The 72089-nt window shown below is 31.7% G+C and overlaps 2 protein-coding genes across 2 annotated transcripts; both read right to left on the bottom strand.

The window, feature by feature from the left end:
* Positions 1-14896: 14896 nt before the first annotated feature.
* LOC141293042 (UPF0729 protein C18orf32 homolog) lies at positions 14897-19324 on the bottom strand. Its single transcript, XM_073825086.1, has 3 exons — positions 19238-19324; positions 16981-17143; positions 14897-15258 (listed from the first exon to the last, which is right to left on the bottom strand). The coding sequence occupies exons 2-3, from the start codon at positions 17128-17130 to the stop codon at positions 15184-15186; spliced, it is 225 nt and encodes a 74-aa protein (XP_073681187.1). The 5' UTR covers positions 17131-17143; positions 19238-19324; the 3' UTR covers positions 14897-15183.
* A 3057-nt stretch (positions 19325-22381) lies between these two features.
* LOC141292685 (lysosome membrane protein 2-like) lies at positions 22382-65519 on the bottom strand. Its single transcript, XM_073824720.1, has 12 exons — positions 65212-65519; positions 51880-52040; positions 40369-40516; positions 40089-40283; positions 38523-38614; positions 38319-38438; positions 33734-33909; positions 29339-29457; positions 28857-28930; positions 28674-28725; positions 28424-28576; positions 22382-23501 (listed from the first exon to the last, which is right to left on the bottom strand). Exons 1-12 carry the CDS (start codon positions 65332-65334, stop codon positions 23394-23396), a joined length of 1521 nt encoding a protein of 506 aa, XP_073680821.1. The 5' UTR covers positions 65335-65519; the 3' UTR covers positions 22382-23393.
* Positions 65520-72089: the final 6570 nt, after the last annotated feature.

Here is a 72089-nt window from a genome sequence, read left to right as displayed (position 1 = left end):
GTCAAATTTTAGTCACTTCTATATGTGATAGTTTTAGTCCAATTTTAGTCGACGAAAAGTCAAAAAGGTTTTAGTCTAGTTTTAGTCAAAAAAAGGGAAAAAAGTAGTCTTTTAACAAATTAATGTAGGTCAGTAAGTATTTTACTGTTGGGTAGTGTCACTTATAAATTCTGAAAATAGCAGATCTATAGTTCAACACAATGTGAGCTTCCGGATCGACTATTTTCACCAATAATTACAATAATGAAGGAATGTTTTAGAACATAAAAGACAAACAAGGATGGAATGCTAAAACGGCTTGCCATAGCGTCAGATACTTTTTAAGTTTTAATTGGCATGCACAATAAGCGGAAATGTCATGCATTTTAAACGTCTGACGGACCACTCACTAACATTTTCGTCTATTCTCGTCTCGTCAACGAAAACTCACACACGTCTCGTCATGTTTTAGTCATCAACGAGCCATTTTTATCTCGTCATCGTCTCGTTATCGTCATGAAAAAAAGTGGCGTCAACGAAATGATTTCGTCATCGTTGACGAAAACAACACTGGATCAGACATTATTTTCGCCATAGCAAGACCCTCACGACAGACACAACACACACATTTTCAGTAAATACACAAATCAAAATGAATTGCTCAATTTGAAAGTGGATCTGTCTTACAGAGCACAGAAGTGAAAGTGTCATGAACAGCAGAAATGACAGAGAAACAAACATTTAGAGGAACTAACAGCTGCAGTAAACACGCTACATAAGTGCACGTCTAAACTAGTCCAAGAATATGACAGCAGCATGAGACGTCCAGAATGAAAGTACATGACTCACAAATTAACTGATATATTCAAGTCATTTTCATTTAATGTTGAGTGCAATATATGAAAGAATCTGTCATACTGACGATTACACGCAATAACAGTGAGCATAACCCAGAATATTCCTGTAATAGCATGCTGAAATGACACTGAGTCATCTAATAGAACAAAATACAAGTTTAAATGTTATTCACCGTCTGCACTTAAGTCTTTACTTTATCAAAAACGCAAAACATTCTCCCAGTGAAATGAAGAGCAGCAGGGAAACACATCAGGAGAAACGAGAGACGGAGACGGATGTGCGGATGAGAACAGCGCTTGGCCACAAAGAAAAACACCCAAAAATGGAAGCAAAGTGTTGGTTTGGTTCAGCCAAAGGGGAGCTGTAAACCTCAACACACACACACACACACACACACACACACACACACACACACACACACTTGTGCGTGTAAAACTCATGGAAAGCTAACACTAACGTCACAGAATCACACCGCATTTACCTTCATCATGTGCGTGTGAAGGTCGTTCCTCATGAACGTCTGAGTTTTGTTCAGGGGTCACGAAAGGTCAGACAGGCTTCAGATTCCACACGAGAGAAGCAAGTGGCGATCAACGGCCACATTCACAGCCAGTGTTAGTGATTGACAGCTCCGTTTACTATCAGAGCGTCTGATGTTCTCACAATTGCATTGTTGAAACACCTGTAAGCCCAGATATTTACCTTTTACCTTGAATGCTTTCTTATTCAAGCTAAGCTATTGTGTAAAAGTCAACTCACACTAAAAGTGGGACATTTCGCACATTTTTAGTGAATGAATTTCAGGCTGCTCAGCCCACACGACGCCTATAGCTTCATATATAGCCTGACTAAATTGAGAAAGAAAAACAGCCCTGGTGAAGAAGAGAATACACCCAAAATCATGCATGTACCTTCGCCTCATCATTCAGTCGAGATCTGAATTCAAAACGCTCACACAGAGAAAATGTTATTTCCTGTACTATGATATTATTAGCATACGTGTGAAAATACATGCAAGTAAATGACGCTTATTGGATCCTCTGGTTTATTGTTAACCTAATGTTATATTTGAAACATGTGCTGCATTTTATTGTGAAATATAAACAAGAACTCAATGTTCATCACAGAAACAGCTTGTGAAAATGAATACAAAACATTTAGAGTAAATATGTATTAGATGTCTAGCAGACAAACATGCAGTTAATAAACATTAAAATGTGCCACTGTTGGACTGTTTTAATATTATGACCCGTTTAAACCAACGATAATTATGTAAAGATTATTTTAAAAACGGAATAGCAATTTTATAGCAACAGTTGATACACTGTAAAAACATTGACAGCCAATCAGAATTCACCAACTTTAAAGAACTCAAGCATTTAAAGCAAGTCAATAAAACTGCAGCAGGCCAATAATAAACAGAGCATTATCGTTCACTGGTGTGAATGCTAATATAATAATCATCCTCAAGTCTTAACACTTCAGTATGACTAGTGTGATTACTGACTTACTAACCCTGACAAGCTGTCTGGGCAAAACAGTCTATAAATCTATGACGACTAACTTAAAAACTTACATGAGCTGCACATTTCTTTGGGACAAAACACTTCAGGGTATAGGGTGAAAACTGTAACTGATCGATATTATTTTAACCAGTTATTACTATATTTTGTTTAAATATTATGTTCCGTTTAAATATGCAAATAAGTTATTATCGAATTAAATATACAATCATTTTCCAATAGATTTTGTGTTCTTTTATTCAATTAAATTTATTCAATAATTGTAGCCAATTATTTTGTATTTAAGTTAGTTGTTTCCCCACACAAATCCAAAATGTATTACTGTCATGATCTGTTGATTTTCTGACTGATTTTCAAATGATTCTTTTCATTCAATTAATTCAATTCAATTTTTTCAATAATTTTAGCCAATTATTTTGTATTTTTAAGTCAGTTGTTTCCCCAACACAAACACAAAACGTATTACTGTTATTTTCTGACTGATTTTGTGTTCAAATCATTCTTTTATTCAATTAATTCTATTCAATGTATTTAATAATATAATTTTAGTCAATTATTTTGTATTTGTAAGTCTTTTAAGTTTCCCCACACAAATCCAAAATGTATTACTGTTATGATCTGTTGATTCAGGGTTCAAATGATTATTTTACTCAATTATTTTAATGAAATCTATTCAATAATTTTAGTAAATTATTTTGTATTTTAAAGTTAGTTTTTCCCTCCACAGAAATCCAAAATTTATTACTGTTGATTTTCTGACTGATTTTGTGTACGAATGATTCTTTTATTCAGTTAATTCAATTCAATTTATTCAATAATTCTAGTTAATTATTTTGTATTTTTAAGTCAGTTGTTTCCACACACAAATCCAAAATGTATTACTGTCATGATCTGCGGATTTTGTGTTCAAATGATTCTTTTATTCAATTAATTCAACTCAATTTATTCAATAATTGCAGCCAAAATGTTTTTATTTTTAAGTCAGGTTTTTTTTCCCAGACGAATCCAAAATGTATTATCGTCATGATCTGTTGATTTTCTGACTGATTTTGTTCAAATGATTCTATTCAATTTAATTTAATAATTTTAGTCAGTTGATTGTATTTTAAGCCAGTTGTTTCCTCACACAAATCCAAAATATATTACTGTCCTGATCTGTTGATTTATTGTTCCAATGATTCTTTTATTTACTTGATTCAATTTTGTTGACATTAGCATTAAATGTTTTTCCACAGCAGATTCTGGATACATCTTTTTATCATGCTATAAATCAGAAAATACATTTTCAGCATGTTTTTAGATTTAAATGTTGCATAAATACGTGTGAATGATATGAACAAACCCCTCAGTAAAAACCTTTAGATAGTAATAAAACTGCAAAGCTTGGTGTATGCAAGAGAAAAAAAAACAACAACTAGAGATATGCATTAGAATTTAAATTAATAGACATAATCCAGATACAGTGCCATGCCACAAAAAAAAAAAACTTTGTGCATTTTGACAAAGAGAATAGATGTGTGTCAGTCACATGAAACATTGAAGTCGATCCTTTGCTGTCCTCATGTTGCTCTGTTGTGATTGATTTACTGTAACAAAACAGCAGAATAGCTATCCTCCTTTTTATCATCGTCATCATAATCACATCTGTGTATGTGTGCTTTTTTATCTCTCTAATAAATCACCTAGATTCAGTGTCACGGCACACTAAATGGTCTATTTTAAGTTAATTATTTGACCCAGCAGCTCATCAGACAAATGAGTTCAACTCTACAAACGTCACATCATCAGAACAGATTAAGCAGACAATTAAAACTACCTTAAACATGATAAAAATCACAATAACACAGTTACACTGATTACTCCAACAGACAGACAAATTATTAAAAAAAATGAATAACTTAAAAAAAAAAAAAAAACCTGATTACCTGATATTTTAGATCAGTTATTTGCAAATGTCCAGACATGCAAATAAAAGACCAATTGAATCATTCACAAACTCAAAAAAAATGAGGAACATTTCCTGCAACGATTATAATGATAATGGTTTCTAAACATGTTTCTCAAACACTGTCATTGGTCAGTCAAACAGATAGTCCTGCCCCAATGTCACATGATTGGTTAAGTCAGTTGATGTATGTTGCTGCCTAAACAAACACACCAGTCTTGTACAAACTTTAATTAATTAAACACACACACACAGCGGAGTGTAAAGGTTATTATTATGGTTATTGTTAACTTATGGCCCACCTCTAGTACTCATCTTACAGGTTCCCACACAGAACAGATGATATTTGATCTCACAGCGTTACACAACACACACACAGAGGATTTATTTCACCAGCGCTGTTGTGTAATCAGTGTGAATCTCCTTAGTCTGAAATAGGAGTTTATATCTGCTACTAACTCACATGTGAGATCTCATCTACAAACACATAAAACTGACTCTAAACATGAATGTATGAAAAGTTCATGCACAATCAAATCAAATGGCTACAAATATCTTATTACGTACCATTTACGTAATGCTGATTTTAATCAACAGTCCAAACAAGAAGGTAATATCAGTTACACAATAGTTTTCAGACAATATTGTCAGCATTGTATGTTCTGCTCTAATTTGCCAATTAAATGTTAAGATAAACAAACATTTATATAAGACATGCAAAGGTCAAAACAGGAACTACAGAACGTTTGTGCATTTTCTGCACTGATTTACATTTATTTATTTAGCGGATGGTTTTATCCAAACGGACTTACAATTGATGAATATGTCAGAGCAAAAGCTAAATGGAACATCCGTGAAAATCTTTAATTCTATAGAATATTTTGAACACACATGGTCATCGGATGCCCATTTTCCACAAGTTCATATGATTCTTCAGGGTCTTAATGGAAAGTCTATAATATACTTTGATTAAAAATTCTCAATAGTAGTGTAATAAAACAGCCTTTTACCTTGTCAAAATCAGCTCTGCAAAAACTCAGCTCGTTTTAAGACATGGCCCCTTTAAATGCCAATGAGCTCTGCTCGCCCCGCCCCTCTCTGGGATTATGAGACACATATTGTTTACTTTAGCCGCATTTAGCCGCGTTTAGCAGTGAAACTTGCACATTATTATACTGTTACGCAAGAAAATTTTCAGTTATATCATCATCATTAAGAAAGGCCATTTACGAAGATGCATAAATCTTTATCCTCAGTTCTGCTGTGGGTGAATCTGCATCAGGAATGATTCGCACTAACACAGAGGCATATGCAGACTGGATTGCACTTTTCTTTTAAAAGTGAAAGTGACGTTTTCCCCTGCATCTTCAGTAAATGACGATGGCTGTGTTCAGTAGGGCTGGGTATTGTGACCAATTTGGCGATTCGATTCGATTCTTATATTGATGGTTTCGATTCAATTCGATTTCAATTTTGATTCGATTCGATTCGATATCGATTAGCTATTAATATTTCATTTAAAATGTTAGTTTTGCAGACATGGGATCCATATTTTGATATAAATGCTGGTAACTAAAACTCTCCTACTTAAGTTTATTACTGAAATACACATCTACATTAATAATAGGGTGCACACAGTTGTTTATTTTAAACAACTTTTATTTTAAATGAACACTGTAACAAGAAGTCATAAATATGTGCATCCATTGTACACCATGTAAACAAACTGCAAAATGCACATTACTGTAAAAAAATAAAAAGACTGTAAATGTGCAACAGTGAAATCTATTAAGAACTTCAAACATGTTTAAGAAATAAAACATTTTTCTAAATTCAAAACTTTCAAAACAGGCCCATCATAAAGCCCTTGTCTGCGTATACAAAACATTCTAACTCTCCATAAAACTAACAGTTCTTAACTACAGCCGAATCATTTTTGATCACCAGATTTTTCTGCAAAAAAAAGCAGCCGATGGTGACACCTTCAGGAGGAGAGGTGAATATTCATATCAGTTTACGTGAAGCACGCATTAAGAATCGATTTGGGGATTTCCCGAATCGATATCGTTGCGTTAAACTGAAGATCGATTAAAATCGGAGAATCGATATTTTTTACCCAGCCCTAGTGTTCAGTATTACATCCAACAACAGAACACCTCAATCGCTCAATTAGAGTCTGCTTCTGCACCCGAGTCACACAATGACGATCGTTTTGGGACTGTTTCAGATCGGTGAGGGTGGGACTAAGGTCAGGCGCTCATGTCAATCAAATGTATTTCGTCACAACGACAAGAAGCTGAGAATGAACTGATTTTAAAAAGGGGATATTACTTTTAAAGATTAAAAAATACCACTGGGTGGATGTTTATCATTGTAGGGTGGTTGTGTTCACAAACTGACAACACACATTAATGTTCAAACAACATGGAAAAGTTAGTTTTGCACCCGATGACCCCTTTAAAGGAGTAGCTCTCTTCCACAACAAACATTTACAGATAATGCACTCACCTCATTGTCATCCCAGATGTTAATGTCTTTCTTTCTTCAGTCGTAAAGAATTTTTGCTTTTTGGAAAAAACATTTCTCCATATAGTGGACTTCTATGGTGCACGTGAGTTTGAACTTCCAAAATGCAGTTTAAATGCAGTTTCAAAGGACTCTAAACGATCCCATTTAAGTAATAAGGATCATATCTAGCAAAACGATAGGCCATTGTCCAAAAAAACAGAAATTCATATACTTTTTAACCTCAAATGCTTGTCTTGTCTAGTCTGCGATGCGCATGTGAACTCTATGCAGTCCAGTTCAAGACAGTTAAGGTATGTTGAAAAACACCCATCTAATTTTCTCCTCTAACAAATCATCCTACATTGCTGCAGAAGTACCGACCCAGTGTTTACAAAGTGAAGTGCAAAGATCATCAAATGCCCTTTCCAAAAAAAAAAAATAAAAAAAGTTAAACAGTGACGTAGGACAATTTTGAAGTTGGAACAGAGCTACACAAGATGAGCATTTGAGCATTTAAGACCCTTCTTCCTCAGCTGGGATTGGTTGGAGTTATTTGAAACTGCATTTTGGAAGCTCAAGCTCACAGGCACCATAGAAATGAAAATGTTTTCTCCAAAAACAAATTCTTTAATACTAAAGAAAGAAAAACCTGCACATCTTTGATGACAAGGGGGTAAGTACATTATCTGTTCATTTTTGTTCTGGACAGAACTTTCTGTCATCATCATTACTCTCCCTAATCTCATTCAAACCTGTATGGATGTTTGTTTCTGCTGTTTTGTGCTCATATAATTAAAGTCAATGGGGTTCAATGTTATTTGTTTTCCATTCTTACAAATATCTTCTACACTTTTAAAGGGGTCATCGGATACCCATTTTCCACAAGTTCATATGATTCTTTAGGCTCTTAATGGAAAGTCTATAATACACTTTGGTTTAAAATTCTCAAAAAAAACTTTTACCTTGTCAAAATCAGCTCGGCAAAAGATCAACTCATTTTATTGCATGGTCCCTTTAAATGCAAATGAGCTCTGCTTGCCCCGCCCCTCTCTGCTGTGGGATTATGGGCCGTAATGTTTACTTTAGGTGCATTTAACGTTTAGCAGCAAAACTTGCCAACAAGCACATTAAGAAAGGCCATTTGCAAAGATGCCCTTATCCTCACTTCTGCTGTGGGTGAAGCTGCATCAGGAACGATGCACAAGAACATAGATGCATATGTAGATCGGGATCGGCGCTTTCATTTTAAAAACAAAAGTAACGTTATCATCTGCGTCTTCAGCGGCTCAGATGTCGGGAGTAAATGACAACTGCTATGTTGATTATTACATCCAACAACAGAACACCTCAATCGCTCAATCCGAGACATTCTTGATCGGAGTCGGACTGTTTCAGCTCGGTGAAGGCGGGGCTAAGGTAAGGCGCTCATGTCAATCTACTATCGTGGGAGGGGCCTCTGTCTGTGTGTCGTCACACCCACATGAAGCTGTGAATGAGCTGATTTTAAAAAGGGGATATTACTTTTAAAGATTAAAAAAACACCACTGGGTGGATGTTTATCATTGTAGGGTGGTTGTGTACACAAACTGCCAAACACACATTAATGTTCAAACAACATGGAAAAGGCAGTTTTGCATTTGATGACCCCTTTAAAAATAAAGGTACTTCAAAAGGTTCTTCACAGCGATGCCATAGAAGAACCATTTTGGGTTCCACAGAGAACCATTCAGTCAAAGGTTCTTTAAAGAACCATCTCTTAACCTTCTCGTGCCACAAAGAACATTTTGTGAAACAGAAAGGTTCTTCAGATGTTAAAGGTTCTTTATGGAACCATTTAGACAAAAAGGTTATTCTATGGCGTCATGAAGCACTTTAATTTTTAAGAGTGTATGTTTCACAAAAGAATTTAAGTGTCAGGTTTGGAGTGAAATAAGGAAGAGTAAAAGATGACAGCGATTTTTTTGGCTGAATGATCCCTTTAAATCACCTTCCTGCTATTGTTGTTGGTGATAAAGAAAATCGGAGTTAAACAGAGGTGATTGATGTTAAATGTGCTGCTCTGTGATCTCACAGCGACAGGAAATACAGCAGCAGATCACAGGAATCAAACCAGGTGTCAGTTCAGTGATAAAGACGCCGTGAGATGAGTGTGTGCGTATGTGTCAAGACCAGACGCTTTGATATGCATGATCTCAGCACTACTGACGAGAAAGAGAGAGAGAGAGTGTGTGTGTGTGTGTGTGTGTGTGTGTGTGTGTGTGTGTGTGTGTGTGTGTTGTAAAAGAAACTCTTCCTCTCCAGCTGTAACTCCACCTTCACACACACATTCCAGACACATTCCTTTCTTTTTTCTCTCAAATCGTCTGAGACGCTCTACACACTTGCTACAGAACAGCCAGGCATTAAATGGCAGGAAGTACATGGGGGGAGGGCACTTCCTGTTGGACAGGAAGTATAAAGGATCACCTGGAAGTATTTTCCCAGACAGCCTGACTATTTGTGTGCGGCAAATAGTCTGACCTCACCGAGGATTATCAGACAAAATCTGTGCATGAATGTACAGACTGTACTATAGTCAAACTGATTTACTCAGGAACAATGAGCATTGTATGAAAACATGACGGACTGAATGATGAAAATAACTAAAGCAATTGATGAATAAGAGGCACTTGAGGTCATGCAGCAATGGACATTCATTGTGAACAAATGATTTTTGCATAAATTGCACACACTCTACATAATATGTAACTGATACTAAAGAAACAAATCATTGCTGAGAATTTTCTCCCTTGGGCCAAAGATTAGAATGAGTTTGTTTCCCCAATTAGATTTAGAGAAATGTGTTGTTCCATCACTTGCTCACTGCAGTGAATGGGTGCCGTCAGAATAGAATTCAAACAGCTGATAAAAACATCACAATAATCCACACCACTCCAGTCCATCAGTTAACATCTTGAGAAGACAAAAGCTGAAACCAAATCATCAAGATGTTTTTAACTAAATACACTCAGTCTATAATCCATAATAACGCTTCCTCAAGTAAAAAAGTGGTCTGGTCTGAATCAGGAGAGAAATTTACACAGATCAAACACTGAAGTATCTTAGTTAAAAACGTCTTATTGTTGGATTTGTTTCAGCTTTTGTCTTCTCAAGATGTTAACTGATGGACTGGAGCGGTGTGGATTACTTTTTTTTTTTTTTTAAATCAGCTGTTTGGACTCCGATTCTGATGGCACCCATTCACTGCAGAGGATCCATTGGTGAGCAAACAATCAAGAAATTACACTTTTCTCCAAATGGCCTGATGGTGAGCACATTTTCAGAAATTGTAAATATTTTCAGAGTCAAACTGAACGGTCAGTCAAAAGCAAATCAGAAGTCAAACTCTATTTTTGCTGGGTTTAAAAATATCAGTAACACTGAGTAAAACACAGACCGCAGTTCACACTCCTACATAACACTCAGATCTCACTCTACATGTGAAAATTAAATCATGAAAGCATTTGCAGTCTTCGTTTGTTTTTGCAGCAAACTGATGTTCTTGTCTCCGGAATCTCCTGAACACTGATGCAGGACAGTCACTGGACGACAGATGCAGTGTTTGACACACAGGTGAGAGTCTCTAACGTCAAACCTCACCTCACACAGGTGACACTCTCCATGACGCTTCAGGAAACAAACCTTCAAATGTTCAGATCAACAAGACGATCTAAACTGAAACCGAAAACTCAAATGAGAAGCTGTTAACTCTGGAAAACTGGGGGAATTTCTGTACTTTGAACCACTGAGCAACAACATCCAAAACTGCTGACATACGACGTGACAGCTGTCAATAACAGAAATCACGTACGCTTGGAAAAATCAATCCTAGCATAGTATGTTAAATGCATTTAAAATGCCTCTGAATTTGCATAATTTGTACACTTCAATTTAATTAGGTAAAAAGTTTGAACATGGATTAACCATGACTAGCTGTTTAAAATTTAATTAGTTCAAATGTAATTTTAAACTAAACAAAATACAATTTATAGGAAGTTCCAACCTGGCTATCACCACAGAACTCTAACCACTAAACCACAGCACCCACATTAGACCCTTAATGCTGATATTGGGACTTTTTTTTTTACCTTGATGAACCTCAGGCTCAGTGGTTTTATGTTCAGGATTGAATGCATCAAAGACTAACCCCCACAACCTATGCGTAACCAGTTTATGTTTTACCCTGCTGAAACTGATTCACATCGATCACCCTTTTTTGGATTTAAACCTACAGACTTTGAGTACCTACAACCACTTGGTTATAATCTTTAACCATTAAAACACACACTTAAAACTAGATTATTCAAATGCTAAAAGTGGACATATCACAGTCTTTAACTACTACATAACACTACTAAATGCTCTAGGATTGACTGGATTGCTGAAAAACCCAGCATCTGAAGCTTAAATGAACTGGTTTAAAGTCAGTTTAAGTTGTTATGAACAATCCATTCTAATGTTTAAACCTTTGGACTATCAACCCATTTACCCCTAAATAACAATTGTGCATTTAAAAACAATAATCCTGACCCTGCAGCAGTTTATAAGGGTTTAACTAGATTAACCAGGTGCTAAAAGTTTTCTGTTCTTAATTTTTAACCACTGCTATATAACACTACTAAACACTTTAGGATCGCTGAAATACCCAGCATTTGAACCGTAACCAACTAGTTTAGAGACAGTTTAAAGGAGTAGTCACTTTCAGAACAAAAATTGACAGATAATGAACTCACCCCACTTGTCATCCAAGATGTTCATGTCTTTCTTTCTTCAGTCGTAAAGAAATTGTGTTTTTTTGAGAAAAACATTTCAGGATTTAATTCTCTCCATATTATGGATTTTTATGGTGCCCCTGAGTTTGAACTTCCAAAATGCAGCTTCAAAGGACTCTAAACGATCACAGCCAGGAAAAAAAGGGTCTTATCTAGCAAAACGATCGGTTATTTTCTAAAAAATAATAATATATATATATATTTTTTTTTTTTAATTACTATTTATATACTTTTTAACCTCAAATATTCATCTTGTCTAGCTCTATGAGTACTGAATAAAAAGTATATAAACTGCAAATGTTTTCATAAAATAAACAATCGTTTCTCTACATAAGACCCTTTTTTCTCAGCTGGGATCATTTACAGCCCTTTGAAGCTGCATTTTGGAAGTTCAAACTCGGGGGCACCATGGAAGTCCATTATATGGAGAGAAATCCTGAAATGTTTTCCTAAAAAAAAAATCATTTCTTCAAAACTGAAGAAAGAAAGACATGAGCATCTTGGATGACAAGGGGCAAGTACATTATCTGTTCATTTGTGTTCATTTTGTTCTGGTTTTGTATCAAGTTAAAACCAGTTAAATAATAGATTCTAAGATTTGAACCTTTGGGACATCAACCCTGATCATTTACCACTAAACCACAGAATCATGCATTTAAAGTTTCTAAGTACTTAACTACATTATTCAGGTGTTAAATATGTACTGTACTGTTCTTAATTTTTAACTATTAAACCACTAGATTACCCCACTAAACACTGTGGGATAAACTAGATTGCTAAAATCAACAAAGCCCAACATACAGCATTTAAACCCTTAACCAACTGGTTTAGAGTCAGATTTATTTTAATAATCCATTCTTAAGTTCAAATCGTTGGGTCACCAGCCAGATCCTTAACCACTAAACCACAGCATCCATCAATCCTGTAGCTCAAACCTTCCTGATCTCTAACCACTAAGCCACATCAGCTCACTTTCAAAGACACAATGGCCTTCTCTGGAGGAAGTTTAACGTTGGGATTCGAACCCACAACCTTCGTGTCACCCACGCCATCCAGCATTTAAAGACCTAATGAGTCAAAGCAGTGGTTCTGGGTGAGTTTGTGGTGTTTGTTTGCTTACCCTGCTGAACCAGATGCTGATCTGGGTCTCGGACAGCACGGCCAGGTAGAACCGTTGCGCGCTGGGCTCGATCAGGAAGGGCCGCTCGCTGCTCCGGAGCGGGCAGAGGAGCCTCCGCGGCCAACCGCTCAGAAAATACATCACGATCCGGTTCCGACCCAAATCTCACTGCGACAGCGGGACGGACAGACTCTCTCCAGCGGTCTCCATGCACCGGAACCAAACTACAGTTCGACACGGACTCGGTTCGCGTTCAGTCCGGGATCATAGCAGCGGGATCCGGTGTCAGTTCGGATGATCTGAATCCAAAAGCCGCTTGATTTGCTACTGCAAAGCGAGAATGTGTAGAAGAAAAGCCCCGAAATGGATCCACGGAAGCAGAACCGGGTCTCGGCTCGGTGTCGCGGGGTTTCGCGGTTCTCAGTGCGCGACTGGATCGCAGCACTCTGTATTCCAAAGGGAAGTTTTGGATCCGAATTTGTCCCATGAATCCTCCACCGTCGCCATCTTTAGTCTCTTATTTATCCCCGATCTGCTCGGTGCTTCTAAACGCCTCAGAGCCGGAACGGCATTTATTTGAGCGGTAATGACCGTTCCCGCCTGAAGGGGGCGCGACGCGGCCCACAATACATTGCGGTTAACGGAAGACCGATTTAAAACTGACTGATAGAAAACGATTTATTATTTTCTCTAATGATTATTATTCATTTTAATTTATTTAACACATAATATTCACATAGGGTACATACAACATAAATATTTTTTAAAAGAACAATATGTGACTCAGATTAATGCAAAGCAATACACAACCACAATACAAAACACAGGAAATACCTAAATAATAAATAAAAACGTATATAAACAGAGAAATAAATAATTTAACATAAACATCTTAAAAAAATAAATAGATAAAAAAATAAAAATAACTATTGAAACGATTTTCACAAACGGAAATTTTCTTATAGACCTAATTTTATTTGTATTTATTTATTTATCTTTGTTTATATTTTGACCTTATTTCTGTCAGTCACACGTATAAATATTTTTTTAATTTAGCTTTTTATTTTAAAACATTTAGAAACCACTAAATATTATTGTTTTGCAGCCAATAGGTGATTAGCATCACGACCGGAAGTTGATTTATCTCAAGTGTGTCCCGCGCTCTCGGTCCTGCTAGATTTCTGAAATTCGTGACGTATCATAACATGTTGGCGTAAAACGTCAGTTCCTCAGGTTCGATGTTTAAAACTCCGGCGCTTCCTGTCGGTGAAAGTGAGTAACGCGCCACAGAGAAAATTACATTGCATGCGTTAAAATTGGCGCTTATATAAATAAATAAAAGCTGTAATAAAAAATATATAATAGCTTTAATAATTATAAATAGCTATAAAAATTTATATAAATTTTATTTTGTAAATGCTTATAAAATATATTTATAAAATAAAATAAAAATATATTAATTTTAAAAAATATATAAAAATACACACATATATATATATTTTTTTTTTTTAGTTTTTAAGTTTTCTGTTTAATTTAATTGCATTTTTGTGTTTGTTTTTCTGAGCAAAAAATAAATATCATAATTTTTTTCCCCTAATTTACAGAAGACACTAAAATGTCAATCAGTGTTAATCTTGTCAGGCATATTTACAACAAAAATCAATTCATGACATATTAAAAGACTAATTACTTCACCCCAAATACTAATTAGTTTAATTTGCCACTATTCTAGGTTTTGCCCATTTGTCAGTAAGAATTTTTTACTGCATGTTGTTTAAATTTTTACATAAATATTGTTACACTGAATGACAATCTAACATTATTTCAAACAAATGTTGACATTGTATTCTCCAAAAACTTAAAACTAGACACTTTACTTACATTTAATGTGCTTTCTATTCAATAACATAAAATCACTTTTGTAAACTTCTTTTGATTTGTAAATTTTCTCTTAATGTCTTTGACCCATATAAACATTTACAAATGTAAATTATATTGTCTTAGATAATAATAAGAGTAAGAAATGTCAGTACCACACTGCTTTATATTATTTTATTTGCTATTAAAAAGATCTGAAATATATATTTGCATTGCTTTTATTTTGTTTGTCATTAAAATGATTCACCATTCAAAGTAAAGAATCAGGCACAAATAAAATAATTCAGCTTTTATTTGAAATGAAGCATAAGTTGCACATAGAAAATCTGCAAGAGGTCTGAAAAGAAGGTAAAAATCAGCAAATGATTGTGGAATGATAAAAACTAAATCTATAGCTCTATGTATATCACTACCTTCACTGTTATTCAACATATTAAAGTATTTCATGTAAGTAAGAAGACAGGATTAGTGTGTGTGTGTGTGTGTGTGTGTGTCCATATATTAGTTTTCATTTTAAAAATCTACATTTTAAAATCTACATTTGAGATGATTGTAGAGGCGTCAGTCTGCTTTTTTATCCGCCACCGTCTTCGGTCCGTTTGCTGTGGGTCCGTTTGCCGTTCCATTACATTCAGCCTGAGGAAAGACAAAGAAACACAATGAACAACTGAACTTCCTAAACTTACTAGAAAAATCACTCTTACTTGCACTTCATGCAAAAAATAGCATTAGTTTTTAATAACATGACCATAAATAATGAGAGAAGTTTCTTTCTGGGTGATACTATTTAACATATCATTCAATTATAAAAAAAATATTAACATTTATATTGATATTTAAAAGCATATAACAATATATAATTCGATTTACATTGCCGCTCAAAAGTTTGGGATCAGTAAGAGTTTTTATATTTTTTAAAAAATTCTTACATGCTCATCAAGGCTGCATTTACTTAAATAAATGTAATATTGTGAAATAGTATTACAGTTTCAAATAATGGTGTTATATTAATATATTTTAAAATATAATTTTTTCTGTGATGCAAAGCTGAATTTTTATCAGAGATTACTTGTTTCTAGAGTCACATGCTTCTTCAAAAATCATTATAATTTGCTGATTTATTATCAGTGTTGGAAACCGTTGTGCTGCTTAATATTTTTTATGTATTTAAAAAAGTTATTTTTAAAGTTTCTTATGCTCATAAACGCTGCATTTATTTGATCAAAAATAATATTGTGAAATATTATTACAATGTAAAATAATCGTCTTCTGTTTTATTATACATTCAAAATCTAATTTATTTCTGTGATCAAATCTGAATTTTTTAGCTTCATTACTGCAGTCTTCAGTGTCACGTGATCTTTCAGAAATGATTCTAATATACTGATTTATTATCAATGTTGGAAACAGTTGTGCTGCTTTATATTTTGTTGGAACCTGTAATAGTTTTTTCAGGATTCTTGATGAATAAAAGATTAAAAAGAACAGCATTTATTCCACATTTTCTAACAATATAAGTCTTGCTATCACTTTTCTATCAATTTAACACATTCTTGGTGAATAAAAGTAATAATTTCTTTCAAAAAAAAAAAAAAGAAAGAATAAAAATGTACTGACCCCAAAGTTTTGAACAGTAGTGTATATTGTTAGATAAGATTTCTATTTTAAATAAACGCTGTTCTTTTTATTGATCAAAGAATCCTGAAAAGTATTACAGGTTCCAAAAATATAAAGCAGCACAAATGTTTCCAACACTGATAATAAATCAGCATATTAGACTGATTTCTGAAGGATCATGTGACACTGAAGACTGCAGTAATGATGCTGGAAATTCAGCTTTGATCATAAAAATAAATTAGATTTTTAATGTATATGAAAATAGTAGAACGTTATTTTACATTGTAATAATATTTCACGATATTATTATTTTTTTCAGCATTTTTGATCAAATAAATGCACCCTTTATAAGCATAAGAAACTTATTTAAAATACATTAAAAATCTTACTAATCCCAAACTTTTGACTGGCAGTGTGTATGTATTTTCTCTCCTTTTTTTTTAAAATAATATGTATTAATAGTTAATACTTATATGAGCATATAACAATGTGAAATATTTTTTTTTACATATTTAAGCCATATTATAATATAATACATGATTATATTATTAAAATATATCTTAAATAAGTTGTATATTATTAAAATAGTATTTAATAATAAATATAATTAAAAATATATAATTATATTATTTAAAACATTTCTATTCATATTTAATATTTGCACTCATTTATACCAAAATATGATACCAATGAAATATATGAGATTTCTATTGTACTGTAAGGTTTGTGAAGCTGATTTACAGTGTTTTTGTGTTTGTCTGTCTCCTGCACGGCTGCTTTACTCCAGAAGCGGCTGATGAAGGGAGCGATCAAGGGATAGACGATGGGCTCCAGGAAGCGCTTATAAACCCACAGCAGCACAGGAATCACGATGCAGGGAATGCAAACCATATCTGACAGCTGACTGAACACAAAAACACCATCAGATTTATTCACATCATATTGCACAATTAGATTTCAGCACATGCAGCATGTTTGAAATGTTCAACTCAATCTGTAAAATATATATAATATTATTATTTACATTATTTTTTATTATAATTGACAAAAGGGTCAATAATAAAAAGACAAAAAAGGATTTAAGCATAAAAACAATAATTGTAATACTGCTTTAAATTGTTGTTTTTCCAAAAAATTTTTTAAAAGTTTTCTGTTTAATTTAAATGTATTTTTGTTTTGTGTTTTTCTGAGCAAAAAAAAAAAAAAAAAAAAATCAGACATTTTTCCCTAACTTACTGAAGACACCCACTAAAATGTCATTCAGTGTTACAATCTTGTCAGGCATATTAACAACAAAAATCAATTTATGACATTTGCCACTATCCTAGGTTTTGCCCATTTGTCAGTAAGATTTTTTACTCATTAAAAACACAATACAATTCAATATGCTCCCTTATTCTTTTATATATTTTAATAAGTCAGAATAAGCATGTTGTTTGAATTTCTACATTTTGACAATTTATTCTCCAAAAACTACTAAAAGTAGACACTTTACTTACATTTAATGTGCTTTCTATGGACATAAAATCACTTTTGCAAGTTTCTTTTGCTGTGGACATTTAACATCTTTGACTCAATAAAACTAATATCTTCTAATCATGCAATATTTTTAAAGTTTATGATCAGAGGGAATTTTCTACTGTGTAACATGTTTGTTTTCAGTTAATAACCATCATTGACCTAAACGGATGTAAAATTAATTAAAAAAAAATTCAAAATTACTAAAAATGACAAAAACAAGAACATTTTAATTAAAATAAAAATCTAATTCAATATTTTACTAAACAAAATCTGAATGATACTAAAATAATGGTAACACTTTACAATAAGGTTCATTAATTAAACATTAGTTAATGTATTAACTAACATGAACTAACCATGAGCAATACATTTGTTACTGTATTTACTAATCTTTATTAACGTTAGTTAACGGAAATACAGTTGTTCATTGTTTGTTCATGTTAGTTCACACTGCATTAACTAATGTTAACAAAATTTTAATAATGTATTAGTAAATGTTGAAATTAACATTAACACAGATTAATAAATGCTGTATAAGTGCAGTTCATTATTAGTTCATGTTAACTAATGTGGTTAACTAATGAACCTTATTGTAAAGTGTTACCAAAATAATATACCAAAAACAAAAGGGTTGAAGACGAAAAAGGGTTTAAGCAAAAAAACAGTAAGTGTAATACTTTAAATTGTGTTTCCTTCAAAAAATTAAAAAGTTTTCTGTTTAATTTAATTGCAGTTTTGTTTTTGTTTTTCTGAGTAAAAAATAAATATCAGACATTTTTCCCTAATTTACAGAAGACATCCACTAAAATGTCATTCAGTGTGATAATCTTGTCAGGCATATTTACAACAGAAATCAATTTATGACATTAAAAGATGAATTACTTTCACCCCAAATACTATTTTAAACATTTGCCACTATCCTAGGTTTTGCCCATTTGTCAGTAAGATTTTTTACTCATTTAAAACGCAATAAAATTCAATATGCTCCCTATTTTAATATATACAAGTCGATAATAAGCATGTTGGCTTGTTGTTTTACATAAATAGTGTTACACTAAATGACAATGTAACATTATTTCAACCAAATTTTGAGATATATATATATATATATATATATATATATATATATATATATATATATATATATTATTATTATTATTATTATTATTTCCATGGCTCTAACATGGTATTTCGTACACCAAAACACATAGCAGCAGTATATAACGTTTTTATGTTTGTAAAATATTTTCTGACATATTCTAAAAGAATATAAAGCCTGATTTTATGTTTGTTATTATAAATGATCAAGTCGCTGTTAGCTCGATGGTCGCTGCTCTCTTCCTGTTTACAATCAGAAATCTGATCTAGAAACAAACACACACGCTTCATTCTTATGTTCTTATCATATATAAGAGCAGCAGATCATATATTTAAGTCAAAAATACGGTAAAACACAGTAAATCTGTGTAAAACTCACCTTGTTCTGCGTGAGATGAAGTAATATGGTGCAACGCCGAATGACGCAGAGTTTCACAGTGACGCCGCTGCCGCTGCTTGTCACTGCTGCTGCCGCTACTTTCGCCACCAAGCGGCGCGGAGGAGCAACGACACACAGGCCTCACACTGAACAGAGCGTGAATAAAATAAAATAAAATAAAATAAAATAAAATAAAATAAAATAAAATAAAATAAAATAAAATAAAATAAAATAAAATAAAATAAAATAAAATAAAATAAAATAAAAGTTATTTAATATTTTAAAGTTCTTTTTTTTAAATAACTTTCAAACAGTTTTGGCTGTAGTAAACACAAGGACACATTCTTTAGCTCATCTGAATATATAAGGTTATTACACCATGTTATAAAATAAAATACAATTTTAAATAAAAAAAAATATTTCAGTAAAATAGCACTAAACAAGTTTTAAATACATCGTAAAAAGTGGTATCTTGCAATTGTGTTACCTTTTACCCAATTTTTTTAACCAATAAAAGAAATATGTTTTATACATTTTGTTATGAATAAAACCAGTTAATTTACACTATCAAAAGTTTTTTAACAGCCAGATTTGTAATGTTTTTGTTGTAAAGAAGTCTCTTTACAATAAAAACATTTTGTTGTAAAAACATCTATTATTATAATTATTATTATTATCATTAAAAAACAGCTGAGTAGATTTTTTCAGGTTTATTTCCTGAATAGAAAGTTCAGAAAAACAGCATTTATCTGAAATAGAAATCTTTTGTAACATTATAAATGTCTTTATCATCACTTTTAAACTATATAAAGCATCCTTGCTAAATAAATCCTTTATTAAGAAAAAAATGATGCTGAAAATCCGACATTGATCACAGGAATAAATTACATTTTAAAATATACTCAAATAAAAAAAGGTTATTTTAAATAGTAAAAACATTTCAAATGTTTACTGTTTTTGCTGTACTTTAAATCAAATAAATGCAGGCTTGGTGAGCAGAAGAGACTTTTTAAAAAAACTACAATTCTTACTGTTCAAAAAGTTTAGATTTAGCATTTCATGATACTATTTTTGTTTTACAAAAATAAATAAATAAATAGTTATTCTAAATAATTCAGATAAAAAGATATTATAAAACACATGGAATAGAAAACAAACTGACCAAACGTGTGCCTTTCAGAAAGACTTTTTATTGTATTTTCTTATAAATCCACAGGAAACAGGCTTCATTTATATACAAAACTGTACAATTATTTGTGCAGTCTGAATATAGAAATCTAAGAGCAGGACAGATGCAGAAGACATTAAACAGTCTGTGTTCAAAGATGGAAGGCCACTGAGTTTTATAGTTTATATACTGATGAAGGCAGGATTCTGCATCATTTTACACCTGAAATGCTGAAAAGACACAAAAGGCATTGAAACCACATTACATTCAGTCTCAGACACTCATTTGAACTCAAATAGCAAATTTCACTGTCAATTTTTTCCACTGACATCCAAGCGAATCAAACTCATCGAGTGCAATATTTATGTTTTGATTGAACTCAATCATGTTTGGCACATTAATATAACAACAACAAAGAAAAAAATCATCAAACTCAAATAAAACGGCTCAGAGATTGAAACCAGTGACCACCTCAAAAAACACAGTGCGTTAAACGTGCAGCTTCAGAATTATACGAAATATTGTGTATTTTAGTGCAATATGATAATACATACCTTGAGTTACGATACGAGGATATTAAGTTATGATTTTGCACCGAAGCATCTAGTTTAAGGAAAGCCAGTACATACACATTAAACAGTAACATGTCAAAACACACGTGTGATCCTGTCCGCTAAACCACGAAAATATACAGATTGAGCCTCTGAGAATACTTCTTCTGTTTATATTCCAGAAAACATCCTGGAATATTAGTTCAGTAACACTAAAAGAACTGCAATCTCATTGCAATCCTGCCATCTAATAATACTTACAGATTATCTTCATTTCAGAACAATTCTCATCTAAAATCATTCAGACGGTCGTCTGCGTTCAGTGTTTAAAATTAGGCTGAATGAAATGACTGCAGACGTTAGATTAGATTCCACAATATCAACTAAATCGACTGTAATATTTTACACTCATGAAATCAAGGCACATTGATGTGGTGGCAAATAAAACAACGCAAGGTGAAAACAAAAAACAAGGGTTTGTAACGAAAGGCACAGCAGGTTCAGTCACACGTGGGTCTTTCACACAGGACGCTTGCGTTATGGTTCGTCTACGCACACGCGTGTTCAGCACCATAAGCGTGTCAAGGTAAAACTACTATTTCTGCTCTTTTCTGCTGATCTCAATTCAGGTGTTTAAATGCAGGAACACGTCCTGTGTGAACGGACCATTTGGTAACACAAATATAAAATTGCTTTAGTTTGGCCTTTTAAGAGGTTAGAAAACTCTGAACATAGTGTCTGATTGTTAAAGGTGATGTAAGTGATTTCAGGAGCTTTTATGACTACAATCACACACACACCATGACTCCACCCACTAAAAAACACACCTTCTGTGACAAACCCCGCCCACTAAACACAGACACGCCCTCTATGCTAAACTCCGCCTACTGTACAACACAAACATAACCCCTCTCTGACAAACTCCGCCCACAAAACACACACACTCACACACACACACACACACAGACACGCCCACTATGTGGCACACACCCTCTATACTAAACCCCACCCACTATTTGACACATACACATGCCCTCTATGATAAACCCCACCCACTAAAACAAAGACATGCCCTCTATATGACACAAACCCTCTATACTAAACCCCACCCACTATACAACACAAACATATCCCCTCTGACAATTTCTGCCCACAAAACACACACACAGACACACCCACTATATGGCACTAACCCTCTGTACTAAACCCCACCCACTATATGACACCCCCCCTATACTAAACTCCACCCACTATGACACAGACATCCTCTATACTAAACCCCGCCCACTATGACACACACACACCCCTCTATACTAAACCCTGCCCACTATATGACACACACACACACACACACACACACACACACACACACACACACACACACACACACACACACACACACACACACACCCCTCTATACTAAACCCTGCCCACTATATGACACACACACACACACACACACCTTCTATGACACATTTCTCCCACTAAAAACACAGGCATGCCCTCTTCACTAAACCCCACCCACTATACAACACACACACACCTCTGACTGACAAGGTTTCTGAATGGCTAAAATACAGGCCACTCCCCTGCACTCATAAAAAAAAAAAAACTAAATTTAAGATTTATGTATATGAATTGCACATATAACACAGTTTTAATAGACTTAATGTGATGCATAGTTGTCCGTCATGTATAAACGAACCCAGTCAGATTTCTGTAATAGTACTAATAAACTGAATGGCCTGGTTTCACAGACAGGGCTTAGCCAAAGCCAGGATTAGATCATAGTTCAATTCGGACATTTAAGTCATTTTTATAAACGTGCATTTGGACAAAACATTATTGAGCCGAATGAGTCAAATAAATCAAATAAAATGCAAACAGTTGATAAAATATGCGTAATTTTAGAAATACGTTTAAGTTTAGACCTTATTATGCATGACTGGCAAACATGCATAAAATTAAGTTTGTTAAAAAAAAGTGTAATTCAGATGTTAATATGCAATTCAAGTACTTATATCTTCAATTTAGGCTAAGTATTTTTTTGAGCATTTACCATGGTGCTGCGGGTGTGAATCGAGTGTCTTGACAGACGCAGATGTGATTTCTCAACATTTGATTTGTGATACTCCTAAGAAATCACTGACAGCAGCTTTAATGTGTCTCAAAGTGTTTAAATATGATATGAAACAGATGCTGAATGAGGCTAAAGTGTGTGTGTGTGTGTGTGTGTGTGTGTGTGTGTGTGCAGAGACGCTCTTCAGTCCTTCAGCAAGATGCTTGTTTGCTGACGGCGTCAGTCCTGAGGAGGAGTCAGTGTGTAATCTGACGACTGACACACCGCTCTGTTGACTACTGACAGTGATTGCATCTATGACAAACACACACACACACACACACACACACACACACACACACACACAGAGACAGTGGTTTAAGACTTGTCCATGGGCGTCATGCCGATATAAGTGCCGTTTTTCTCATCTTGATCGTCCACTTTGGCGCTCACAGGAGCATATGACGTGTCTTTCTTTGCAGATGGCTGAAATGAAGAAAGAAAAGACAAAACGACTGATTTAGTATGTGTGCATGAGTAGGAAACATACTTTCTGCAAGTACAAGAAAAGAGACATTTGGACAAAATGTTCATGTACTTTACTTACAGCATGTTTTAGTTCTTAAAGGGGTAGTTCACTTTCAGAACAAAAATGTACAGATAATGTACTCACCCCCTTGTCATCCAAGATGTTCATGTCTTTCTTTCTTCAGTCGTAAGAAAATGATGTTTTTTGAGGAAAACATTTCAGGATTTCTCTCTTTATAATGGACTATGGTGCTCCCGAGTTTGAACTTCCAAAATGCAGCTACAAAGGGCTCTAAATGATCAGTCGAAGAAGAAGGGTCTTATCTGGATAAACGATTGGTTATTTTCTATTTTCTGTTGGTAAACTGCATTTTGGAAGTTCAAACTCTGAGGCACCACAGAAGTCCATTAAAAAACATAATTTCTTTACGACTGAAGAAAGAAAAACATGAACATCTTGGATAACAAGGGGGTGAGTGCATTATCTCTAAATTTTTGTTCTGAAAGTGAACTACTCCTTTAAACTAGTCTTTTAGTATCACATGTTAAACCAGCCTAGTTAGTGATTCAGTTCAAGCTGAAGTGAGTTAAGCCTGTGTCACATATCTTTCATAATTTCCATTAATAATGCATGTAAATGCATGTGTATTTTTCCTACCTTGCTTTTGAGTTGAACTCAGTAGAGTCTTAACTCAGTTTTTTTATTGTAGATTTGCTTTATTTTTCTCAGTTGGCTGTTGGTAATTGCACTTTGGGATGCTCTCGTATCAGAAATAAGTAAATATACTCAAACTCCAAATATTAAAATAATTATTAGAAGTTAACTAACTTCCATATGTAAATGTAACATACAACATCAATATATAAAATTTTCATATATGTGACCCTGTACCACAAAACCAGTCATAAGTCGTAAGTCAGTTTTTTTCAATTTAGATTTGCTGATTTACAACTATTTGAAAATCTGGAATCTGAGGATGCCAAAAATATAAATATCGAGGAAACTGCCTTTAAGGGTGTTTAAATGAAGTTAGCAATGCAGATTACCAATCAAAAATTTTGTTTTGATATATTTACGCTAGGAAATTTACAAAATATCTTCATGGAACATGATACTTAATATACTCATGATTTTTTGCATAAAAGATAAATCAATAATTTTGACCCATACAATGTATTGTTGGCTATTGTTAGAAATATACCTGCGCTAAACATAAATGAAATGTAACTAATTTCATATCTTAACATATACATATAGCCCATACAAATATGTGCATGTATATCCATTCTAAAACTCAATACACGTTGATTTATATGAGTAAATAATAAAATATTACAAATGCAAATGGAAATCTAGCCATATAAGGCAATATCAGTCTTGTTTTAGGGCAAAATATGTCATGTATTACATTTCCGTATGGGAATAATCAAATGACATCCGGCAGATCACATTTACATCCAAATGCTAGTTAATCCAATAATCCAGAGCACAAAGTGAAGCCATAATGCTTATATTACTAAAAGATTGTATATAGTGCATTTCAACATTTTCTGTGTTTTTATTCGTGCATTTGGCAGAAGCTTTTGTCCTAAGTGGCTTTTGCATTTGATCAGCTCATGCATTTCCTTGGGAATGGAAGATGTGCGACGCAGACCTGAACTAGTATAGTTAGATGGTTAATGAGTGCTGAACTTACAGGAGAGCAGCGGAAAGCCTCAGTGAAATCAAAGCGCTTCACTTCAGTCTAAACAAAAGCAGATCAGCACGATGTTCATCAGGTTAGAATGACAAGCCAAGATGTTAGGAAGCAAAAACATCACAGAATGGGTGCTAGGTTAGTGCAGTGATCGTGAGAGTAGCATGAGGTGGTTAGATGCTTAAGGTAAAACAGGAAACAAATTCATCTACATAAACCACATGCAGAAGAACAACAGGCTTTGAATGTAACCTCAACTCCACTACATGCAGGAAGCTAGTCATTTAACACAGTCGAACCACTGTCACGTCACCATTCAGAACACACGCTGTGACTAATAAAAAGCTACTGAAACTACTATTCTGCCTTCCAAAGGCAAAGCGCAGTAACTACACATTTGATCAAAATTGAGTTAAGACTTAAAATGGCCTTTGTGACAACTGTTCTGTCTTGTGGCAAAGTCTCCTGGTTCATTTTTTTCCCATTTCAGAGAAACGAAAGTGTCAAAATTGCAGTAACTAATACAAATATATGGTGTAGAAACTTTAAAGGCATTTTTCTCAGTTTCAGTGTTAGCGTAGTTACTGCACTTTGCCTTTGTAGGGCAGTATTGATCAACGCTTTTTTAAATAGATCAAATGATGTAACTTATACTTGCTATGAGAGTATTATTTATCTGGGACTAAATTAAATTAGGATTTTAACTACAGTAAATGCATTAAACATTTTTTTTTTTTAAATCTTAAAATTACTTTAGTATATTTAGTGAGTGATTTTTTTTTTTAAATGTTAAAATATAAAAAAAGGTTTACTATTTTTCTAGTAAAATTTTAAAATTATAAAATGAAAATGTTTTTAAATATTTAAAAACCTGGATGTTTTGAATACCGTCCAGTGAAATGCTTTTAAAATGCTTCTACACTGAAAATATTCTCAGAACATATTTTTGTTCACATCAATTAGTAACATTTCAGCTCTGCCTGATTTTCTCAAGGTCCACATGTGCTTTAGTTTTGTCAGCTCTACAGCAGTGAGTGTGTGAATGAGAATATTGATTCATAAAGACTGATCTGGAAGAACAGCATTCAGCTTCCACAACAAACCCACTCAGAAATGTTCATGGAATGATGTTTAGTGCTTTAGTGCGTGCGAACTGTGCTGACAGTGAAAGACACATTTTTGGGTTTCAGTTTGAACTTTGGTGGGAAAGTGAAGAATAAGCTGGGGAATAATGAAGACTTTTCTGAAAAGCCTGAACATTCACACGCACACACTCACATACTCTGTGACCTTCAAAAAAAACTTTGTGTTTAAATAGCTGGAAGCTTGAAATAGTTAAATAGAAAAGCTTGTAGTTTGAAGGTTTGAAGTCTCTCAGACGGAGAGATCACTATTGTTTCTAGGCATTCTGTGTTCTGAAGGGTTACTAGTGTGTTCTGGGTTGTTAATAGGGTATTCACTGTAGGTTGAATTGGGTGTTGCTAAGGTGCTCTGGGTATTTCCTAGGGATGTTCCTAGGCAATTGTTAGGGTGTTCTGGGGAAATATGAAGACCGAAGTTGCTAGGGTGTTGCTAGGCAGTTGTTAGTGTGTTCTAAATGGTTACTAGGGTGGTCAAGGTGGTTAATAGGGTCTTATTAGGCAGTTGTGAGGGTGTTTCTAGACAGTTGTTAGGGTGTTCTGGGCAAATGTAAAGACTAGCGTTGCTAAATGTTTGTTTGGTGTTCTGGTTGGTTAATAGGGTGTTACTAGGCAGTTGTTAGTGTGTTCTGAATGGTTATCATGGTTACTAGGGTGTTCTGGGTGGATAATAGGGTGCTACTAAGGATGTTACATGAGGGTTGTTAGGATGTTATGAGGAAATAAGAAGACCAAACTTGCTAGGCAGTTGCTAGGCAGTTGTTAGTGTGTTCTGAATGGTTACTAGGGTGTTCTGGGTGGCTAAAAGGTTGTTACCAAGCAGTTGCTAAGATGTTACATGAGGGTTGTTAGGGGAAATCAGAAGACCAGAGCTGTTAGGGTGTTGCTAGGTGGTTGTTCGGATGTTCTGGGTGGTTAATATGGTCTTACTAGGCAGTTGCTAGGGTTTTGCTAGGTGGTTGTTATGGTGTTCATGGGAAATAAGAAGACCAGAGTTGCAAAGAGGTTGCTAGGCAGTTGCTAAGTTGCTCTGGGTGGGTGTTAGGGTATTCTGGGTGGTTAATAGGGTGTTGCTAGAGTATTCTGGGATTTTACTAGGCAGTTGTTAGGGTGTTCTGGGGAAATATAAAGACCAAAGTTGCTAGGTGATTGTTAGTGTGTTTTGGGCGGTTAATAGGGTGTTACTAAGCCATTGCTGGGATGTTATACAAGGGTTGTTAGAGTGTTCTGGGGAAATAAGAAGACCAAAGTTGCTAGAGCCTTACTAGGCTTTTTTTTTCGGTGTTCTGGGTGGTTAATAGGGTGTTACTAGGCAGTTGTGAGGGAGTTTCTAGATAGCAGTTATGCAAATGAGAAGACTAAAAATGTTTGGGTATTGCTAGGAAGTTGTTAGTGTTGCTAGGGTATTCTGGGTTGTTGCTAGGGTATTACTAGGCAGCTGTTAGGATGTTCAGGGTGGTTGCTATGGTATTCTGGGTGGTTAATAGGGTGTTGCTAGGGTATTCTGGGTTGTTGCTAGGGTGTTGTTAGGAAGTTGTTAGGGTGTTCTGGGGAAATGAAAAGATCAGAGTTGCGGGGATGTTGCTACGCAGTTGTTGATGTGTTCTAGGTGGTTGCTAGGTTATTCTGGTTGGTTAACATGGTGTTGCTAGGGTATTCTGGGTTGTTGCTATGGTGTTGTTAGGCGGTTGTTAGGGTGTACTGGGAAAATTAGAAGACCAAAGTTGCAAAGATGTTTCTAGGCGGTTGTTAATGTGTTCTGGGTGGTTTCTAGGGTATTCTGGGTGGTTAACAGGGTGTTACTAGGTTATTCTTGGTTGTTGCTAGGTTGTTGTTAGGCAGTTGTTAGGGTGTACTGGTGATGACCAAAGTTGCAAGAATGTTAATAGGTGGTTGTTAAGATGTTCTTGGTGGTTACTAGGATACTAGGGTTGTTGCTAGGGTGTTGTTAGGAGGTTGTTAGGTTGTTCTAGGGAAATGAGGAGATCAGAGTTGCTAGGGTGTTGCTGGGCAGTTGCTAGAGGATTCTTGGTGGTTGTATTACCTTGTTCTGATAGAAGCGGATGGCGAGGATGATGCAGACGAGCAGCAGGATGACTCCCAGAGCCACGAGGATGAGTGGGAAATGAGAGACCAGAGTTACGATCAGCAGCAGCTTGTGAATCCTCGCTGCGGAAGCGTCGTCAATCACCACCGACTGCAAAAACACAGCAGAAAAACAAGCAGCCATTTAACAGGAGACGAAACTGTCGGCCACTAAATCATCCTGTTCAGGAGGAACTTCTGACTCTCACCTCGTTCAGAAACACAATGGGAAAGATGGTGCTGTTGAGATTCCTGGTCAAACTGAGGAAACAGGACAAAAAGACAAAGACCTTTAGCTATCAAACTATGAAACACACACACACACACACTCATTCATGGCCGTCTAACAACAAAGTGCGAGTAAATATATCAGACAGGAAAGCATCACTTACGGAAAGCCAGTCACTCTCTCGAGATGAATGTTGATCTGGGCTCGTTTCATAGCACGAACAGGCACTCCCATGGTCTGAGAAAAAATAAGATAGGATCTGAGCTAGATAGCTTTGAGATGAAATTAGTCTCAAATTTTCTAACAATCGCATTCACAATTATCCGTGAACTTAATAAATGCCTGTCAATGTGTGTCTGTGGAATTCAGAATTACACAAATGTGCAGCAGCTTGCACAAATAGAAACAAATAGAAAAAATATTTTCTTTTTGTATTAGTGTTTCAGAATTTGCACATGCAACAAGGAAGATGTGCATTCGCTGGCGTCTTTCCTGAGTCATTTGTTAGTAAATTTGAGATTAATTTTATCCCGAAGATAGCAGTAATCAAACTAATTATATCACAAAAACACATTTCCGACAGGAAAAAATACATTAGAGAATAAGACATAATTACAAAATTCTACACATGACAGCGGAACTCACAGGGTTCAGATCCAGAAATGTCTGATGTTGCTCGTGGACCGGAGAGATGCCATCAATGGCTTTGGAGTACTTCTCATCACCCAGATGAAAATGAGGGAACGACACGACGACAGGAGCACCTGAGACACACAACAACAACTATTACACCACAAAATCACCTACACTGATGCTTTCCTGCAAATAAAGGCATTCATTTTATCAGTTCATGCAATCACAAAATCAAAATAATTTATTTTTTAATTAAATCCAATTACAATATTACTGTTTTTACTGTATGTCTGGTAAGCAGAAGAGACTTCTTTCAAAAAAAAAAAGAACATATATATATATATATTATTTTTTTAAATGATTCATGTTTACATATTGTAACTGATGTTCACGAATATGCACCATTCCTATAAAATAAAATAAATAAATAAATAAAATGTGTTTTCAGAGTCAAACCTTATGTTTACTTTCAGAAGGATACCTGACTTGCTCAGCGAATTAAAAACAAAGCAATGAGTAAAACATTCAGCTTCGTACAGCACATACTGTTTTATTTCTTTCATTTAAAGTAAGTGACCTTGTCAGATAAAGGGATGTCCTCTAAACTCACAGAACAACAGTCATTATGAATGTTTTCAGTCATCTAACAGCAGAAATAACGTCCCCTCCTCGCTTTGTCTTAACAATGCCTTTTCTCCTACGAGCCCCTTGAGAGTCGTAGAGCTTCATCCTGTCATGACGTTAAAGAGGAACCTTGTCTCATGAGAAGATGAAGGGAACTCTGACCTTGAGCATGAAAACAATCCGGAGTGACCGTGAGTAACCCAGATGGATTTAACGCCTCTGTTCTCAACACACCGGGAGAAATTAGACTCCTGCGTTACTGGGACAGAGGTGAGAGTTTTCCAGCCCTCATGTTTGGCAACACTCACTCTGAGCATGTGTGTGTGTGTGTGTGTGTTATTTCATACACCTGTAATATGCCAGCACTCAAATGCTTTGGCAATGTAGTAATCGTGTGCTGAAGCTCACATGAGCACAGTGTGACACAAAACCATAAAACGTAAACAGATCTGAGAGGAAGGTCAGCAGTTATTATGTGTGTGAGTTTCACTTTATGGGTTAAAATAATACCCAGAATCCACTGCCTAAAAAACACTCATTCACAACTGGTTAAAAACACTTAAAATGCACTAGCAACTGCATAGCAACAGCCTAAAACATCCAGAACACCCTAAAAATTACATAACAACAGCCTAAAACACACACAACACCCTAAAAACTAAATAAAACAGACTAAAACATGCTGAACACCCTAGCAACTGTATAACAATAGCCTAATACACACAGAACACCCTAGAAACGACACAGCAGCAGGCTAAAACGCTCAGAACACCCTAGAAACTACATAACAATAGCTTAATACACCCAGAACACCCTAGAAATGAATTAACAACAGCCTAAAACACCCAGAACACCATAAAAGCTAAATAAAACAGACTAACACATGCTGAACACCCTAGCAATTGTATAACAACAACCTAAAACACCCTAAAAGCTAAATAAAACAGACCAAAACACTCAGAAAACCCTAGCAACTGCATAGCAACAGCCTAAAAACACTTGGAACACCTTAGCAACTGCATAGCAACAGACTAAAATGCCTGTAACACCATAGAAAGTGCCTAGCAACAGCCTAAAAACACTCAAAACACCCTAACAACTGTATAGCAACAGTTTGGCAATATCTGCACATGCAAGCAGCACTTCAGTAAAACTTTAGTTCTGACGAGCTTCATACAACGAATAACAGTCTTTAGAAATACCTCTTTTTTTGTACGGTCAGATAAATGCTTGAGTGTGTTTTAGTGGCTATTGGAACACCTTCAGATCTCTATGGTCATGAATGTGGCATGTGTTTAACATTAAAAAACACACAGCAGGACGAAATGAGGAATGTGCTGGAGTCAGGTGACTAGGTTATGTGTGAGTGTGTGGGTAACAGACGCAGTAAATCACATGTGCAGAACAGAAACTCACATTACTGCTCCAGCACACAAGACAATGAGCAAGAACTAAAGGAAAAAACCCAGAACACCCTAGAAACGATATAGCAACAGCCTAAAACTCCCAGAACACCCTAGAAATTATATAACAATAGCTTAATACACCTACAACACCCTAGAAACGACATAGCAACAGCCTAAAACTCCCAGAACACCCTAGAAATTATATAACAATAGCTTAATACACCCACAACACCCTAGAAACGACATAGCAGCAGTCTAAAACACCCAGAACACCCTAGAAACGACATAGCAGCAGCCTAAAACACCCAGAACACCCTAGAAACGACATAGCAGCAGCCTAAAACACCCAGAACACCCTAGAAACGACATAGCAGCAGCCTAAAACACCCAGAACACCCTAGAAACGACATAGCAGCAGCCTAAAACACCCAGAACACCCTAGAAACGACATAGCAACAGCCTAAAACTCCCAGAACACCCTAGAAATTATATAACAATAGCTTAATACACCCACAACACCCTAGAAACGACATAGCAGCAGTCTAAAACACCCAGAACACCCTAGAAACGACATAGCAGCAGCCTAAAACACCCAGAACACCCTAGAAACGACATAGCAGCAGCCTAAAACACCCAGAACACCCTAGAAACGACATAGCAGCAGCCTAAAACACCCATAACACCCTAGAAACGATATAGCAACAGCCTAAAACACCCAGAACACCCTAGAAATGACATAGCAGCAGCCTAAAACACCCAGAACACCCTAGAAACAACATAGCAACAGCCTAAAACACCCATAACACCCTAGAAACGACATAGCAGCAGCCTAAAACACCCAGAACACCCTAGAAACGACATAGCAACAGCCTAAAACACCCAGAACACCCTAGAAACAACATAGCAGCAGCTTAAAACACCCAGAACACCCTAGAAACGACATAGCAACAGCCTAAAACTCCCAGAACACCCTAGAAATTATATAACAATAGCTTAATACACCCACAACACCCTAGAAACGACATAGCAACAGCCTAAAACACCCAGAACACCCTAGAAACAACATAGCAGCAGCTTAAAACACCCAGAACACACTAGAAATGACATAGCAACAGCCTAAAACTCCCAGAACACCCTAGAAATTATATAACAATAGCTTAATACACCCACAACACCCTAGAAACGACATAGCAACAGCCTAAAACTCCCAGAACACCCTAGAAATTATATAACAATAGCTTAATACACCCACAACACCCTAGAAACGACATAGCAACAGCCTAAAACACCCAGAACACCCTAGAAACAACATAGCAGCAGCTTAAAACACCCAGAACACCCTAGAAACGACATAGCAACAGCCTAAAACTCCCAGAACACCCTAGAAATTATATAACAATAGCTTAATACACCCACAACACCCTAGAAACGACATAGCAACAGCCTAAAACACCCACAACACCCTAGAAACGACATAGCAGCAGCTTAAAACACCCAGAACACCCTAGAAACAACATAGCAGTAGCTTAAAACACCCAGAACACCCTAGAAACGACATAGCAACAGCCTAAAACTCCCAGAACACCCTAGAAATTATATAACAATAGCTTAATACACCCACAACACCCTAGAAACGACATAGCAACAGCCTAAAACTCCCAGAACACCCTAGAAATTATATAACAATAGCTTAATACACCCACAACACCCTAGAAACGACATAGCAACAGCCTAAAACACCCAGAACACCCTAGAAATTATATAACAATAGCTTAATACACCCACAACACCCTAGAAACGACATAGCAACAGCCTAAAACTCCCAGAACACCCTAGAAATTAAATAACAATAGCTTAATACACCCACAACACCCTAGAAACGACATAGCAACAGCCTAAAACACCCAGAACACCCTAGAAACAACATAGCAGCAGCTTAAAACACCCAGAACACCCTAGAAATTATATAACAATAGCTTAAAACACCCACAACACCCTAGAAACGACATAGCAACAGCCTAAAACACCCAGAACACCCTAGAAACAACATAGCAACAGCCTAAAACACCCAGAACACCCTAGAAACAACATAGCAGCAGCTTAAAACTCCCAGAACACCCTAGAAATTATATAACAATAGCTTAATACACCCACAACACCCTAGAAACGACATAGCAACAGCCTAAAACACCCAGAACACCCTAGAAACAACATAGCAACAGCCTAAAACTCCCAGAACACCCTAGAAATTATATAACAATAGCTTAAAACACCCACAACACCCTAAAAGCTAAATAAAACAGACTTATGATTAAATATGATTAAATGAATGAAACTAATGTAATTAATGTATGTATATATGTTTGCATTAACACACCTTTCCGACACACAGACACATCCAGCACGCCATCGTCCAGGCATTTCTTGGTCAGGCAGAATCCCTCGTTTTCAGGGTTGTTTTTGCCGCTGGCCAGCACGGCCCTGGGCGGCGTGAAGCGGTACGCTGGGATTCCCTTCACCTCCACCTCCTTCTCAAAGCGCATGTGGATGGACCTGGAGAAGAGTCATCAAACTATGTCAACTACATTTTTAACACATCCCTGGTGAAAAAAAAAACAGCTAAAACCAGCCTAGGCTGCTTGGTTGGATTTAGTTGGTCAGTGGGCTGGTGTTAGACGGGTTTTGTCCATTTTTACCTTCGAAACCACCAGCTAAAAGCAGCCTAGGCTGGTTTTAGCAGTTTTTTTCAGCAGGGATATGCTGCAGAGATTCAGATTAAGCTGGCAGATGTGACCCTGAACATGACCTCTGACCCCAAGGATGTTCAAGCGAGCCTGTGTTCGATATTAGATGTTCACTATTGAGGAAGCACTTGGAAACCTGCTTCTAAATAACACAGGAAAAGTGTTCAGTAACAAACGGCAGTCGTGTGATAATGCATGTTTGTTTTGAGCTGATTCTGATCAGAGGAAATTAGTTTACCAGACGGACCACAGCCCCATTAAACCATGTACAAAGGTTACACATGCCGTTCCTACAGCCTCCTTTCCCTTAAAAATATGGGTGAGGAGTCAGCGGGAAAGGACAAGGACAGCTGTCCCCCGGCTGCACAATAAGTCCAGGGCCCGGCGCTCGTGGTCAACTAGGTTAAAAGTGGTTTGAAAACATTCCAGGTTGGAATCTGTTCTCGAGAAACCATGTGTGACGGCAGCTCACGACAGAACGTACGGGATTCTTTCCGCGCCGAACAAAGACGGAAGGTTCAGGGCAGAGTTTCCACTGAAAATAGAGCCCAGGGTGAGACGGGTCAACTGGACTCCAGGTGAAAGGTCAAAGAATGAACAGAACACATATCATATGGAGTATTAAAATAAGGGCGTGCGTCATTTGCTATATATCATCAGCCGACACACGTAGAGAGGAAACTGAAGCGGAAAACTCAAAATACACTTGAAATGTTAAAAGATTAGATAAATAAATGATAGTGTACAAACAATATATAAAAAAAAGAGTAAAAAAACCAAACACAGAAATTACAAACTAAACATTACTCTTAATAAATAAAAAAATACAATTTAAATACTAAATACATAAATAAACAATACAAGTAACTGATAATAGATTAAATACCATTAAAAATAATATATAACATTTTTTACAATTATTTAAAAAGTTTTTAAAAAGTACCAGAAAAAAAGATTTTAAACTTTTTAACATACAGAAGGGAATGGCATTTTAAAAAGTCAAAAGAAAAATTTAAAAAGACAAACTAAATGTTAAAAATGTAATTAATAAATGAGAAAAGATTACAAAAATCAAACATACAGAAATAACAAACTGAACAACATTATTAAAAATAAAATGAAAAAATAAAATAAATAAATAAACAATAAAAGTAACTGATAATAGATTAAATACCATTAAATGCTATCTATTTTATAAAACTATTCAAAAAGTTTATAAAGGTAACAGAATTTTTTTTTTTTAAACCTTACATACAGATGAAACAACATTTCTTTAAATAACTAACTAAATAAAAATAAAAAAGTAAAACGATTTTTTAAAGACCTAAAAACAATATTATAAATGTAATAAATAAATGACTTAATAATTATTAATCAGCATATACATATTTTAGAAAGGCTTCTAAAACCAAACATACAGAAATTAAAAAGTGAATCAAATCACTTTTAATAAATTAAAAATAAAATTGAAATATTAAATAAACAATACAAGTAACTGATAATGGATTATATATTATTAAATATTATATACATTTTATAAAATTATTTAAAAAGTTTATAAAGGGTCAAAGAAACAGAAAAAAGATTTTAAAGTTAAGAAAGATTTCTTTAAATAAATAAATGAATAAAAAATTTAATGAATATATATATATATATATATATATATATATATATATATATATATATGGAGGGAATTAAGATGTACATTACTCTGCATGAATTAATTAATTAATATTAGACTATATGACATTTAAAATAATTAAATAAGTGAATATAAATAAAGCATTATATAAAATTATATAATTAAGTCTATACATTTAATTAAATTATTTATTTAAAAAAGTAAAGAAACAGGTAACAAAAGAATTACATACAGGGTGTTCACCGCATAACTTTCAATGAATTAAAAATAAATGTAAAATTTGATTTAAATAATAAATGATTGATAATACATGAAATAATATATTCCCATGTGTAAAGTATCCAGCTGTGAGGTCTACAGCCATTTATTCTCTTGCTTAAACCTCCAAGCATATTGTAAAATGTCCCATCAGCGCAGTGTATTTCTGAAATGATATTACAGAGAATTGGAGTAAAGTTGTGTTCCCACACGGAGTGCAAGTTTGTAGCAAACGCTAATGTCAGGGAGGAATTTGGGAGGTTCAGACCTTTGGTCCAGTTTCATGGTCTTTTCATATCAGTGGAGAAGAGGTCGAGCAGATGAATAAAGATCCGCTGTGACTCACAACTTCTGCATTTCTACATATAGCAGTTTTAAAAGGGAACTAGACTGAATATTTAGAGTTGCGAGCGTCAACTAACATCCAAAATCATTAACAAGCCCCTGATGATGTACTAAAAACACCCACACTGACCTTCAAAATACATTTCAACTTTCAGACACTGGTATTATTGTATGAAAATATGTCAATAATAATTATATTACATTTTTAAATCCAGAAATCAAAAACAAAACTGAAACATTCTAAAAAAAGAACATTTTAGAAAAAATTACGAATATATATACACATTTATATTAATTATTTATTAATTATATTAATAAATTAAATGCTATTTTTTTTCAGATACTTTATAAATTAGCTAATTTATCATAAATAAATATTATTTATTATACTTATAATAAATATATAATTTGATTAATTAATTATTTTATTAATTTTATTTGTAACAAATTTTTATTAATTTTATTATGAATATTTAAAAACTTTTCAATTAATATATAAATGTAACAATAAAAATGTTAAATATATTGTTATATAATCAATATGTCAAAAAATAATGAAAAAGTTTATAAAAGTGAAAAATAAAACGTTTAAATATAAATGTATACATTAAAAATATGTATTAAAATAATAATAATTATATATATATATATATATATATATATATATTAAAAAATAAATAAATTAATGCTATTTTTAATTACTTTATAGCATTAATTTTTGCTATAAATTAAAGCATTAAACATGAATTATTTATTAATTATAGTAAGTATATAACTGCTTATTTTATATATTGTATTTATTATAATTATAATAAATATATAATTTTATTATTTATTTTATTAATTTTGTGTTACAAATTTGTATTAATTTTATTATTACTTTAATATGAATTTTTAAACAGTTTTCAATTAATATAAATGCTACACTAAAAAGGTTAAATATATTATAATATAATCAATATAAATATGTTTTAAAATAATAATTATTTATTTTGTAAAAATAAAAATGTTAAAATATGAATGTATACATTAATAATTAGTAATTTTATTATTATAAATTATTACTAATTTAAACAACTATATATATATATATATATATGTTTTAATTAAATATGATGCTATAAATTATTTCATTAAATATTCATTATTTATTAATTATATTAGTAATATATTTGATATTTTTGGATAGTTTATAAATGAGCTAATTCATCATAAATATTATTTATTATAATACATATATAATTTAATTAATTATTTTATACAGTTTTCAGTTATATATTAAAATATATTGTAATATAATCAATATAAATATATGATAATAATAATGATAATTTATATTATATAAAATAAAAACGTTTAAATAAATATTTTTAAAGTAATAATTAATATGTAAGTAATTATTAATAATTGAAGCAAATTTATATATGAATATCTATATATATATAAATATGATGCTACAAATTAATGCATTAAATATAAATTATTCTAAGCAGTGGTGGACACACTGGCATCCACATGTGCTGAATTTCAGGAAGTTCCCATAGAATGGTTTGAACAGATGCCTTCTCCATTATATTACGGCATGTTCTGGGTCCGGATGGCGTGTGATTTATAGCCCTTTTCTTATCGAGACACTACAGAAAACACATGTGCTGCCAAACACACGATGAGATCAGTCTTCACAAATAACCACAGGTACGACAGACCCACCCGAACATGAGAACAACAGCTTCAGGACTTCCACTTGATGCTTTATTGTATCGAACACGACGAGCCGTACTTCGAAAAGTCATCCTGTGCAAAGGTTAAGCCTTTTATGAAATATGCTCTTTCACAAATCTGAACTCATGTGGCCACAGCTCTACTACGATTGACTAAGATCACAGCTGACTGTTTTATTGCATTAATATTGTGGCTCTGAAAGCAGCGATTGCTAATGTAGTCGTCTAATAAGCTGACATTGGCGTCTGTACCTGCAGAGGTCGGCGGTGAAGACGTTCAGACGCTCGTCTTTGCTCAGGAACGGGTGGAAGGCGCTGCCGTCGGTGCCGTTGATCATGTTACTCTGGTTGGTTTTCCAGAAAGACAGCATCCTGATGCACAAAGCACATCAAACATCAACCATTTCCAGCTCCGCTTCAAAAAAATATGATATGCAAGAGGATCAGAGTCTTTACTTTTCTCCCTTCCAGGTGTAAATGCGGCCAAAGTCCAGGTAATTGTGCTCTCCGGTGTGATACACAAATTCACCGTCATCACTGCCGTTTTTCTGACAAGACAAGAACAGATGAGATTAGAAAATTATACAAATATTTATATATAAAACAGTGCATTATATTGTTAAATAATCACGATTTCTTTTATAAAATAAACCAAAACATAATTTTTATGTAAATGTGTATAAATATAATATAAATAATATTTATAGTAATAATAAAATAAAAAATAAATATTTAATTAAATAATATTATTTATTTTTTTATTAATTAGCATTCATTTTTTATGTGATTGCATTTAATGTGAACATCATAAACAGTATTAAAATAATATATAAGTTTTTTAATCATAAAAATTTATTAACCTTTTTTTTTACGTTTGTTACATTTTTAAATAATTAGAATTTTATTTTGTAAAAAATAAAACATAAATGTTATATATATTTGTATAAATATAACCAAATTTGTATAAATATAACTATAAAAATAATATAAACAATAAATAATATATAACTATAAAATATTTATAATAATAATAAAACATAATTTTATGACTTTTTTTCATTACAATTTTTTTCATTTCAATTAATTATCATTAATTTTAATGCATTTGCATTTACAGTGAACATTACAATTTTACATAACATATAACAAAAATATGTATAATAATAATAAAGTATAATTTTGTGAATTAATTTGTAATTTTTATTGCATTTAATGTAAACATCAAAACAGTATTAGAATATCTATAAAAAATTGATTTAAAAATCTATAAATGCAACAGTAAAAATGTGTAATATATTTTAATAAAATATACTAAAATATATATTTAAAATATAATTCAATTTATAAAGTAAATAATAAAATACAATTTTTATAAAATATAAAAATGTTTAAACATAAATGTATAAATTACTATTGAATATAAATATAAAATAATTAAATAATTCATCATAATAATAAAAAAGATATTAAGAAAATACAATACTTTTCAAATAAATAGAATTTTATTTTGTAAAATGAATTAAAATACATTTTATATAAATTTGTATAAACAAAATATTTCTAATAATAATAAAATATAATTTGTACGCAATTATAATTTGTTTTAATGTGAATATCAAAAACAATTCAAATGATATATAAATGTAACAATAAAAAGGTTATATTGTTACATTTATATATCATCTGAATTGTTTTTGATATTCACATTAAAACAAATATTTATATATATATATATATATATATATATATATATATATATAAATAAAAATAATAAAATATATATTTTTATAAAATATTAAAATATGTTAAAATGTATACATTAATAATAAATATGAATATTAAAATAAAATAATAATAGTACAAATAATAAATAAATAATAGATAGTATTACAATCATAATTAAATAATTATTAAAAATGTAATATTAACATGTGTAAAACATATATATTTTGTGTGTGTGTGTGTGTGTGTGGCGTGTTTCTGCGGAAGGATACACAGATATGTGTGTGATCAGAGACTCACGTGTAGCATGAGACCGAAGTACTCGTCCGTCTCTGGCTTTATGGTCTTGAGTCGCGTGAGCAGCGGGTCTTTGAAGCCCCAGAGCAGCTCCTGCACCGAACGCGTCATGAACATAGTGGTGCCGATGGAGCCCATGTACATGGAGATACCAGAAGAAACCCAGAATCCTGCACCTTTGAGCCGATTCATCACAGCCTGTTTGAGGAAACCAGACACTGAGAATCAGATCAAATGGAAAATAAAACACCTGTGTTCTCCAAACACACACAAACACACTCACCACGGCCGGGATGTTCACTGTGGTCACCATATCCACATTCGGGTCTCCCACTGATTTCTCAGGCAAAAAGACAAAAGTCTTGGGCGTATAAGCTGCCACCTTCGTCCCGTTGTGCACAAATGAGACGTTGCGTTTGGGCCTGTACTGTCTGAAACACAAGACATGCAAAACGCCATTGAGCTGAGTGCGAATAATACCATTACATCTTTTATTGGCATTGGGCGAGTTTGATTACAGAGTTAATGAATAAAACTGAGCATGAAAACAATAAAACAGCATTAAAATGAAATCAAGGGGAGAGCAAAGTGTAAAATCAGACACAAATGGCCATATGATTATCTATAAGTATATATGCATGTATGTATATATATCAAATAAATATATTTATATAAAATAAAATATATAAATACAAAATATGCATACATTTTATAAATATTTATCATGTATTTATAAAATAATATTAATTTGAACCAACCAAAAACCAGAATATATACATGTAAAAATATTTACAAATATATAAATAAATGTTATATAAATACAAAATATGCATACATTTTTTAAATATGTATAATGTATTACTAAAATAATATAATTGTTGAAATCAATTAAAATATATAAATGCATATTGTAAATATAAAAACATGAATACATTTTACAAATGTAGTATTTATTCATTTATTTATATATTTTGAAAGTACAATTTAAACCAACCAAAAGGCAGACAATTATTAGAAATGATCTACAAATACATATAAAATATTTAAATATAACTAAAAGAAATAAATACTTTTTATGTTAAACAGATAAAATACTACATATAAATGCATATTTATAGTTTATTTATAGATTGTACAGATATTTATAGATCATAAATAATCTTTGTACATGTAATATATTGCATTATATTATATTTTGAAAATATTTAAATATAATTCAAATATGTCTTTATATGTCTTTATGTATATTTATATATACATACACACAAACATGCAAAAATATTTAAATATATTTTACAAATCTATAGATTTTATATTAATAGAAAATCTGCATAAATTTGATTAATATTTATAATGTATAAATATAAACAAATGAACACATTTTACAAATGTATGATTATAAATTATTTATATATTTTTAAAAGACAGACCAAAAGGCAGAAAATGATTACAAATGATCAACAAATACATATAAAATATTTAACTAAAACTAAAAATTATAAACACTTTGTATATTACAAATATAAACTACTACATGCATTAAATTATATAATATTTTGAAAATATTTTAATATTAACATTTTAATATAATATTTAAAATTTAAAATATATGTTATATATATATATATATATACATACACACACAGACACACGCAAAAATTTTTAAATATATTTTACTATTTTATAAATACAAAATATGTATACATTTTACAAATATTTATAATTTATAAAATAATATAATTGTTGAAAATATGTAAATATAATTTTAAAATACATAAAGTAACATAGTAAACATAAGTATAATTTTATCCAACCAAAAAACAGAAGCTTATTAGAAATTATCTACAAATACATATTTAAATATACCTAAAAATGCTAAATACTTTTTATATTACAAACATACAATACTACATATAAATGCATATTTAGTATTTTTTTTAGAATTTAAAATTCTAGTTTAAACCAACTAAAAAGCCCTTCATAAATAATCGATGTACATAGAATATATTACTTTATTATTATTTTTTAAATATATAACTCTAATTAAAAGATACATAAAGAAATTTTATATTGCAAATACAAATATTATTTATTTATTCATTTATTTTAGAATTGCAATTTAAACAATCAAAATGCAAATGAGTGGAAATAATGCAATTAGACTGCATTAGATTGAAAAAAAAATGCAAATAGCCATATAATACAAATGAGAAGTGAAAGTGATGCATAATACTTGATATTTGCATGAAAATGATTTATGTTTCACTCTCTCTCAGATGTTTCCAGAGCGTATCGATTCCTGCCCAAGTGTTTTCTGTTTGCTCTGAATTACCCAAGTTCAACGCAAACAAACCATGAGGAGGAATACAGGTCAGGCGGCTGGAGTGTCCTTGGTTGAGCATTGGAGAGCGTTAACGGCACAGACTTTGATATTTGTTTAGGGTGTGACATGAATGATCCTGCAGACGTGAGGAGAGCATGACTGCAAACACGCCGAGCAAACATGACAGCAGCAAAACACCTGTACTGCCGTCTATTTAATAATAAACACGGATAATTCTTCAGTAAAGATGAACAGAGTCTGCAAATTAACACAGCTAACTGAAGCAAACGTCAGTGTGTCAGTGGCACTCTCCAGCAAACATTACTTTTACAATTTTTCAACGGGAGTTCTTTATTTTATAGATAAGTTATGAATATGAAAATGTAAAAATTAATAAATAAATAATGAAATGGTATTGCAATTTAAAATTTTTTTTTTTTTTTTACATGCATTAAAATACAATTTATTTCTGTGATGCAAAGCTACATTTTTAGCATCTTTACTTTAGTCTTCAGTGTCACATGATGCTACAGAAATCATTCTAATATGCTGATTTTGATACTTTTTTGGAATCTGTGATACTTTTTTCAAGGTTTTTTGATACCTAAAAAATTCAAAAGAACAGCGTTTATTTAAAATAGAAATCTTTTCTAACCATATAAGTCTTTACTATTATTTTTTTTATCAATTTAACACATCCTTGCTGAATAGAAGTATTAATTTCTTTCACAGAAAGAAAGAAAGAAAGAAAGAAAGAAAGAAAGAAAGAAAGAAAAACAAATGTCACAGGAATACATTCTATTTTAAAGTATATTAAATTACAAAACCACTATTTAAAATTTCAATAATATTTCACAATATTACTGTTTTTTCTGTGTTTTTAATCAAATAAACGCAGCCTTGATAAGCAGATTTTTAAAAAACAACAATAAAAATGTAATGTTGATTTGCAAAGTTATGCTATGCAATATTTGACAAATATTGTATTATAATAACAAAAATAAAATCAAAATATAGTAAATTATACTATATTCATATACAGCTGTTAAATTAGCTGTCAAATTAATATATTTTTATTTTTTGATATTTGCGATTTTTTAGGTTTTTAAATTTGATAATTTAACATAAATATATAAAAATACTTTTATAATAAACACAAAAAAATTATGTTTTTTCAAGATTTTTTAATAAATGCAAAGTTAAAAAGCATTTATTTAAAATAAAAATCTTTTCTAACAATATAATTCTTCACTGTCAATTTTTATCAATTTAACACATCCTTGCTGAAAAGAAGTATTAATTTATATATATATATATATATATATATATATATGAATATAGCAAATTATACTATATTAATATATCCTCTTTTGTAAGTCGCTTTGGATAAAAGCGTCTGCTATAGACTAAATGTAAATATATATATACAGTAGCTGTTAAATTAGCTGTCAAATTACTATTCATGCTTTTTTTTGATAGTTTACACATTTATATAATTTAATATATTATATTATATTATATTATTTTACATTTTATATTATATTATATTATCTTTTATGTTATGCTGTTTAATTTCATCATTAATATTTTATAATTAATAATATTAATAATTAATAACAAAAAGTTTAAGTTTAAGTTTTAAGTCATATTACCTTTTCTTGCTGTTAAATATAAATAATTGATACATTTCTGGATTAAATATATATTATTGTATGTATGTATATATATATATATATATATATATATATATTAGATCTATGTTGAGATGCATGATGGGATTAATTAAAGAGTTACATAATGTAATTATCCGGAGATTAGTCATGTCATGTGCTGTGATATTACCTTAGTCAGCAGCTGTTTTACAACATAACTACTAGCAACATGATGAGCTTTTGCTAGTTTTACTCTCTTTCTTAAATCACAGCACCATAAAATGCTGGAATATGAGTTAATTTCCCCATGTGTCTCTGCAGTTGTGCGTAACAGATGTCTGAATATCCCTACGCCAGCAGATGACTCAGTAAAGCGGCCTGTTGTGAATGGATCACGCAGGAATAAGCATCTTAAGACTGAACATGGCATCTCAGGCCAAAGCGTGTAGGATTTGTGCTGAGATTCGCACCGGAATCAGATCTGTGAGCATCAGCATTGTGTCACTCCCATCTGCAGCAGCCAAACAGAGTCTCGTGCCTCTAAACTCAATCTGCTGCGTCACACGGAGGAGATGAACGCTTACACATCAAACAGACAACACCTGAAGACTAAGCCCTGACAGATATATTTGTAGCTATGCCAGCTCAGGTTTTACAGGTGTGTTTTGACAGGTTTAAAAAAAAAAAAAAATCACAAAACATCACATGACACAGCTTAACATGAAACAGAAAATATAACATGTTCAGCTTTTTATATTGTTTTTTTTTAAAGTTATGTGTTGTTATTGTATGCTTTGTTTTTTTATAACCATAACAAAACAATAACAATAACATGTGATGCTGTTTTGTTTGGTTTAATGTTACATCACGTTTTTTTGTTGTTTTATATCTGTTTTGTAACAAAACATAGTACGCTATGTTTTATGTTGTTTTGTTTCATTGCTGTTTTATGACAAAAAATATAAAAGACAACACAAAAATTATGTTTTTTAAGTTACATAACATACATAACATGCAAAACAAAATATAAAAAACAACATGATAGCATAACATGAAAGCAAAACATAACATCACACTATGTTATGTTATGTTTTTTATGTTATGTGTCATGTTACTGTATGCTTTGTTTTTTATAAAACAAAACATGTTACGTTTAATTTGATACTGTTATGTATGGTTTAACGCTATATCATGTTATGTTTTATAGTGTTTTAGAACAAAATAGTATGTTATGTTTTAAGTTATGTTTTATTATCTTATTTTATAGCAAAAATTAAAGATAACAAAATGCGATGTAAAAAAATTAAATGTGATGTTTTACATTGTTGTTTTTGTTGTAAATTTAGCAAAACATAACATGAAAATGTAATGCAACAACAAAAAATAATGTACAAAGCAAAACATCATATTTAAAAAAACATGATAAAATAATATGAAAGAGCAAAACATAACATCACGCTTTATGTTATGTTTTTTATGTTATGTCATGTATGCTTTGTTTTTTATAACAAAAACAAAACAACATGTTATGTTTAATTTGGTTTAACATTATATCATGTTTTTTGTTGTTTTATACTGTTTTAGAACAAAACAGTATGTTATGTTTTAAGTTGTTTTGTTTCATTATCTTATTTCATAACAAAAACATTAAAAAACAAAATGCGATGTTTACAACAATAAAATGTCGTTTTACATTATTTTTTGCTGTTGCATTACATTTTTATGTTGTTTTGCTAATTTTACAACAAAAACAAATGCAACACAGAACAAAAATACACAAAGCAAAACAAAATATAAAAAAACAACTTGAAAGCATAACATGAAAGAGCAAAACATAACATCACGCTTTGTTGTTATGTTTTTTATGTTATGTGTCATGTTACTGTATGCTTTGTTTTTTATAACAAAAACAAAACATGCTACGTTTAATTTGATACTGTTATGTATGGTTTAACGCTATATCATGTTTTTTGTTATGTTTTATACTGTTTTAGAACAAAATAGAATGTTATGTTTTATTATCTTATTTTATAGCAAAAAATAAAAATAAAAATAACAAAATGTGATGTAAAAAATTTAAATGTGCTGTTTTACATTATTTTTTGTCATTGCATTACATTTTCATGTTATGTTTTGCTAAATTTACAACAAAAACAACATCAAAACAACAAAAATACCAACATGATAGCATAATATGAAAGAGCAAAACATAACATCACACTTTGTTATGTTATGTTTTTTATGTTATGTGTCATGTATGCTTTGTTTTTTATAACAAAAACAAAACAACATGTTATGTTTAATTTGGTTTAACATTATATCATGTTTTTGTTGTTTTTACTGTTTTAGAACAAAACAGTATGTTATGTTTTAAGTTGTTTTGTTTCATTATCTTATTTTATAACAAAAACATTAAAAAACAAAATGCGATGTTTAAAATAATAAAATGTCATTTTACATAATTTTTTGTTGTTGCATTACATTTTTATGTTGTTTTGCTAATTTTACAACAAAAACAAATGCAAAACAGAAAAAAAATACACAAAGCAAAACAAAATATAAAAAAACAACTTGAAAGCATAACATGAAAGAGCAAAACATAACATCACACTTTATGTTATGTTATGTTTTTTATGTAATGTGTCATGTTACTGTATGCTTTGTTTTTTTATAACAAAAACAAAACATGCTACGTTTAATTTGATACTGTTATGTATGGTTTAACGCTATATCATGTTTTTTTTATGTTTTATACTGTTTTAGAACAAAATAGTATGTTATGTTTTAAGCTGTTTTGTTTTATTATCTTATTTTATAGCAAAAAATAAAAATAAAAATAACAAAATGTGATGTAAAAAATTTAAATGTGATGTTTTACATTATTTTTTGTCATTGCATTACATTTTCATGTTATGTTTTGCTAAATTTACAACAAAAACAACAACAAAACAACAAAAATACCAACATGATAGCATAATATGAAAGAGCAAAACATAACATCACACTTTGTTATGTTATGTTTTTTATGTTATGTGTCATGTATGCTTTGTTTTTTATAACAAAAACAAAACAACATGTAATGTTTAATTTGGTTTAACATTATATAATTTTTTGTTGTTTTATACTGTTTTAGAACAAAACAGTATGTTATGTTTTAAGTTGTTTTGTTTCATTATCTTATTTTATAACAAAAACATTAAAAAACAAAATGCGATGTTTAAAACAATAAAATGTCGTTTTACATTATTTTTTGCTGTTGCATTACATTTTTATGTTGTTTTGCTAATTTTACAACAAAAACAAATGCAGAACAGAACAAAAATACACAAAGCAAAACAAAATATAAAAAAACAACTTGAAAGCATAATATGAAAGAGCAAAACATAACATCACACTTTATGTTATGTTATGTTTTTTATGTTATGTGTCATGTTACTGTATGCTTTGTTTTTTTATAACAAAAACAAAACATGCTACGTTTAATTTGATACTGTTATGTATGGTTTAACGCTATATCATGTTTTTTTTATGTTTTATACTGTTTTAGAACAAAATAGTATGTTATGTTTTAAGCTGTTTTGTTTTATTATCTTATTTTATAGCAAAAAATAAAAATAAAAATAACAAAATGTGATGTAAAAAATTTAAATGTGATGTTTTACATTATTTTTTGTCATTGCATTACATTTTCATGTTATGTTTTGCTAAATTTACAACAAAAACAACAACAAAACAACAAAAATACCAACATGATAGCATAATATGAAAGAGCAAAACATAACATCACGCTTTATGTTATGTTTTTTATGTTATGTGTCATGTATGCTTTGTTTTTTATAACAAAAACAAAACAACATGTAATGTTTAATTTGGTTTAACATTATATAATTTTTTGTTGTTTTATACTGTTTTAGAACAAAACAGTATGTTATGTTTTAAGTTGTTTTGTTTCATTATCTTATTTTATAACAAAAACATTAAAAAACAAAATGCGATGTTTACAACAATAAAATGTCGTTTTACATTATTTTTTGCTGTTGCATTACATTTTTATGTTGTTTTGCTAATTTTACAACAAAAACAAATGCAACACAGAACAAAAATACACAAAGCAAAACAAAATATAAAAAAACAACTTGAAAGCATAACATGAAAGAGCAAAACATAACATCACGCTTTATGTTATGTTATGTTTTTATGTTGTGTTGTTATTGTATGCTTTGTTTTTTATAACCATAACAAAACAATAACAATAACATGTGATGCTGTTTTGTTCGGTTTAATGTTATATCATGTTTTTTTGTTGTTTTATATCTGTTTTGTAACAAAACACTGTCCGCTATGTTTTATGTTGTTTTGTTTCATTGCTGTTTTATAACAAAAAATATAAAAGACAACACAAAAGTTACATAACATGCTTCTGCTTCATGCTATGTTATATTATGTATTATATGTTATATATTATGTTACTGTATGCTTTGTTTCTTATAACAAAAATGTTTATGTTTCATTTGATGCTGTTATGTTTGGTTTAATGTTGTTGTTTAAACTGTTTTATACTGTTTTAGAACAAAACGGTGTGTTATGTTTTAAGTTGTTTTGTTTTTATTATCTTATTTGATTATTTTTAACAAAAAAAACCCATTAAAGATAACAAGATAACAGATACGATGTATAAAATAATGTGATGTTTTACATTATTTTTTTGTCATTGCATTACATTTTTATGTTATGTTTTGCTAAATTTACAACAAAACAACAAAAATACCAACATGATAGCATAACATCAAAGAGCAAAACATAATATCACGCTTTATGTTATGTTATGTTTTTTATGTTATGTGTCATGTTACTGTATGCTTTGTTTTTTTATAACAAAAACAAAACATGCTACGTTTAATTTGATACTGTTATGTATGGTTTAACGCTATATCATGTTTTTTTTATGTTTTATACTGTTTTAGAACAAAATAGTATGTTATGTTTTAAGCTGTTTTGTTTTATTATCTTATTTTATAGCAAAAAATAAAAATAAAAATAACAAAATGTGATGTAAAAAATTTAAATGTGATGTTTTACATTATTTTTTGTCATTGCATTACATTTTCATGTTATGTTTTGCTAAATTTACAACAAAAACAACATCAAAACAACAAAAATACCAACATGATAGCATAATATGAAAGAGCAAAACATAACATCACGCTTTATGTTATGTTTTTTATGTTATGTGTCATGTATGCTTTGTTTTTTATAACAAAAACAAAACAACATGTTATGTTTAATTTGGTTTAACATTATATCATGTTTCTTGTTGTTTTATACTGTTTTAGAACAAAACAGTATGTTATGTTTTAAGTTGTTTTGTTTCATTATCTTATTTTATAACAAAAACATTAAAAAACAAAATGCGATGTTTACAACAATAAAATGTCGTTTTACATTATTTTTTGTTGTTGCATTACATTTTTATGTTGTTTTGCTAATTTTACAACAAAAACAAATGCAACACAGAACAAAAGTACACAAAGCAAAACAAAATATAAAAAAACAACTTGAAAGCATAATATGAAAGAGCAAAACATAACATCACGCTTTATGTTATGTTATGTTTTTTATGTTATGTGTTGTTATTGCATGCTTTGTTTTTTATAACCATAACAAAACAATAACAATAACATGTGATGCTGTTTTGTTCGGTTTAATGTTATATCATGTTTTTTTGTTGTTTTATATCTGTTTTGTAACAAAACACTGTCCTCTATGTTTTATGTTGTTTTGTTTCATTGCTGTTTTATAACAAAAAATATAAAAGACAACACAAAAGTTACATAACATGCTTCTGCTTCATGCTATGTTATATTATGTATTATATGTTATATATTATGTTACTGTATGCTTTGTTTCTTATAACAAAATTTTTTATGTTTCATTTGATGCTGTTATGTTTGGTTTAATGTTGTTGTTTAAACTGTTTTATACTGTTTTAGAACAAAACGGTGTGTTATGTTTTAAGTTGTTTTGTTTCATTATCTTATTTTATTATTTTTAACAAAAAAAAACATTAAAGATAACAAGATAACAGATACGATGTATAAAATAATGTGATGTTTTACATTATTTTTTTGTCATTGCATTACATTTTTATGTTATGTTTTGCTAAATTTACAACAAAACAACAAAAATACCAACATGATAGCATAACATCAAAGAGCAAAACATAACCATCACGCTTTATGTTATGTTATGTTTTTTATGTTATGTGTCATGTTACTGTATGCTTTGTTTTTTTATAACAAAAACAAAACATGCTACGTTTAATTTGATACTGTTATGTATGGTTTAACGCTATATCATGTTTTTTGTTATGTTTTATACTGTTTTAGAACAAAATAGTATGTTATGTTTTAAGCTGTTTTGTTTTATTATCTTATTTTATAGCAAAAAATTAAAGATAACAAAATGCGATGTAAAAAAAATAAAATGTGATGTTTTACATTATTTTTTGTTGTTGCATTACATTTTCATGTTATGTTTTGCTAAATTTACAACAAAAACAACAATGTACAAAGCAAAACAACATATTTAAAAAAAACATGATAACATAACATGAAAGAGCAAAACATAACATCACGCTTTATGTTATGTTTTTTTTATGTTATGCCATGTATGCTTTGTTTTTATAACAAAAACAAAACAACATGTAATGTTTAATTTGGTTTAACATTATATAATTTTTTGTTGTTTTTACTGTTTTAGAAAAAAACAGTATGTTATGTTTCATTATCTTATTTTATAACAAAAACATTAAAAAACAAAATGCGATGTTTAAAACAATAAAATGTCGTTTTACATTATTTTTTGTTGTTGCATTACATTTTTATGTTGTTTTGCTAATTTTACAACAAAAACAAATGCAACACAGAACAAAAGTACACAAAGCAAAACAAAATATAAAAAACAACTTGAAAGCATAATATGAAAGAGCAAAACATAACATCACGCTTTATGTTATGTTTTTTATGTAATGTGTTTTGTTACTGTATGTTTTGTTTTTTTATTACAAAAACAAAACATGTTATGCTGTTATGTTTGGTTTAATGTTATATCATGTTTTTTGTTATGTTGTATACTGTTTTAGAACAAAATAGTATGTTATGTTTTATGTTGTTTTGTTTCATTTTTTATGTCGTTTCATTACAAAACAAAAGATAAAAAACAAGAAAGTTATGTTTTGCAGGTTTTCTATTGTTATATTCCATTTTTATGTTATGTTTTGTTACAAACTAATGCCAACGACAAAAGCAACAGCAAAACCAAACAAAATATAAAAAACAACATGTTATATCATGTTATAACCATGTTATATTATGCTTTTTATGTTATGTGTTATGTTACTATATGCTTTGTTTTTATAACCAAAAACATGTTCAGTTATATCAAGCTTTTTTGTTGTTGTTTTGTATAACAAAAACATAAAAGATAACAAAACCAAATATAAAATGTTGTTTTACGCTATTTTTTGTTGTTGCATTACATTTTTATGTTATGTTTTGCAAAGTTTACGACAAAACAACAGCAAAACATGACATGAAAACAAAACGTGCTTTACGCTGTTATCTTTTTTATGTTCCTGTATGTGTTGTTACTGTATACTTTGTTTCTCATAACAAAAAACACAACATAATGTTATGTTTAATGTGATTATGTTATGTTTGGTTTATTGTTGTATCTTGTTTTTTTGTTGTTTTATACTGTTATATTTTAAGTTGTTTTGTAAACACCCTGTCAATTAATTAAAGAACGACCATGAAGGTACCTGTAGGTGTACGGCCCCATTTCAGTAAGACGAGCTTTAGCTTCTCCCTTCAGAAACTCCTCAGGGTTGGTGATGTTGAAGAAAAAGAACTGCATGTAGACCGGAGGAGGTGGGTTCTTCCATGTCCCGAAAACTTTACTGCCTTCCGTCAGCGTGATCTCCTAAACACACAAAACAGCACAAACATCAAATCAAATGTTTTTTGGCTTCAGTTCAAGTATGTCAGCTTTGAGCTCATTATAATGAGAGCTGACAAAATAAACTTTTATATCATCAGCTGAGATGACTTTACTTCATTCATCACACTGAAAAAGGAAGAGATCAGTATTTAGGTCACCAGAGGTCATGACCCCCCAGGGCATTGCTAGAGTTCAGAGAGATAAGGGGCTTAGCCCCACAAAGCCCCCCCCAAAGAAAAAAAAACAGCCATAATTTATTTACAATACATTAATTTCATGCTAAGTAAAATTCATGTAACTTAATAGAAAAGTATCATTTATGTTAATTTAGAGTATTTTGTTATTGCACAATGCACATTACTTAATATTATGCCTAATGTGTTTTAATATCACTATTAATAAAGACTGTATGATTTATGTATAATACATTTTGTATGTGTTTAAATGCAATTATCGATCTATTGAGAGAGAGAGAGAGAGAGAGAGAGAGAGAGAGAAAGAGAGAGAGACAGAGAGACAGAGAGAGAGAGAGAGAGAGAGAGAGAGAGAGAGAGAGAGAGAGAGAGAAGTAAGAGTAATCAACGGTTTGCCGTGCATTAAAAGATTTTAAATGCTTCGCGGGTGCATTTAAAATCCTTTAATGCACGCCAAACCTTTGATTATCCTTTACTTATCCAGTTGTTACAAATGTACAATTAAAAGAGAAGGCAGTACACTCTCTAATAATTTCATACTTTAGATGTTTTATATAAGAGTGGACACTCCCTTACTCTCTGAGCCTGCTTCTACCTCATCTTCAATGGAAGTAGGGGAGAGTGGTGTAAATTAAGATAGTGGTATTTTGACCCACCCTCTTAATCTTTGCAAATTCACCTTCACATCTGACCATGTATTTTGTAACCACCCATCATTTCTTTTTTTTTTTTTTTCTTTTTTTTTATTTGGAGTGCAAAAACATACATGGTAAATGCAAAAACAGAAACAACAACAACAGAAACAATACCAACAAAAAACAAAAACAAACAAAAAACTATACTAACAACAACAAAAAACAACAAAAAAAACAACAACAATGATAATAAATGAGAAATGAGAACAAGACAATCTGAATAATAATAATGTATAAGTAGTAGTAGCAGTATAGGTAGTATTAGCATATTCAAAAATAATAGAAATGGCCATAAATCGGAGTAACAACTATAACACCAAAGGTAGTGATGATACGGTTAATATTTTGTGATGACAGTAACAGTAATATCAATAATAACAGTAATCATAATAATAATAATAATAACAGCAATAATCCCAAGGATGGTGATTACAGTATGATGTTGTGATGATGGTAACAGTAATATCAATAATTATAATAATAAAATAATAATAATAAATAATAATAATAAAAATAAATAAATAAATAAATAAATAAATAAATAAATAAATAATAATAATAATAATAATAATAATAATAATAGTATTAATAACAATAGTAAAGTTTGAGTTGTAACAATGATATTTTGTGACGATGTTTTGTGATGAAGGCAACAGTACTATTACTATTAATAATAATAATAATAATAATGATGATAATAATAACCACCCATCATTTCTGCCAGACTGTGAAAAGGATAAACACATGGGGAAATCGAAAGCACCCATTTAGTTTAAAAACTTTTTTTTTAGCTATTTTAGCATAACTGATATAATGGTTGTTTCATCAAAGCAATTGTATCCAGGTGTTTATGATACATACAGGTGGCTTAGCAACATAAAAAAACAAATGCAAAATATTTTGCTAAAACATATTTTATTTGTGAAGTGAATGGTTCATCTTCTAAAAGATTAGGGGCTCTCGGCACTGCGCCACCTTGCAACGCCACTGCGACCGCCTGACCCACAGCGCTACATTATTGCAGAATCAAATGTAACATTTCTAAATACCTCAATGCTGATAAAGTTCATTCGTTCTGGCTCAATCGGATCATTAGAAGTTCAGCCAGCAGCAGAAACACGCAGGAGTATTACGGGAACCATGAAAGACGGTAACTATTAGATACTCTGAATCCACACTCGGTCAAACGCGACCCGCAGATAACCTCTCACCAGTCAAACGCTGGCGCCGCATTTGGGGTGACTGGACCCTTTAAAGGTGTGTTTGAGACATCGATCATGAAGGAGGACAGAGATCACAAATAGCAGAGCTTTAACTAGTGACTCAGCTGTCAGCATGAAGCTGGTTTATTTTGCAACTCATTCTGACCAACAATTATCAGTTTAGATAGAAACAGACTTGATGAATACTAGCTCTTCCTCAGAAGAGTCAGTACTGAAGTTTTAAACATGACTTTGTTTTGACAACAGATGGAGGAGGATATCTGCCAGTGCTTAATTTGAGCCGCATCCTGTTCCGGAAAATGTACGATTTTGAATTTTTGCCTTTCGGTATTTTTTTTTTTTTTAAAGATCTGGCATAAACAACCAGTGTTGAGGAAAGTTACTTTTAAAGTAATGCATTACATTATTGAGTTACTCCCTAAAAAAAGTAACTAATTACGTTACTTAGTTACTTTTTATGGAAAGTAATGCATTACATTAATGAGTTACTCCCTAAAAAAAGTAACTAATAACGTTACTTAGTTACTTTTTATGGAAAGTAATGCATTATATTATTGAGTTACTCCCTAAAAAAGTAACTAATAACGTTACTTAGTTACTTTTTATGGAAAGTAATGCATTACATTATTGAGTTACTCCCTAAAAAAAGTAACTAATAACGTTACTTAGTTACTTTTTATGGAAAGTAATGCATTACATTAATGAGTTACTCCCTAAAAAAAGTAACTAATTACGTTACTTAGTTACTTTTTATGGAAAGTAATGCATTACATTAATGAGTTACTCCCTAAAAAAAGTAACTAATTACGTTACTTAGTTACTTTTTATGGAAAGTAATGCATTACATTATTGAGTTACTCCCTAAAAAAAGTAACTAATAACGTTACTTAGTTACTTTTTATGGAAAGTAATGCATTACATTAATGAGTTACTCCCTAAAAAAAGTAACTAATTACGTTACTTAGTTACTTTTTATGCAAAGTAATGCGTTACGTTACTTTTGCGTTACTTTTTAAACCTGGGCAGGGCTTGCTTGTTTGTTTTTAATATGAAAAGTTATATTTTTGTCAAATGTAAAAGCATTTTCACAGCAAAAGCCTCAGGCTTAGAGAAAAGTAGATTGCCGTCTGTACAGTAGACCGCAGAAGAAAAAAAGTCAACTCTTTACCAGTAAAAAAAGGAAAACAAATATTAGATTAACCCTGATTAATTTTTCTTATTAGTATGGATGAATTGGATCATCGAAGGTCGGCAGCAAAGACATCGGTTAATAAAATGGGATTAAATACATAAAAGATATTGGTATTATTTAACAGATTTAATTATTGCAGGTTTGTGTTGAATTTGACTGTTTTTATTCATTATGAGGAACCATGTATCTGTTTTTTTTAGTGAGTGAGATGAATTAATGCATGTTCACATTTATTCTAGAACTAAAGTAACATCTTACTCATGATTTCTCTCAACATGAGGACAAAAAAGCTTTTAATCAATAAATGGGGAAAAAAGTAAGTTTTACTTATTTAAAAAAGTAACTCAGATATTTTCTTGTCAATTAAAAATTAATGCGTTACTTTACTAGTTACTAAGTTGGAAAAAGTAATATTATTACGTTACTTGTAATGCGTTACCCTCAACACTGTTAACAAGTACATTAGATCATGACAGTGCAAGCGCTGGTTTATTTAGGTATATTTTGAGGTTATGAATTGGTCCTCAACATATTTTTGGCCAATCAGCTTTCTTAAGTTCAAAATCTCTCTCATTGATTGGTGCTTTGTCCTTAACCATCCTCTCCAAACGTACAGTGCTTGCAAAACATATTTAGTGAGCAGCGAAATGTTTCGAGAGACCAGAACTGATACCAAATCAAGTGAAATAATATAATGTATAAACATTATAAACACTAGGCCTATAATGAAACAAAGCACTTAAATGTAACGGTTTTCAGAACAGAAGAATGAAAAAATATATAAAGCTAAGAAACCAAAACAAAGTGAAACTGAGCGTAACTCTGTAATTCGGCACGAATTCAAATGTTTTCATATTCACAATGTATTTTTGAATGATAAACTATTATTGATAATGTATACTAGGCTTTATACTTCACAGACGTTCATAAATCAATGGAATAAAATCATCCTCCGCATGAGCAAAAATGTGCTTGGCATAACAGCAGCGTGGATTGTACATTAAAAACAGAACATTTGTGCTTTTGTAAAACAAAGCAAACAAACTCATCTTGGTTTTTCGTTTCCTTTCCATGAACTTGTTTGCGGAGCACCGCGTCTCACATCTCTTTTAAAATCTGTTAATTATTTAAGTCAGATATATTTTGCATATTTATACCTTTCATATAGACTATGATTGTATTTGATTTATATGACAACATTTTTTTTTTCTGTAACTACATTTTCCATCATCCTGCGACCTATATTTGACCCAAGGTTTGAAAACCTTTGCCCTAGATTGTAGTTAGGTTCATGCAGAAACTTGTAAACAATGTTCTTATACAGGTAGTTGGGGCATTAATGTTTTGTGCCATTATTGAAGGTTCTGGAAAAACTGAAGTTGTATTATTAGTGTCTGTGTTTTGGATCCGGAATTATTCATTTACCAATTGAGCACTGCTTCTGCTCTCACTTAAGCAGAAACTGTAAATATTGATGGTTAACCGCTGACAGTTTAACACACTAATGCTGTTAACAGTCATTACTGACATAGAGACATTTCTTGGAAAAAAGAGCTGATATAATAACTGTGACAAACTCACCCAAACACTTTTTAATGACTACACTGCAAAAAATGCTTTTCTTACTTAGACTTTTACTAGTCTTGTTTGCAGGCAAAATATCTAAAAATTCTTAAATCAAGAAGGAATTTCTAGGCGAGTAAAAATTACTGACTTTTTTCCTAGAACAAAAGCAAAATAATTTGCCAGTGGGGTAAGCAGAAATATTTTATTTCAAACAGCAGATTATTTTGCTTGTCTCGAGCAAAATCACACTTAATTTGGACTTGTTTTTTTCTACTCGTCTAGAAAAATCCTTCTGGATTTAAGAATTTTTAGATATTTTGGTTGGAAACAAGACAAAAAATCTAAGTAAGAAAAGCATTTTTGCAGTGTACAATTATTATTATTATTATTAATATTTCAATTAAATATCCCTGAAATGTAGATATATTAATAATAATAAATATAATAGTGATATACAAATATATTGACATAATAATTTCATATACAGTTGAGGTCAAAAGTTTACACCCCCTATTTCAGAATTTGCAAAATGTTAATTATTCTACTAAAATAAGAAGGATCATACAAAATGCATCTTATTGTTTATTTATTACTGACCTGAATTTTGATATCTATCTTTTCACACTGAGGACAACTGAGGGACTCATATGCAACTATTACAGAAGGTTCAAACACTCACTGATGCTCCAGAAGGCAAAAACATGCATTAGGAGCCGGGGGTGAAAACTTTTGGAATTTGAAGATCAGGGTAAATTTAACTTATTTTGTCTCCTGGAAAACATGTAACTATCTTCTGTAGCCTCTGAAGGGCAGAACTACATGAAAAAAATATGCTATTTAGGCAAAATGAGAAAACCCATCTCCATTCTGTTCAAAAGTTTTCACCCCCGGCTCTTAATGCATGTTTTTTCCTTCTGAAGCATCAGTGAGTGTTTGAATCTTCTGTAATAGTTGCATATGAGTCCCTCAGTTGTCCTCAGTGTGAAAAGATGGATCTCAAAATCATACAGTCATTGTTGGAAAGAGTTCAAATACACAAAAATGCTGGAAAACCAAAGAATTTGTGGGGCCTGAAGGATTTTTCTAAAGAACAGCAGGCATGAACAACTATCACTAAATTAAAAACACAGCTGTGGATCATTCAGGTAACAACACTCTATTAAGAATCAAGCGTATGTAAACTCTTCAACAGGGTCATTTTCATAAATTCAACTATAATTTTCTCTTGTGGACTATATGTAAACATCTTTTACGTGAAATATCTTTTTCAGGTCAGTACTAAATAAAAAATATCATGCATTTTGCATGATCCCTCTTATTTTGATAAAATAATTACATTTTGTAAATTCTGAAAGGAGGGTGTAAACTTTTGACGTCAACTGTGTGTAAATCATTAACTCTCGTATAAAAAGATTAAACATGTAATGTTTGTTTTTGCCTTAAGGAAACGAAAGACGCAGTGAATATCACCAAACACATTCATAAATGTTCAGATACAACTAAATGACCTGCCATAAACATTACAGCGGGACCCATAATGCCTCATTGTGAAAGAATCACTGTTACTGAATGCTCTGATTCATCAGAATGTAATGGAGTGGCTCATATCATTAATGTGATAAAGATATCAAGAGACATTCTGACTGATATAATGCAGACACATTCCGATCTTTTGTTAATCAGCCACAGTTATGGGCTCACAGTGGCAGAATGCTTCATATAGTGGTTTACATCAGTGATAATGATCCACATTTAACTTCGTGGTCTGTCATCAAAACTACAGTGAGAATCTTAGAAAGACAATGAGTTTCTTCCCCAATGAAACTCACACAGACACACGAGACTGGAGTGAATGACCCTCATTAACACACACACACACCTCACAGATCACATGACCATCAGCTCACACTCATTCCTCGAATCAACGGCCGCAACTTTTCTTTTCCTCTCTTCTTTTCTCATGTAAAAATCCAGCAACCACCAGCCAAGACGTCTTGAAAAAACGCTCAAGTATTCGTGCAGAACAATGAGGTGTTTATATCTAAGCTTCACTGGCATTTAAGACTCTTTTAATGGCCAAAAGACAATTTATATTACAGCTGCACAAGCAAAAAATCATACAAAAATACATACTACAATTTAAAAGTCTGGAATAATAATAAGATTGTTTTTATGTTTTTGTCTCTTCTGCTCACCAAGGCTGCATTTATTTGATCAAAAAATTGATGAAATTAATTCTAAAATGCATTATAATTTAAAACGGCTGTTTTCCACGTGAATACATAGTACATTTTAATTTATTTTAGTACATTTTCAGCATCATTACTCCAGTTTTCAGTCACATGATCCTTCAGAAATTGTTCTAAAAATTTAATTCCAGGACATTCAAGGACTTTTCAAGCACTATTTGTTTTGGTTTTTCAAAGACAAAAATTTCTAAATCTAAAGAGAAATAGATACATAAAAACATACTAATAAAAATAAAGTGAAGCACATGCAAATATTACTACTAAAGTATAACCAAGTATATTACACTTTTACTACAGTAAAATTACTGTTATTTTTCTTCAGCGATTATTTGTGTATTTTTTGGTTTTGTTTCCTAACTGTACTGCCTTCATGGTTTGATGTTTTCTACTGTTTAAGAAAAAAAATCTGAAAAAAAGATGCACGAAATTGCTCTAAAATCTTGATCTGAATTTGATTTCGATGGAGACTCACAAGTGCCACAAACCAAAAAAAAAAAAATCATACTAAAATACATACTACAATTCAGAAGACTAGAAAAATAATGATTTTTTTAAATGTTTTTTGTCTCTTCTGCTCACCAAGGCTGCATTTATTTGATCAAAAAATACCTGAAAATTTCTAAAATAGTATTATAATTAAATGATCCTTCAGAAATCATGCTAAGGGGGTTCACACAGATACTGTAAAATGAAATTCTAGGACTTTCAAGGTCTTTTCAAGCTCTACTTTTTAGTTTTTTTTTCAAGGACTTCCCATTTTAAAATCTAAAAAAGACAACAACAAAAAAAAAAAAAAATACATACTGTAAAATGAAATTCCAGGACTTAAAGGATGTTTGATGAAGTCTGGAATAATATTTTTTTTTTATGTTTTTGTCTATTCTGCTCATAAAATGAAATTCCAGGACTTTCAAGGACAGCAATATTATAAACAGTGTTGCGGAAAGTTACTTTTAAAGGTAATGCATTACAAAAGCAAGCCCTTTCAGACCAAAAAGTTAAATAGATTTAAGGTTGAAGGAAAAGTAAATTCAGGTCTATACAATAGAACTGTAGGAACAGGAAGCTCAACACTCTTCAGCAATGAAATAAATGGAGCACAATTGTTAGTTAATCTAAAGTAAGTTTTGCTTATTTAGTACAGTTGAATTGGATCAATAGACATTGGTTAATAAAATGAGATTAAATAGATTAAGGAAACAAAAAGTAACTGGCATTACTTTTTTGAAAAAGTAACTCTTGCAAATAAAAAGTAATGTGCTACTTTACTAGTTACTTGAAAAATTAATCTGATTATGTAACTCATATTACTTGTAATGCATTACCCCAAACACTGCTTATAAATGTCTTTACTGGCACTTTTTATTAATGTAACAGAAAAAAAATCAATCAATAGTAACTGACAAAAAATTTAATCATTAAAATAAATTAAAATGTAAATAATAATTTCAAAATAAAACACAAAAAATTTAAGCAATCATAAAAATTCAAAGCATTTAAATATTAATATTAAATAGAATTAAAAAAAATAAATAAAAAAATAACATATAATACTAAATTAAAAATACAAAAAATATATATTTAAAATCAAATAAATAATCAAATATTTAAAATAATAATAATAAATTCAATAAATAATTTGAATTTTATTTAAAATAAAAATATGTAATATAGAATACTTAAATACTAAAAACAAATAATAAATCTTAAAATACGTCAATGCCTTTGTTTTGTCTCAAGAGGCACACCAGTAATGTTTTTTTCTAAGTACATTTATAAAAATTACTTAAATGTCCTAATTGAAATATGGCCAAACCCAGGCTTAGTCTAAATCCTGTCTGTGAAACACCTTCCTGAGGGCAAAATTTGGAAAGGTATTGTTTAGAATTCACATATAAACTGGATTCTGCATTAATGCTGCTGTTGACACTTATGACCATCATTCAGCCATCCACATGATTTTTCCTTGTTTTTACAAGCACTGAAACATTATTAAACAAAACAAATCTGAAGTAGACTCATTGGTATGGGAAAAAACATGCTGAATGTAGATAATAAAATGGCATTTAATCTAACCATACCATCACGTATAGTTAGTGAAATAAACAAGCTTTCAGAGCTTCAAAGGCTGATGTCAACTGAAGATAGGACTTGGCAAACTACCAATAACTAGGATGTGAGTGTGTTTTCTCAGATGAATTTCTCCTCCCTATAGGCCTTTATTTTCATGTGTAGTTTGTGGATTGTGTTTGATGATTTAAAGAAGTAAAGGAATAAGTTCAGACACAAACCAGACTCTGACTAACCGTGTGTGGCAGAACTACTCGCCCTGATGCCTAAATGTATTCATTTGATTCAGATCGGGACTTTGGATTCAGATCAGGACTTCTAATGCAGTTTGTGAATCATTTGATTCAGATCAGGACTTTTAATGCGGTTTGTGAATCATTTGATTCAAATTGGAACTTCTAATGCAGTTTGTGAATCACTTGATTCAGATCAGGACTTTTAATGCAGTTTGTGAATCATTTGATTCAGATCAGGACTTCTAATGCGGTTTGTGAATCATTTGATTCAGATCAGGACTTTTAATGTGGTTTGTGAATCATTTGATTCAGATCAGGACTTTTAATGTGGTTTGTGAATCATTTGATTCAGATTGGAACTTCTAATGCAGTTTGTGAATCATTTGATTCAGATTGGAACTTCTAATGCGTTTCGTGAATCACTTGATTCAGATTGGAACTTCTAATGCGTTTCGTGAATCACTTGATTCAGATTGGAACTTCTAATGTGGTTCGTGAATCATTTGATTCAGATCGGGACTTCTAATGCGGTTTGTGAATCATTTGATTCAGATCAGGACTTTTAATGCCGTTTGTGAATCATTTGATTCAGATCAGGACTTTTAATGTGGTTTGTAAATCATTTGATTCAGATTGGAACTTCTAATGCAGTTTGTGAATCACTTGTTTCAGATTGGAACTTCTAATGCAGTTTGTGAATCATTTGATTCAGATTGGAACTTCTAATGCAGTTTGTGAATCATTTGATTCAGATTGGAACTTCTAATGCAGTTTGTGAATCACTTGATTCAGATTGGAATTCTAATGGGTTCATGAATCATTTGATTCAGATCGGGACTTTGGAGCGGGTTTGCAAATCATTTGATTCAGATCGAAACTTCAAGCACGGCTTGAAAACTTCAGTGGGGGTTCGCAAATAATTTGATTCAGATCGGAACTCTGAATGCGGTTTGCGAATCATTTAATTCAGATCGGAACTTCGAATTATTTGATTCAGAATGGAACTTCTGTGCGGGTTTGCGAATCTTTTGATTCAGATTGGAACTTCGAGCACGGATTGCAAATCATTTAATTCAGATCGAGACTTCAGTGTGGGTTTGTGAATCATTTGATTCAGATCAGAACTTCATTTGATTCAGATTGGGAATTCAGATCTGAATCAATTTGGTGCCAATTGCGAATCATTTGTTTCAGATTGGAACTTCGATGATCTGCGCTTGATGATCTGAAGAACTAAAGAAATGAGGTCAGACACAAACCAGACTCCGACTGACCATGTGTTGCAGAACTAGTTGCCCTGATGCCTAAATGTATTGCACTTAAAAATACAGTAAAATCAGGAAAATTATGAAATATTATTACAATTTAAAATATCAGTTTTTTATGTAAATATCTGTTAAACTGTAATTTATTCCTGTGATGTACAGCTGATTTTTTCAGCATCACTCTTCAGTGCCACGTAATCTTTCAGAAATCGTTCTAATGTGCTGATTTGCCTCTCAAGAAAAATGTCTGATTATTATCAATGTTAAAAACACTCTGTCATCAACATAATTTTCCCATTTTCCTTCTGCAATTAAAACAGAACGTGCGACCAATCAGAAGCTCAGGAGAGCTGCAACATGTGTGTGATTTACTCTCGTAAACATCCACATGAAATCATGCGAGGCGGATCTGAGGAGTCTGATGTCTCACATATAATCGGTTGTTTGTAGACGCCTTTAAACACGGGCGGCACAAACTAAACCTATTCCTGGAGCCTTCTGGAGACGCCTGACCGCTTCAATCAGACAACAGCCCGCGCTCCGTTATTCCAGGCTCTGGGCTGTGACTCTAAATTGCTACCCTGGTAAAAGAACTTCATCTTAAACTAAAAACAGCATGTGCTTGTCGTTTTGGAGCTGCAGATGCATTAGACTTATTGATCTAAGACTTTAAGACTATCCAGTTAAACATACAATGATCTTACTACAGATGAGCAGCTGTAAAAGACACACACACACACACACACACACACACACACACACACACACACACACACACACACACACACAAGCATAACATTCAGCAAATCCACACAATGTGTTTCCTGTTCAGCAGGAGCTGCTGCAGCCGATTACATTTACATACAAACCGAGTGTTCAGATGTGCTGTTAAAGCACTAAACTCTCTGAATGCGTTTGATCGGCTGATTTTCCACTTGTGCAATGCAGAGTATTTACTTTCAGAAATCAGTAAGTGATGTTTGTATTTCAAACTCACTTACAAACGATTGAGTGTTTTCTGCAGACGTGACATTTACGTGACGCTCCATAAGAGGAAGAGAAATCGGAGCACATGCGGTGAAGACAGAAACACAGAGCACATGTTACACATCACTCTGATTACACAGAGCACATGCTGCACTGAGACCGTCTGAACACACGCGCTCATTTCCCGCCACTGAATCATTTAAAATAAATTTGAAAATTAAATTAAAAAAATAAAAAACATTTAATTAAAAATGAAAAAATATTTAATACAAATAATAATAATTTCAATTTTAAAAATTAAAACAAAAAATCTTACATTAAAAAACAATAATTATAATACAATAATACAAATAATTTAACATAATTTAAAATATCATATTCAATATAGAATACTTACAGAAATTTAAATAAGAAAATATAAAATTCAATTAATTTTTATTTTTAAATAGCTATAATCAACATGGAATATATAAAAAATTTAATCATAATCTAAAATTAAAATGTAGAAATATTATAAAGCATTTACTAAAACTAAATACACTATAAAATGTTCAATTAAAAAGTTTTAAACTAAATTTAAAAAACAAAATCAATCAATAGTAACTCACTAAAAAGTAAATCATTAAATTAAATTAAAATGTTAATAATAATTTCAAAATAAAACACAACAAATAATAAATTATAAAAATGCAAAGCATTTAAATATTAAATACAATTTAATTTATAAAATCATAAAAATGCTAAATCAACAAGTGTGTGTGTGTGTGTGTGTGTGTGTGTGTATTTTAAATACAATAATATAATATATATATATTAAATTAAAAATTCTCAAATAAATAAAAAAACAATATTTTTTACTCATTAAAAATTATATGAATAAAAGAAATAAAAATGATAATAATTTCAGTAAACATTTAAATAATAAAAATGTTCAATTTAAATACAAAACAATTTGTGAATCAAATATGTAATACAGAATACTTACTAAAAATTAAATTAAAAGTTAAATAATAAACAGTTTAAAATAAATATAATCAACATCAACATTAAAAAAATAAATTATAATGTAAAATTAAAATGTAAAAAATATTCAAAATAATTGAAAACTAAATGCATTATATAAATGTGAAATTAACAAGTTTAAAACTAAAATAAAAAAATAAATCAACTGACTAAAAATTAAATCAATGTAAAATGTAAATAATTTCGAAATAAAACAAAAAATTTAATAAATCATAAAAATGCAAAATGAACAAATATGTGTGTGTGTGTGTATTTTAAATACAATTTAAAAAAATAATATATATATATATATATATATATATATATATATATATATATATATATATATAAATATTAAATAAAACGTTAAACTATCTAAACATCACACAAAGTAATAGCTCACAGTGACACAAGCTATGACAAACATCCCAGCCCTCATGACAGCTGATGAACAAGATGAAAACAGACTCTTACCCCCTTCAGCTTGTTGTGGATCATAGTCTGGAAGAGTCCAGACGCAAACAGGGCGATTCCCGAGATCAGGAGAAGAGCGCCGATGACTCCAGACGTGAACATACAGCAGGAACCCTTCCTCATGGTGCAAGTGTAAATAACCCCCAGAGAACTGAAAGTGATGCCAGCAGGTCCGCAGAGCTTCTCTTCCTAAATACACAAAGTTCAGCAGATTTGCATGAGATAATCAGTCAGATCCTGAGCTCAGATCGAGTCGCTCCTGTGACAGTATTTGCTCCAGAAGCTCCTCAGCAGAGTAAACTTGATCCAGCGGCCAGCTCACTATTTGAATGAATGACTGCAGTGTGGAGGGGCCCCACGTCACTCTATGTGGGCGGGACACACACAGAGAGAGAGAGAGAGAGAGAGAGAGAGAGAGAGAGAGAGAGAGAGAGAGAGTAGGAGGGTCGTGTTTGGAATCTTTTCTTGAAGGTGACCGATGACTGTTTTAGTGCTTCAACAGATTTAACTGCAGCTTCTGTTATGGGTAAATTCACAGATACAGTATATAAACACATTTCACCTGAAAAAAAAAAAAAGTATTATAGAAAATTGTGTTAATTTTAAATGTAAAAACATGCATACACAATATAAGATACATCATTTATTCACACATTAATTTCAAATTTATATATAAGCAATGTACATTCAATGGGTCTATCTTGTGTTCATCTGCTTCTATTTCCTCTTTTTACATTATTAACTATCACTCTTTATAGACTAATCCAATCAGATACAACAATAATTTCTCAAATATTTATTCAATATACACTGGTCAACAGCAATAACATTCACAGGTCAATGGTATGAGATGACAACTGTCACTAACTGAACTGCAGTGATCAAACTATTTCAAATATAGTGAATTAAGCTACAAACTCCATCATAATGCACAATATTTCCATCTAACATCTATTTTGAGCTGCAGCTTGTCATATTAGCTAATGGAGTTTCCGGTTACCTCACCTCAGTATGTTCGTAGATTTGTGTTGGATGTCATCTTTGGAATGAACATATGTAGATTTTATTTGTAAACATCTTACTTTTTTTTGGTTATTTCTGTGAATGTCATAAAACTAGCGAGCTAAGCCAGTATACTGACAGTGTCGTGTAAACAAGGCTGAAGATGCAAAACGAGGAACAGGTGAACCGAATCAACTGAGTGAGTCATTTGAACCGCAACGAATGATTCAAACTCGTGTCTTCGATCATGCAGTTCAAGCGATTCACTAGTAAAAGCCAGATCAAATTAAAAGAGCGATTCAATTTCGTATGTCGACATCGCTTGATGTTAATGATTTTAAAACGCACGTAGTGATGAAATTGAGATTTTTTTGAAACTCCACATCAAGCGTTCCAATCGGTTTGTGCATGCTGTATCATTTGATTCACAACGGGAATCATCGGAACTTTTCATTTGATTCAGACCAGATTTTTGGAGAGGGTTTGCGAATCATTCCGTGTATTGAAAGATTCAATTCGAGCACGAATTGCAAATCATTTGATTCAGATCGGTAATCATCGGAACTTGGCATATCGCAAATCATTTGATTCAGACTAGAATTTTGGAGCGGGTTTGCGAATCATTTGGCTAATTGAAGGATTCAATTCAAGCACGAATCACAAATCATTTTATTCAGATCGAAACATCAAGAGAGAATCGCAAATCTTTTGATTCTGAGTGGAACTTTGGAGCAGGTTTGCAAATCATTTAATTTAGATCAAAACATCGAGCGTGGATCGCCAATCATTTGATTAAGATCAGAACTTTAAGCGTGAATCGCAAATCATTTGAATCAGATCAAAACATTGGTGCGGGCTTGCGAATCAATTGATTCAGATTGGGACTTCCAAGCGTGGATTGCGAATCATTTGATTCAGATCGAAACGTCGATGTGGGTTTGAATCATTTGATTCAGATGGGATCTTCGAGTGTGAATCGCGAATCATTTGATTCAGATCCGGACTTTAGTGTAGGTTCACGAATCATTTGATTCTGATCTTAATTTCGAGTGTGAATCATGAATCAGATCGGAACTTCGAGCGTAAATCGCAAATAATTTGTTTCAGATTGAAACATCGGTGCAGGCTTGCGAATCAATTGATTCACATCGGGACTTCAGTTCATGTTAGCAAATCATTTGATTCAGATCGGAAGCTCGAGCGCGGATTGTGAATCATTTGATTCATATCGGAACTTCAAGCGCGAAACACGAATCATTTGATTCAGATCGAAACTTTGGTGCATGTTAGAGAATCATTTGATTCAGATCGTAATTTCGAGCGTGAATCATGAATCATTTGAATCAGATCGGAAGCTCGAGCGTGGATTGTGAATCATTTGATTCATATCGGAACTTCAAGCGCGAAACACGAATCATTTGATTCATATCGAAACATTGGTGCATGTTAGAGAATCATTTGATTCAGATTGGAATTTCGAGCACGGATCGCAAATCATTTGATTCAGTTCAGGACTTTGAGAATGGATTGCAAATCAAGGCAGTACAGATATATAAACAAATCAATGAAAAATAAAAGAAAGTATACACAAATACAAATCTCCCAAGTGTAGTAGTTTTTTTTCACCACAGCTTTACTAAAAATACCACGGTTAAACTATGGTTAGTGCTTGTTTTTGCTGCTGTATAGGATTTACAGAACTTATCTACTTATTTTGCTGAAATGATTCGTGACCACTTCTGATAAAGTTTTGATAGAGACAATGCGTGCAAAATCTGATTTATTTTTTCTTTCTTTGATTATGAGCTGAATTGATTTGTGATGTTTTGATGAAGACAATGTGTGTTTATCTTCATGCATTTGGGAAAAATGCACAGTATTGTGTGATGTATTTTCCTGTTTCTTTTACCAGGCCAAAATCCTTAAAATGTTTAAAGAGAAAATCGTCAAATATTTAGCAAAGCACGTTCGTGACGGAAAAGTTTTCCACACAGAGCTGTTTAATGAAACGTTGAGCGAGACGAAACAGCTGCAAACTTCATAAACAAACCCTGTGCGAGTCAACTCTCTCTCTCTCTATATCTTTACATTTTACTTGCTCATGCTTCATGACCCCTGTTACATTAGTTTGGTCACGTGGGGCTTTATTCAGAAACGTGGGTGTGTTTTAAGTGTGTCACGGGCAGTAAAGGGGAAGTATGTGACCTTCATGTGTCATATAGACTGAAGAAGAAAGCTGACCTCTGACCTCTCCCCGCCGGACACACGAGGGGTCAGTGGAAAACATCTGCAGATCCGGGCGTGGACTGACCGCTTGGAGAGAGCGAGAGGAGGAGCGCCGTGTTTGTTCCAGATCCGCATGAACAGGTCAGTCGGCACAAAGCTAGAGGAGTTTAAGAGTCAAACGCCTGCAGATGTTAAAGCACCGCACAAGCACACACTCACAATAAACACCGGTGTTGGGGGTAATGTATAACAAGTAATGCAAGTTATGTAAAAATATTACTTTTTCCAAGTAACTAGTAAAGTAACACATTACTTTTTAATTGACAAGAAAATATCTGAGTTACTTTTTCAAATAATTAATTCATTAAAAGCTCTCCTGTCCCCATGTTGAGAGAAATAATGAGTAAGTTACTTTAGTTCTAGAATAAATGTGAACATGCATTAATTCATCTCACTCACTAAAAAAACAGATAGTGTTCTTCAAAATGATTAAAAACTGCAATAATTAAATAGTTTAAATAATACAAATATCCAAAAAACTGATGTCTTTGCTGCCGACCTTCGATGATCCAATTCATCCATACTAATAAGCAAAAATTACTCAAGATAATCTAACATTTGTTTTCCTTATTTATTTTATTGCTGAAGACATGATTTGTTTTGTGGTCTACTGTACAGATGTGAATTTACTTTTCTCTAAACCTGAGGTTTTTGGTGTAAAAAGGCTTTTACATTTGCCAAAAACAAACTTTTTATATTAAAAGCAAACAAGCAAACCCTGCCCAGATTTAAAAAGTAACGCAAATGTAACAGAACGCACTACTTTTCATAAAATGTGAATGTAATGTAATTAGTTACTTTTTTAGGGATTAACTTAATATTGTAATGCATTACTTTTAAAAGTAACTTTCCTCAACACTGAATAACACACACATCTCATTGTACATACCTTCACTAAAATTAAGATAAAAACCACTATCAACCCAGAATTTCCTAGTTTACATGTAAACACAATAACCACCTCCCTCCCTCCAAAATAAAACTAAAACAAAAACTAAAAATATTATATTATTATCGATGTTTGATGCAAATAATATTTGTGCTAATTAATTTTCATAAAATAAACAGAAAACATATAGAAAACACACACACACACACACACACACGCATATATATAAAATACAAATTATTTACATAAGTATATGTATATATTATGCATTTTAAAAATAAATAAATAAAAATGCAATTAAAAAATCGAAATCTAAAAAAAATTTAATAAAATCAAATATTTCAAAAAAACCTGATCGCAAGATTCTTTTTAATAAGTTTTAAATTAAAAAAGTAGTTTACAATAAAATAAAATAAAAAAGGAAAACATATAAGGTAAATTCAGGTAAATTTGGACACTTTTTGCCATTGGGATGACTGAGAAATGATCCCAAATTAACAAAAAAAAAAAAAAAAACTCAATTTGATTTAAATTTAGATTTTAAAAATTCAAATTTTATGAAAAAAAAGTAAAAATCTAAATAAAAATTTAATTTAAAAAATCTAATCAAATAAAAAACAAATCAAATAAAAGAAAACCTGATCGCAAGATCCTGTTTATCTGTTTCTTTTGAATAAGTTTTGAATAAACAAGTAGTTTACAATAAAATAAAATAAAAAAGGAAAACATATAAGGTAAATTCAGGTAAATTTGGACACTTTTTGCCATTGGGATGACTGAGAAATGATCCCAAATTAACAAAAAAAAAAAAAAAAAAACTCAATTTGATTTAAATTTAGATTTTAAAAATTCAAATTTTATGAAAAAAAAGTAAAAATCTAAATAAAAATTTAATTTAAAAAATCTAATCAAATAAAAAACAAATCAAATAAAAGAAAACCTGATCGCAAGATCCTGTTTATCTGTTTCTTTTGAATAAGTTTTGAATAAACAAGTAGTTTACAATAAAATAAAATAAAAAAGGAAAACATATAAGGTAAATTCAGGTAAATTTGGACACTTTTTGCCATTGGGATGACTGAGAAATGATCCCAAATTAACAAAAAAAAAAAAAAAAAAAAAATTTTTAGATTTTAAAAAATTCTAATTTGATTTAAAAAAAAAAAAAAAAAAGAAAGAAAAAAAACCTGATAGCAAGATCCTGTTTGTCTGTTTCTTTTAAAAAAAGTTTTAAATAAAAAAAAAAGTAAATAGACTAAAATAAAATAAAAAAGGAAAACATATAGTTTAAATTGGGACACTTTTTTCCTTTGAGATGACTGGGAAATTATCCCAAATTAAGGTAAATATTAAACAGAGAAAAAAAGTAAAAATCTAAATAAAAATGTAATTAAAAAAAAAATAAAAAAAAATAATCAAAAAAAAAAAAAAAAACGAATCGAAACAAATCAAATTTAAAAAAAAAAATGATCGCAAGATCCTGTTTGTCTGTTTCTTCTTAATAGGTTTTAAATAAAAAAGTAAATAGTTAATAAAATAAAAAAGTAAAACATATAGGGATAAATTGAGGTAAATTCTGACACTTTTTTTCCATTGGGATGACTAGACTATTTTCTCACATTAAGATCACATTATCACTTAACAAAAAACTAATATTTTAAAAACTTATCACAAGATCCTGTTTGTTTCTTTTTAATAAGTTTTAAATAAAAAAAGGTAAATACTTAAAAAACTAAAATGGGAAATGAACCCAAACGAACTAGAATACATGCACAAATGACAAAAAGGAAATGAAAAAAAAATGCATGCAATGTGGAAAAATGATAAAGGAAATTATTTTAGATTCAAGACCTTTTTGTCATTGCGACATTATTTCAATGCCGATTAAGGTCAAGCTGCCATTGTGTCTTTCTCGTTTCTGCTTTTGGACTGTGTATCAGAGAGCTGTGAGTATAGAGGTCATGTGTATGAGCAGTGAAAGGTCAATTCAAAGGTCGCACCTTGCATTCGTCCTTTTACCTGAATTCCCTGAGATCATGTGACGCACCACTTCCTCTTTACAATCAAACATTCCAGAACAGCAGGAAGCCGCTACTGTGGTTACCCTTGACCTCCACACAGCCCGTAATCACTCTCAGTTGTCGCTGAAAGGTGTGGAGAAACATCTGACCATCAGACCAGGAGGAACAGGTCTGTTAATGTTCAGACGTCTGACGCCTCCTGCTGGTGCACATGAGAGAACAAGACCGGTACCACAGAGTATTCAGTATTTAATATCTAATACCAGCCATGTGAATGTGAAAGATAGCAGAGAGATTTATCTACAGAGCTGCAGCTGTAAGGAGCCTCAGAGGTGTTTGTATGCTGTTCACAGCCTCCTTTATTCAAACAATCCAGCCCCGTCGCCACGGAGACCAGCAGGAATGCCCCAGGTCCCGTGACGAGGGGCCTCACTAAGGTCCTTTACAGTACAGAGCGATTACCGGCCCCTGGGAGGAGTCCCACAATAATGCGCTCTCAGCCGTGAATCACAGACACAAGTCTTTTCTGCTCAGCAAGGCTGTGTTTATTTGATCAAAAGTACTGTAAAATTTTTATATCTCACAATTCTGACTTTTTTCAGAATTATAAACAAAATTGGAAGTTATAAAGTGCAGTTCTGAGGGGAAAAAAACAATGATATTTTTAAGTTTATATCTCA

Source organism: Garra rufa, chromosome 19 (genome assembly GCF_049309525.1).
Source record: "Garra rufa chromosome 19, GarRuf1.0, whole genome shotgun sequence".
NCBI classification, from domain to species: domain Eukaryota; kingdom Metazoa; phylum Chordata; class Actinopteri; order Cypriniformes; family Cyprinidae; genus Garra; species Garra rufa.
Note: the sequence above shows the minus strand (reverse complement) of the source record. Positions and strands in the feature narration are given on the sequence as shown.

Coding starts and splice junctions, on each gene's coding strand:
- LOC141293042 (XM_073825086.1), bottom strand. CDS start 17,130: ATGGTTTGCATTCCCTGCATCGTGATTCCTGTGCTGCTGTGGGTTTAT. Junction 15,259..16,980: donor CAGACAAACACAAAAACACT/GTAAATCAGCTT, acceptor GTCTTTCCTCAG/GCTGAATGTAATGGAACGGC.
- LOC141292685 (XM_073824720.1), bottom strand. CDS start 65,334: ATGAGGAAGGGTTCCTGCTGTATGTTCACGTCTGGAGTCATCGGCGCT. Junction 38,439..38,522: donor TACACCTGGAAGGGAGAAAA/GTAAAGACTCTG, acceptor TTTGTGCATCAG/GATGCTGTCTTTCTGGAAAA. Junction 28,931..29,338: donor CATTTCTGGATCTGAACCCT/GTGAGTTCCGCT, acceptor ATTTTTTCTCAG/ACCATGGGAGTGCCTGTTCG.